The sequence below is a fragment of the Salvia splendens genome, chromosome 6, assembly GCF_004379255.2.
Source record: "Salvia splendens isolate huo1 chromosome 6, SspV2, whole genome shotgun sequence".
NCBI classification, from domain to species: domain Eukaryota; kingdom Viridiplantae; phylum Streptophyta; class Magnoliopsida; order Lamiales; family Lamiaceae; genus Salvia; species Salvia splendens.
The window spans coordinates 7,401,190-7,470,658 of record NC_056037.1 but is presented as its reverse complement, the minus strand read 5'-3'; the positions used below and the strand labels follow the sequence as shown (position 1 = coordinate 7,470,658).

The following is a 69,469-nucleotide window of genomic DNA, read 5'->3' as shown; positions in this document are numbered from 1 at the left end:
AGCTCTACCAGAAGAGCAGCCTCTGAGGAAGACACAAGAGGTTGACAGAAGAATTGAGTGAGCTTTTTCCTGCTAATTCTTCATCGCCGAGCTGCCAGCTTCTTGCAACCAGAACATCTGAATTTCACACAAACAAAATGCTTTATTGCTTCTTCTATGGAAACATCATGTCATTCAGGTTTTTCTAAGACAAATGGATCCTCTCAACTTCACATGCATTTGTCTGACCAGTAAGCAATTGATACACCAGCTATAGGTAATAAGGCAAAGTAACCAACTTTTACAATGCATCCACATATTCCAAACCTTTCTCCGGCAAAAGTGAGTGACATGAGTATATATAATTAAATTATGCAATTCAAAAAATGATAAGTCAAATAACTCAATTAGCATGCCATTGGAAAATTATAAGGCACACTACCAAGCTGGGAAGAATATCAAAACTAATGCTGATGGACAAGTAAAGCAGATACCAAAGAAATTTGAGATGGAAATTTTGATGTAGATGAAGATAACAGTAAATCGCGCTCCATGACATGTTTCTCAACTTTCATCGCATGTTACCAAAAAAGTTACTCCCTCCGTCCCCTAATAGGAGTCGCTCTTTGACCGGGCACGAGTTTTAAGAAATGTAGAGAAAAGTTGGTTGAAAAAGTTAGTGGAATGTGGGACCCACATTTTTATATTGGTTTTATAATAAAATGTGAGTGGAGTGAGTTAATGGAATGTGGGGCATACTACCATTTATGGTAAAAATGAAGAGTGACTCTTAATGTGGGACGGCCCAAAATGGAAATTAACGACTCTTATTCGGGGACGGAGAGAGTATTACACAATATGCTGGAAAAGTAAGAGTTATATGTATGGTAATGCAGAGGATATCAGTCTAATCAATATTGAAATAACTTCGTTAGTTATATAATATAGTAACAAACTCAAGATTGCTTATTCCAACAATATTTTTCCTTGTTTACCTAGGATAAACACTAGTAACAATGTTTTGCTTCACCAATGGATCCTTCGCTAATTAATACTACATTTGACTAGCACAGAGTACCAAAAATAGCTACAATTGTTTCCAGAAGGCAAGAAAAACTACCAAGTTTAATAAGCAATAAAAAATGAGCCATATGATAATGCATAAAATTGCAAAGGAAATGCAATAAGGGTTTGGGTGAGTGAAATGCAGATAGAGGCAGCACTACTAAATGGATTTAGATAGTAAGTCACGGGTTATCATGTCGTCTAATAATTTTCTATCCCATTCTTCGCCTTGCAGAAAAGGATAAGCCAAGACCGGGCACCATTTAAATCTGAGGATAAACAATCACATCTAGACGTTCATTTTTTAAGCTTGCTTTATAATACATTTATGAAAAAGTAGTTTCAAGTTCAACCTCAAATATCAACACTCGCAAGAAGGTTGCTTATATAAATTCCAACAACAAAATACAGGAAAACCGATATCATGCAGAAGTAGGTTGACTAATACAAACCTTTGGTGCCCGATGCAACCGCTCTTCTTCTATTACTTGTGTTCTTTATGTTAGAGTACCAACTTGAACCCCTCGGACAAGAAGTCATCCCTGAGAGATAAAAAGCAGTAAGCCAAATTATTCACCAAGAAGTCAAGGTACTTTTGTATGAGAAATTGCATCTAACAAATTTCTTGGAACAAAGAAACCATGTGATGTTACATTAAAAAACAAAAATTAAAAAAAGGCACTACTATTCATTGGTTGCAAGTGACCATCCGAGAATACTATTCAAAGTTGACTTGACATTACAAGTAAACCCAAGTCAATATTAATTCCTATATAATCAGACAGCCAACATATATATACATATACACAGATTCCAACTTCATCAGCTAGCTAAATACATCACCTTGTACTTCTGATCTTCCCCTTCCTTTTCTCCTTCCGCTGCACCTTTTTCTTCACCTCAGCCACGCTATTATCAAGCTTAACAAGGCTCTCAACGCAAACTTCAGCATAAAACACAAACGGCAAACCTTCAACAACAACCTCCTCAGCTGTGTGGTTAGCTAAATCATACCAAAGAAGCCTTTTATCATCGCAATTCAACAAAACCTTAGTACCGTCCCTTGAATAAGTTAATGGCTTCACGATATCATTCCGCTCTATCAATGGAGGGCTAATTGTGAGCAATTTCATCCAAGATTTTCTCACTCCATACTCCTTCATCACCCAAATCACAACCCTGTGCCTACTTGTGCAAACCACACAAAGACAACCATCAAGCACATCCAAACTAACATCAACTCCTCGGATCCGGATCTCTGACGGAAGCATTATCGGGGTATGCTTCTCGGTCCTCAAATTAAAAGCCATTATCACCGCGGCGGCTTCAAACTCCTCCGGATCTTCCACCAGAGTATGCATAACGCCGTTAAGGTGCACGCGCCAATTCCCCCTCAAAAACGGCAGCGCATAAGGGAAATCCCCAATTCTCCGCCATGATTTCGACCTTAGACTGTAGATCTTCGTCTCCGAAGCCATCCAGATATGCGTTATCTTATGCCTAAATTCCGCAACCCTAACAACCTTGTAATCATCGCTCTCGGAATCGTATCCGAATCCGTACGCAACCTTACTGTACGATTCAAACGGAGCTTGCATCTCAGTCGAGCAATTGGGCAAAGTCACGTATTCCCTCGAGAAAGTGTTCCACAGAACAAGCGGATCGCTCATAACAAGCACTATTCCGTTGCAGGAATTCGAGATCCCATCGACGCTTTTGTAATAGAACGGCGGCTTGATGACATGAGCCTTGTCGAGCGCCTCCAAATCGACGCTGTAAACGCCGAGGCCGCCTATTATCAGATTGCGGTGAGAGGTGGAAATCAGCGGTTGGCGGAGATGCAGGTTGATGAAATTCTCACTGTCAATCAAACAACACCACGTTTTCGCGACGGCGCGGAAACGCTTGAGCGATTTCACCGGCAGGCGGCGGAGGATGTCCTCGATGAGCTCGAACGGAAGATTCGGCATTCCTATCACTCTGAGGTTTGAGCTATCCTTTCACAAGTCAGAACCGTTTCACACGGTTTGGTTTTCTTATTTAAATAAATATAAAAATTGATGGAACTTTCGACAGCGTGAGGCGTGATACAGTCACATGAGCTACGTGTTTGTGAGTTCTTCAATAAATGAGTTTTTCAATAAAGATATATGAATATAGTACTATATGATGATAGTTTCAGAAAAACTGGTTTTTTAATTGTAGTTGGCTTGATTTTGAAGGATTCGAAAAAGATAAAGTGAAGGATTCGAAAAAGATAAAGAGAAAAAAAAGAAGAAACAGTTGGGGTGGTTGGTGATAAAAAGACTTGTCGGAGATGGAAAAGGTAATAATAAATGGAGTTGGAAACCGGCGGCGGAGAGGCGGTGGTAAGGTAATCCGTTGTGGCGTCTCATCTGAGACCTGTCTATCGTCTTATTTTCTTTATCTTTTATTATTGCAGGAATTTATCTTCTTTTTCACTTTTTCACTTTTTTTAATTACTTTATGAGTCCAAGTTGTTAGACTCATAATTGATTCTATTAGGTCATCCGCAACGCTGTTACTCATCCGTCCCTTAACCGTTCCTTAAATTACTATTTATGGGTCCTACTGTACCTTTTTACTTTATCTCTTAACTAAGGGACGGAACCTGCAATCCTCCGTCCCTTAAATTACTTTTCATTCAATTTTTATTTTTATTTCAAACCAAATTCAATTAAAAAAACACATTTAATTAAAAATAAAATAAAATTACAACATAAAATAAAAATACAACTTAAAATTAAAAAAAAATACTTAATTAAAATCCTAAAATTAAAAATGACATAATTTAAAATATAATTTTAAAGAAAATAAAAAAAAACTAATTCGCCAGCGAATCATCCCCCGAAGGCGGAGGAGGTGCACTGAAGCCGTGAGGAGGCGGAATGTCAAGTTGTGCTGCCATAAACGCAATTCCGTTAAGATAGGCTTGGTATTGAGGAGGCGTCGTGCTGCCAGGAAAAAATTGAGATGATTTGGGAAGAATAGATGTGTATTTGTGTGTGAAATGAGGATGAATTAAGCGTATTTATAGAGTAAAAAATTAAAAAAATATAAAAAATTGAAAATAGGTAATATAACGGTAATATTACCGTTTTCATTTTTAATTTTTTTTTTTATTTAATTCAAATTTTTTTAAAAAATGAATTATTGCATCAACGTGACGATGCCCACTCGCGGGCCGGCGAGTGGGCGTCACGCATGGCGCCGGAGCGCACCTCGGCGCGTGGCGAGACTCCTCGCCATTCGTTACGGCAGGACGGAACGCGGGACGGGCTGGGGACGAGACGAGGTGCTGCAACGCGTCACGCCGCAGTCTCGTCTCTTCGTGACGGAATACAGGCCACCCGCGTGACGCGTTGCGGGTGGCCTTACTATTTTATTTTATGTATTTTAAGGGATCCATAACGCGGTATACTATATTGAGTGCTTGGAAAATGTAGTTTTAATATTTACGGTCCCAATTGTTTAGGTCATGTTTGGTTGCCAGGATTCTGTCTGGGAAAGTAATCCGATTCCTTAAATTTTAAATTCATGTGTTTGTTTCATTTTTAATTAAACTAGGAAAGTAATCAAAATTCCAAGAACAAGGAAAGTTAGTACAACTTTCCAGGATTCTGAATTCTAACTTTTCTTAGGTATTCTTTTTTCTCGGTTTTAGGATTCTTACATAATCAGTGCAATATAAGTATAGTTTTTATTATTATTATTATTATTATTATTATTATTATTATTATTATTATTATTATTATTAATTACAATGTATTAAAATGATATAAAATTATAAATCATACTTAATTTCGATATAATAAATAACTATATTTAAAATTATTCTAATTATAACTATATTATTATAATATTTATATATATTTGGAATTATCATAATAATTAATAATTTATTAAATAATTAAAATATAACTATATAATATAAATTATGTAATAATAATTAATCATTATTATTTTATAAATTAATAATTAATCAATGAAGAAGTTATAGTGAAATTTCAAATTATAAAATTTATTCAATTATATTATCCGTAAATATTATAATTATAATTATAATAATCATATTTATTATTATAATCATTTATGATTATAATACTCCATGTAACTATAATTACAACTATATTATTATATATTATGATGGATAATCCATATTTAAACTAATAATAAATATAATTATTATCATTTGTAATTAATAATTTATTAAAAAAATTATATTATTATTCATTTTTATAAATAAAAATAGTAATAAGTAGGAGTATATTTTTAGTTTGGTGTTTATATCAATAGTATACAATTTAAAATCTTGACATTTTTCAAACATAGGAAAGTAAAGTTATTAAGAATCATATTTCCATGATTCATTTTCCCATGAATAATTTTCCTTGTCAACTTTACTTTCCCGTGAACTAAACATGGCCTTAGTATTTCAGGTATATTACACTATTTTTGAACATTTATACTACCTTTTTTTTCATCTTTTTCTTTTTGCATTTTCTGTAATTCAAGGAAAAGGATTGAGGTATATTACACTATTTTTTAGCATTATACTTTTTTTCATCTTTTTTTCTTTTTGCATTTTTTGTAATTCAAGGACTGAAATAACTTTGATATTTACTTTCGCTCTTTTTATTTAGATATTTCTTTATGTCTCTCTACTTTTCTATCTTTCTACGTCTCTAAATCTCCAAGCTACATCAGTATAAGCATAAAAATCTAATCTTCAGCTGTCATTCAAACTCCAAAAAATGAACTGTACCTTCACATTAAAATGATAAGCTACAGATTAGGGAGATTTTAGAAGGAAGAGCTGGTGGCGGGAGGTGAGCTGAGCACACAGTGAGGGGCTAACTTGAACGGCGGCTCCAATCACATGAGAGCACTGCGACGGGCGTGCACCACCAAGATGTTTGTTGGAGAGGCAAATATCAGTGAGTGGTGCATTTTTAAGGCCATAAATGAGGCCGGGTTGCTGGACTCTTTCCCCCCGAGCATTCTTGATCACCATTCATAATCGGAAGAGCATTGTGGTTGTAATATGATGAGTCGGCGAATTTCTGATGTTAGTGAATGCAGGAAAATACAGATCACGACACAGAGATTTAACGTGGTTCGATTTACTGAGGTAAATCTACGTCCACGGGAAGAAAATGAGGGCAGAGTTGTATTGCTTGATCTGTTTTCTTACAGCTTACAATACAGACTTGCTATTTTGTATTTTATCTCTAGAAAGCGAGAGAGAGAGTCTATCTAGAACTTCCCCCTATCTATTTGATCTAGGTTCTATTTATACATTGAACCTAGATCGTGGCATGCAGCCATTTACTAGGTAGTGGATGTCGTGGAGATCGTGGCGATCTTGCATGGGTCCACTATCCTGCATGAGTTAATGACTGCTTGACACCACTAAATAGATCGTGGGTGGTGGAGGTGGAAATCCTGCATGAGTCCACTATCTCCTAGTTCGGTCGAATACTGAGACCGAACTGCTGAATTATGGCCGAGCAGCTTTTGCCGATCTGAGAGTAGAGCTTGATGCCGACCTGAGAGCAACCGAGCTGTAGGCTGGGGCCGAACTCTTTAGTCATGCCGAACTGATACTCTTTCTTGGGCTTTAGGCTGATGGGCTTTACTGCTGTTGGGCTTGTTTAGTACGTACTCCATCACTACCCCCCCCCCGGAAAGCGAAGTGAATTACTTCGGCATTCTGGAAAAAGGTACGGGGTAAGTTGATGTTTGTCCTCGGTCTTATGAAGTGAACTCTTCTTTGACCGGACTCGTCTTTGGTCTGATGAAATAAACATCTTTGACCGGACTCGTCTTTGGGCTGATGAAATAAACATCTTTGACCGGACTCGTCTTTGGGCTGATGAAATAAACATCTTTGACCGGACTCGTCTTTGGTCCTAATTTGGCGAGTTTTATCGCTCGGATCGGACTTTCCGTTGTCCTAATTTGGGGATCGGACTTTCCCTTGTCCTAATTCGGCGAGTTTTATCGCGTGGATCGGACTTTCCCTTGTCCTAATTCAGGCAAGTTTTATCGCGAGAATCGGACTTTCGTTGCAGTTCGTTTCAGACGAAGTGCTTGATTTTTGAGCCGAATTGTGGTCTTGTATCCTCTTTAGAAGCTTGGACTTCACAATCGTTGGCTTGTTGCAGCTCGTTTCAGACGAACTGCTTGTTTAAGCTGAATTGTGGTCTTGTATCTTCTGTAGAAGCTTTGACTCACAATCGTTGGCTTGTTGCAGCTCGTTTCAGACGAACTGCTTGTTTAAGCTGAATTGTGGTCTTGTATCTTCTGTAGAAGCTTTGACTCACAATCGTTGGCTTGTATATGTTCTAAGAAGGGGATCAGCCTTCGAAGAACAAGATACCTCAGTAACATTTGTAAGAGACGACACGCACATAGACAGATAAAACGCATATAGACAAATAAAAAGCACATAGAGACAAAGACCAAGCAAACCAAATAAAGCACATTGACCGAACAGGACTCAAGACTGACTGACCGGACTGTCTCTTACAAATGGAACTTTTTGAGGTTGGAAATGTGCCATGTTCGGGGTACCTGTTCTCCTGACATGTGAGCCAATTTGTAAGACCCTTTGCCGAGGACTTCTGACACCCGATATGGACCTTCCCATGTGGGTTCGAGCTTGCCCAGCTTTTCTGCTCGGCTTACTTCGTTGTTTCTCAAGACGAGATCTCCCACTTGAAATTGCAGCTTCTTCACCCTTTGGTTGTAATACCGGGCTACTTGCTCCTTGTACTTGGCTGCTTTTATGCATGCCAATTCTCTTCTTTCTTCGGCAAGATCTAGCTCGGCTCTCAGTCCGTCGTCATTCATTTCTGAGGAGAAATTTAGAGTTCGGGGACTGGGTACGCCGATCTCCACCGGAATCACGGCTTCAGTGCCGTACACCAGACTGTACGGAGTTTCACCGTTGGAGGTTGTGGGTGTAGTTCGGTAGGACCATAGGACTTGAGGGAGATTTTCTACCCATTGTCCTTTGGCTTGTTCTAACCGAGCTTTTAACCCTTTCACCAGGATACGATTTGTTACCTCCGTTTGTCCGTTTGCTTGTGGATGAGAGACCGAAGTGAACCGCTGTTGAATATTCAGCTCTTGGCACCAATTCTTGAACGTCTTGTCGGTGAACTGAGTCCCGTTATCCGAGATGAGGATGTGAGGTATGCCAAATCGGCACACTATGTTCTTCCAGACGAAATCCAATGCCTTCGAGCTCGTTATTGTAGCTAATGGTTCAGCTTCCACCCACTTCGTAAAGTATTCCACGGCAACGATTAGGAATTTCATTTGCCGAGGAGCTTGAGGAAGTGGTCCCACTATGTCTATACCCCATTGCATGAAAGGCCAAGGGCTCTGCATAGTGGATAGATCGGTCTGCGGCATCCTTGGGATATTTGCATGGATTTGGCACTTCGGGCAGGTCTTGACGAGCTGCACTGCTTCTTGTACCAAGGTTGGCCAATAATATCCCCATCTTAGAACTTTTTTAGCTAAAGCTCTAGCTCCGATGTGGCTGCCGCACGATCCTTCATGAACTTCTCTGAGGATGTAGTCCGTCTCTTCTGGTCCTACGCACCGCAATAACGGCTGGAGGTAAGATTTTCTAAAGAGGACTCCTTCATGAAGTTCGTACCGAAGTGCTCGGCACGTGATCTTCCGAGCTTCTCTCTTATCCTCGGGCAATTGTCCTTGATCCAGATACTGCAAGATCGGCGTCATCCAGTTCGGCGAGCTGGATACTGAATGTATCTCAGCTTCATCAATGCTTCGATGCATTAATTCTTCCGCCTTTGAGCTCGGATCTGAGGCCAACTTACTTAAGGTATCTGCTCGGCTATTTTCCGCTCTGGGAATGCGGATTATCCGAAAATAGGAGAAACTTCGGCTGATGCTTTGCGCTTTGTCCAAATACTTCTTCATTCTCTCGTCACGAGCTTCACTTATACCCAACATGTGATTTACTATGACTTGTGAATCACAATGGACTTTGAGAGATTTGACGAGCAGACTTTGCGCTAACTGGAGTCCGGCCAGGAGGGCTTCGTACTCGGCTTCATTATTAGTAGTGGGGAATAGGAACCGAAGTGAGTAGGTTACCTCGTGTCCATCGGGAGCGATAAGCAGAATAATAGCTCCACTTCCCGTTTTATTCGAAGCTCCATCTACGAATCCGCTCCAGCAGTCCGGCGGCTCTTCTTCGGATTCCAAGGGCTGTGCTAGTTCGGCATTGGCAGAATTTTTCTGTTCGGCAATGACAGGGATTGCTTGATCGAACTTGGCCTCTGCAAGAAAATCTGCCAAGGCTTGTCCCTTGATGGCTTTTCGAGGTAGGTACTCGATTGAGTGTTCTCCCAGCTCTATGGCCCATTTGGCGATTCTGCCTGATGCTTCTGGCTTGGTCAAAACTTGCCGAAGAGGCAGATCGGTTAAGACGCATACCTTGTGAGCATAGAAGTATGGCCGCAGTCTCCTTGCTGCATTTACTAACGCCAGAGCAATTTTTTCCAGAGGTTGATACCTTGTTTCTGGACCTCTTAATGCTCGGCTTGTAAAGTAGATGGGAAACTGCTTTAGGCCTTCTTCTCGTACAAGCACCGCGCTGATGGTTTGATCTGATGCCGCTAAGTATAAGAATATTACTTCGGCTTCGGTTGGAGCAGAGAGAATAGGAAGCTCGGCTAGATAACTTTTGAGCTCGTCAAAGGCCTTTTTCTGCTCGGCTCCCCACTCGAACTTTGGTGCCTTTTTCAACACCTTGAAGAACGGCAGTTGCTTTTCGGCTGCTTGGGAAAGAAATCGATTCAGTGCGGCTAGACATCCGGTTAGCCTTTGCACGTCATGTATGGACTTCGGCATTGCCATGTTCTGAACGACTTGAACTTTTGAGGGGTTTGCCTTGAGTTCGTCCTTTGAAACCCAACAACCCAGAAACTTTCCCGAATCTACCAAAAAGGTACACTTTTGGGGATTAAGTTTGAGGTTGGCTTTCTTGAGCACGTTGAGAGTGGACTTGAGGTTGTGCTCGTACTCCGAAGTGCTTTTGCTTTTGACGACTATATCGTCAACATACACTTCGACCTCCTTTCCAATCAGGTGCCGAAAAAGCTTGTCTACCATCCTTTGATAAGTGGCTCCGGCATTCTTTAAACCGAATGGCATCTTTTTATAAGCGAAAATGCCGAAATCGGTAATGAAAGCTGTTTTCGGAGCGTCACTCTCATCCATCAACACTTGGTGATATCCTTTGTATAAATCAAGAAAACAGAAAATTTCGAAGCCGATCAAAGCTTCTACTTTTTTATCTATATTCGGAAGGGGATAGCAATCTTTAGGACAGTGCTTGTTTAGATCGGTAAAATCTATGCACATCCGCCATCCTCCTCCTTTTTTCTTGATCATCACCGGATTGGCCACCCAAGAAGGATATTTCACCTCGAATAGTACATCCGCTTTTAGTAATTGGCGGACTTCGTCATGGATGACTTGGCTTCTTTCTGCCGCAAAGAGTCTTTGCTTCTGTTTTACTGGCCGGATTGAAGGATCAATATTTAACCGATGAGTGATTACCTCGGGGGGCACTCCGGTCATGTCCAACGGAGACCATGCAAAGACATCTTTGTACTCCTTGAGGAGCTGAATGGTCTTTTCCCGGAGTAGAGGCGTTCCTGCGAAGCCGATCTTGACCGTTCTGGATGGATCATCTTCGTATAACTGAACGGTCATTGAGTTCGGCTCTGAAGTGACTTCGGTCATCTCGCTTGCCTCTGACTCCGGTTGCTGTGATTGCTATGCTTGATGGTGTCGAACTGATTGCTCGGCACTTTTAAGCGCAATCTGCAGACATTCTTTTGCTCTCTTTTGATCACCTCGGATGACCGCTATCCCACCTTTAGTGGGGATCTTGATGGTGAGGTGATAAGTAGAGCAAACGGCCCGAACTGTGTTGAGCCAGTCTCTCCCCAGGATGATGTTGTACGGGGACCGAGCTTTCACCACAAAGAACTCGATCATCGTATTGGAGCTTGTAGGCACTTTTCCCACCGTGATCGGAAGGCTGATAATACCTTCAGGGCGGGTGTCCTCCTGGGCGAAACTTTTCAGAGGAAGTGGAGCCGGACTGAGCCGAGCTGGATCCACTTCCATTTTATCAAAACATTCTTTAAAAAGAATGCTGACTGACGCTCCTGTATCCACAAATACTCTGTGGACCAGTTTGTTTGCCACTCCGGCTTGAATGACAATAGCGTCTTGGTGAGGAGAGATGGCTGGGACGGGATCAGCATCTGAAAATGTAATCACTTCGTCTTTCTTCAGCCTTTTATGTGTTGGCTCCTCTTGATTGGAACCTCTGCGTTCTGCTTTTAGAGACGACTTAGTCTTCCCGGCAGGGAGAGCATCAATAGTCTGGATTACTCCATCATATTGCGGCTCGTCGTCGTCTTCGGGGTCCTCATGCCTTTTCGGATCCTGAGGATTGCAGTTCGCACCTCTCTGTCTTTTGTTCTTTTTCGGCTGCTTGCTTTGGTATTTTTTTAACGTTCCTGTTTTCACAAGAACATCAATACCTGCAGCCAAATCTCGGCACTCCTCGGTATCGTGACCGTGGGCTTGATGGAAGGAGCAATATTGATCCTGAGGTCGCCGCGCGGCTGATTTCGTCATCCGCTTTGGTTTTTCGAACATATCGGAATGTAGTTCGAAAATTTCCGCTCTTGACTTGTTTAATGGTACGAACTGAGCGGGCGGCTTCTCAGGATTGAGACGTGGTCCCAATCTGCCTTGTACCGGTGCCCTTTGAATTCTTTCAAAAGGAGTTCGGCGAGGAAGCACCTGGCCGCTTTGATCGGGCTTCTTTTTCTCTTCACGGGATGAGCTGTCTAAAGACCGTTTTCGACGGTCTGCCTCATCCGCACGGGAAAACTGGTCCGCAATGTCCCACATTTCTTGAGCTGTTTGCGGACCGCACTCCACGAGCTTTCTGTAGAGAGCTCCGGGCAGGATTCCATTTTGGAATGCCGAAATGACAAGTAGATCGTTGAGATCATCTACTTGTAGGCATTCCTTGTGGAATCTCGTCATGAAGTCGCTGATCTTTTCGTCGCGACCTTGACGTATAGAAAGCAGCTGAGCCGAAGTGATCCGGGCTTCCGCTTTCTGAAAGAACCTCCTATGGAATGCATCCATTAGATCTCGGTAAGATCTAATGCTGCTTTGAGGAAGGCTGTCGAACCACCTTCTGGCGTTCCCAATGAGCAGCTCGGGGAACAGCTTGCACATATGGACCTCATTGAGACCCTGGTTCGCCATATTATATTGATAGCGTCCCAAGAAGTCATGAGGATCCTCTAGCCCGTCATAAGTCATTGACGGTGTCCGGTAGTTCCGCGGCAAAGGAGTTCGGGTGATATCGTCCGAGAACGGAGTCTTTAATGCTCCGTACATGGCGAACCCGACATCTCTTCGGTACGGAGGAGATGGAGTTCTCCTGTGGTTCCGGTACCGAGGAGGAACAGGAACATGTCGGGGTTGAGGATTCTTTCTCCTGGAAGACACGTCACTACTGCGGTAGTGACTTTCATGTCTGGATGAGGAGGGAGAATCCGCCGTTGTCTTCTCCGGCTGTTGGCTCTTCTGCAGGAAGGTTAAGAACTCCTCCTGCTTCTCGGCCAAGAACAGCTTGACAGCTTCATTTAAATCGGGCTGCTGGGAAGACTCGGTGCGATGACTCCTGGAGTGGCTTGTTCCTTCTTCGTGAGAACCGGAGGTAGATGTCTCCCGAGGCCGTTTTTCAGACCTGCGAGCTGGACTAGCTTCCTCACGGTTATCACGAACGGTATTACGGGTAGTGTGTGATCCGGTATGCATTTTTTTTTTTGGGGTGGAAAAAGGGTCAAAAATTCGCTTTATCACAAATTTGGTTCTCTGTTTCCCACAGACGGCGCCAGTGATGAGTCGGCGAATTTCTGATGTTAGTGAATGCAGGAAAATACAGATCACGACACAGAGATTTAACGTGGTTCGATTTACTGAGGTAAATCTACGTCCACGGGAAGAAAATGAGGGCAGAGTTGTATTGCTTGATCTGTTTTCTTACAGCTTACAATACAGACTTGCTATTTTGTATTTTATCTCTAGAAAGCGAGAGAGAGAGTCTATCTAGAACTTCCCCCTATCTATTTGATCTAGGTTCTATTTATACATTGAACCTAGATCGTGGCATGCAGCCATTTACTAGGTAGTGGATGTCGTGGAGATCGTGGCGATCTTGCATGGGTCCACTATCCTGCATGAGTTAATGACTGCTTGACACCACTAAATAGATCGTGGGTGGTGGAGGTGGAAATCCTGCATGAGTCCACTATCTCCTAGTTCGGTCGAATACTGAGACCGAACTGCTGAATTATGGCCGAGCAGCTTTTGCCGATCTGAGAGTAGAGCTTGATGCCGACCTGAGAGCAACCGAGCTGTAGGCTGGGGCCGAACTCTTTAGTCATGCCGAACTGATACTCTTTCTTGGGCTTTAGGCTGATGGGCTTTACTGCTGTTGGGCTTGTTTAGTACGTACTCCATCATAATAATAGCTCGGGCCTTGCATACTATGTTATGTGTCTTAGAGCATCCACAACAGAGGCAGCGAGGGTGTGCCCCGCTGCTCGGTTGGCACGGCGAGTGGCGCTCTCCGTTGTCGAAGGCGAAGATGAGCGGGGGAAAAGGGAATGGTCGTGGCGAGTGGGAGAAACCACCCAGTGGGCGAGGAGCGACGCTTGGCCGAGGGTGGAGGTGGTTTCGGGGGGAGTGGGTCGATTCGAAAACCTCCACCCGCCATTAATAGTCACATTTTGTCTCAGCACGGTTTTAAAAATTTATAAAATGGGTTAAAAAAAGTTAGTGTAATATGAGTCATACTTTTATATATCAATTTTAATAAAATATAAATGAAAATTAGTTAGTAGAATGTATGATCCATTACTAAAAGTAGGACTCCCTCCGTCACAATTTAAGTTGAATCGTAGTACTCTTTTTTGGGATATCCCAACTAAATTGATCATTTCTCTTATTCCATTACCTATTTTATTCCTCTCTACTTTTTATTTTATTTTCGTTTAATCCATTCAACACAATTTCTTAACTTATGGATTAAAAAGTTGTGCATCAATTTAGTTGAGATGGAGAGAGTATAATGTAAGTGTGACAAATATTTACGGATGGACAAAAAAAAATTGACAAGTAATGCGAACGGATGGAGTATTTTTTTGAATTCAAAATTCTATAAATACATACTCACTATTCATCACTTTTTTATTTCATTACTCGGTCACTATCTACCTCTTTTAAATACATTTAACGAGCAATGAATAATAGGTCCAATCCACGGGACCAACCATCAACTTCCGTATCACTTCTACTCGAACTGTTGTACTAATTTGAGGCGGGTTAATAAAATTGTAAATTTATGGTACTTAATTTTCAATTACAATCCTCTAAATTTAATAAACAATTCTAATCAGCTAACGATTTTGGATTACAGAAACACCCTAGCATTTACAAGGACGTTTATTATTACGCAGAAGTTTAGGAGCAATAATACATTTCTGTCCTATCATTTCTTTGTTCTACCCACAAATCAAACGTCATTACTTTTTTTCTAGTACATAAAATTAAAAGAACATTTAATGTGAGTTCTTTAATTTATATTAACGGGGGCATCTCAAACGAACTTTAAATGTGAGTACTTTCTAAAGTACTTTCTACCCGCAGACCCAGCGCAGTTGGCAACGGAGGGGCAGATCTTGCTGCAATGAGTCTGGATTTGAATCACACTACTGTCATGTAGTTGCTTCCATCTCTCAGGCATAAGTGTGAGGCCTTGGGAAATGACTTCTGGCAGTCAGTGGGTTAGGCCTCCCCCCTAATAAGCTACTGCGTACCCTGATTTAATCCCCTCACATGATGTCCAGCCAGAGTGTGAGGGCCGCCAAGGCGACGGAATCGCCTTTTGCTGCAATAAAATAGTACCCGTCCGTCCTATGACAAGCGAGATAATTTTTTTATTTTTTTTTTACATGAAATTTAAAAAATTAACTTGAGAGAATAAAATATAGAAAAAGTGAAGAATAATAAAAGTATGTGAAAGAATAAAATAACAGATATAAATATCTATATTTTGCATAAAAAATGAAATAACTCGCTTTTATGGAATGGTGGGAGTATGTGCAAAATTAATTTGAAACTATTGTTGTCCTACAAAATGAAATAAAATTATCCGTCTAGTGGTTCTAAAAAGCAAGTCTCGAGGTTCTTTTCCTATAAAATGTAGATCGTAGAGTAGGAGTAACACATTCTCTGAAAATCCACCATCCATCTATAATCTATTCATTTTCTCCCAATCGCAACATCTAATTGTTAAGAAGCAAATCTATACTGCATGGCCGTTGGTTAAAAAGATAGTTTTATCCTTTTTAGAGGAAAAATGGAAAGCTGATGGTATAATTCTTTATTTTCCTTTTTTAATTCTGCATCTTCTAAAATAAAATTCTATTGGACCAAATAATTGTCTATACAACAATGACAGATAATATCTTCCCAAACAAGATTGAAATTTCTGTAAATAACCTATACACCAATAGAACCAAATCAATCTAAAAAATAAAACTGCAACACACTACAATTCGCAGGCACCGGAAAGAGAGCCGAGGAGTCTTAGAGGTGGAACGCTGAGGAAGGACGGTGGCGCGGCGTGTGAGGCGGCTGGGTAGCGGTCATATCATGGGGAAACAATAGGGAACCGATGTGTGTGTTGGACTAGTAGTAGAGTGGTTAATGCTTAAGGCCAATCGTCTAGGGTTCGAGTCTACCGCAACATGATCTTTAAAAGTTTCTGTTTATTTACCAAAAAATAGGGAACTGATATACTTTGCTATTCATTAATTATATATGCAGCCTCTTATTAACTTATATATATCACACAATGTTACAGGGGAGTGATCAATTGCTAACTCATTCTCTAGTTACTAACTACAACTAATTTAAGACCATAGGATTTTAAAAATCTAGTGGTCTAAAATTTATCACGTGTAATTTTTGTTTTTATTAATTAAATTGAAATAGATACAAAAAACTACTAAATTAGGGTTTTAGATGAAAATGTCAATATAGCGTTTTGAAAATATCAACACAATGCTTTGAAAATGTCAACACATTGCTTTAAAAATGATATTCTACATATTTTATATACTATGTTGACATTTGTTGATGTACGAAAAAATTGAAAATTTTTGATTTTTTTTTAAATTTTAACACCGGAACATATGCAAGTAAGATCTCGTTATAATCCTTATGAAATTATCTATAATTTGACATATGTTGTGAGAAAAAATAATTTAAATTGAGAAAGTTATATGCATTTTAAAGTTATCTGATATTTTTCAAAAGTTAGTTGCAACTAATTTGTAGTAAATTGACCTTAACACCCTTTTATTGACGTTTTTTTGTTGATCATATCGACATTTCAGGGCTGATGATCTAGGCCCTTGATTTGAATATCTAAGGGCTATTATTTAATTATAGTTAGCAATTAAGTATTAAGTTAGCAATATAACACTCCCCAATGTTACATAATTATTCTTAAATAAAAATTAGAAATAAGAGCGGGATATGGAGATGTTGTGGAAACCGTTAATTAAATCACGAGTTGAGGAGTGTGACTGGGTCTGATGTATATTTGGTAGTACATTTTTTGTAAAAATTATTTGTCTTGATGCGACCAAGAGTAGAGTCAAAGACAATGTATATGAACTGGTCATCCCTCACAGGACTACAAATTTATCATAATATTCTTGCTTATATTCGCTGGATGCTCCAACAACACAAAATAAACAAAATTGGATTAACAAATGCATAGTATATCAAATTTATCTTTCATGAATATGTGCTCTGGATTTCAAAATAAATTAAGGTATCTATAAAACCAACTTTATACTGTTAGCTAAAGCTAAGATATAAAACACAGTTTTCTATAATAACTGAAGTTTGAATTAATATAAACCAAATATACATAGCGCTCTTGATTTCTTTTTTATTCTCAATTTGATCAACGTACAATTTATCAATGAAAAATCAAATACAAACTGAAAGTAACGTGATCATACTACATTTAGTTCCTTATCATCCGCCCATATTTCATACTACTATAAATTACTAAAAAAAATTTCTAAATTAAACTTGATGTACTAAAAATTCGCCAAGCACTTGCATTAATAATGCCATTTACTAAAACAATAACCAGAACAAAATTACAAATAAGGCCAGAATTAAACCTCACTAACCTTTAGCAGGCAAGAAAACGGTCCCTGACCCGGCCTCGAAATTCGAAACCGGATTGAACTCTTTTAGCAACTCGGGTGGGACCCCAGTATCTGCGGCCAATGACATCAGGGTCTCCCCAGGGAGGAGGGGGTACGTGGCAAACAGCCCGTACACCCTAATCACCTTGGGGTCCCCACAAGAGCAGTTGACCGTAACATTGATGGGGACCGAGTCGGGCACTTGGGTCGGATCATACACATTGACCCGCTGGATCCAATAGTCGGTTGTGAGGTTTGCAAAGACAAACTTCGCGACCCTACTATAAGTGTCATCCTTTTGAGTGATGTAAGCAAACGTGTGCCCTAAGAAATCCCCGTTGAGGCAATCGCACGTGAAGGGGCACGTTGATCCGGGTCCCGGTCCGGTCGGCGCTCGGTACATGCGGGTTGTACCGGAGAATGTCTGGGAGTTTTTGGTTGAAGATATTGGCAATGTAGGTGAGATTCGAACCTTGCCAGAAGTAGTAGGACGCGATGGCAAGATCGCATCCCTTCTTACATTTGGCTTCGGCGTGAAGCATGTGAGGAGAAGGGCAGAGAGGAAGATTGCTAATTGGGATAAGTTTGGTTTCTTTTTTAGGAAATATGTTCATTTTTTGGAGAGGTTGGCAGAGGAGGAACAAAATGAATTATGAATGATGATGAGAAGATTCCATGTTACGATGGAAATTGTTGAGGCAAAAATGCTGTATTGTCATTTCATTAAAAAATTGAGAGTTGTAAAATTTGTTTATTAGGGATAATTTTTATATATGTGCCATGCGTAGACATTATCAATGTCTACTATTTCGAAGGGGGCGTGGATATATAATGTTTTTAATTGTTTGGTTTGTCTTTTCATTAGTTGAATAATGGTTTCTTTGTAAACAGGCAAAAACTAGAATTCCAAACAGGTAGACTATTGTTTGTTTTGTGTGATATTATGGGATTTTATATTGTTGCCGGACAGTTTCTGTAAATATAAAAAACAATCCTTGAAAGCTATGGCATTACAATGGAATTTTATAAATTAATGTTGATGTATAAAAAATAATCCTTGCAAGCGATGGTATTACAATGGAGTAAATATTACACAAACAAATACTCCATCCATCCACGATTAGAAATTTAGAAGTCCCGGTTTGTTCTGCACAACAAGAAATAAAAAGTAGTAGTATGAAATTCTTAATTGAAAAAGGACCAAAATAACAAACTAAAACCACTTACCATATATAGTAAAAAATAGTAGTATGAAATTCTTAATTGAAAAAAGGACCGAAATAACAAAGTAAAACTCCTAATACTGTGTTGCAACCAAAGTGATTGTTAATATCGTAAGAATTCGACAATCTTTTGTTTTACTCCACTAAATAACGTTTGACACGCTTTCATACAGTACAACGTTTTGTTTGAAAATAAAATACGATTTCCTTCTCAGAAAAGAGGACGGGGATCTTCTCTAAGTCCACAAATTTTAATTATAATATGGAATTTGTAGTTAAAAATAAATAAATACTTATACAACAATTTTTCTAGCATGATTTTACATGTAAGTTTTACTTTATACCCTTCAATTCAGAAACACTTAAAAGAGTGAAATCAATTCATGAACTCCAAACTTACTTCGGAGATCCGGTTATATGAGTATATAATTAGAATTCAATCAAATAATACTATTAATAATACTTGTTTAGCATAGAGGGGACAACACAACATTGTTGTAACCGAGTCTTGCCGATTATCTCGCAAACATTTGACTCTTCAGAAAGTTAGCATTTGGCGTCCAAATAAGAAACATACAAACCAATTATATGCATCACTGCTTACAATTTTGCAAATACAAATATGTTATTAAAAAAATATCCAGATTTGTTAAATACAAGCCTGCAGAGAAGTCTGGGATTAATTAAGCAGCTTGATTTTTAATCCTACTTGTTTGGAGTAAACTATACAGATGCAGGCCATAGCTTCTCATAAGCAAATGACGAATAATTCTTACATAAACATCGGTATATATACCTTCATATTGCGAAAAATGCTTACTATTAGAGGAGATGCTGAGGCATTCACCAACCTTCTATTCTTTTATTTCTTCTTGGTGATCCTCTTGACGTGGCTGAAATATAAACCAATCTTCGTTTCAGCATGAGCCTTAGCTTTTACATGCTTATGAACAGTTTCATTCGGATGAGGACAATTGAGAGATGAAAAAAATCTTGACATCAACAGTTTACCTTAAGGTAGGATCTGACTTCATCAGAAGCTCCAATTTCCCCATCACCAAAATACGACTGAGCATTTTCCTCAATATGATCCACCCTGCATAAAGTGCAGTCAATCGTAGGAACTAAATGTCAATTTTCATAACCATGAACGGCTACAAAGTAGCATTAATGTGCAGAAAATAGGCTATCAGCAGATTTTGTTGGGTGAAATGTCAGACAAGTCTACGAGAAGATCAAGATCAGTCGTAGGATTATAAGATTCAGAAGTGAGTCTTACTCATAAATGTAGTTCACCATTATGCCCGCACTTTGCTTTAGACCCTTTTCGGATAGATCTGCCATCCAATTAATCCTTCCAACCATCTGTATCAACATTATGAGCTGCTGATTAGAATGAAGTTCTCCAACATTAATTCTGCTACTATATTTATTGTTTTACATATGTGCTTCATATTTCTTTTCCTTCCCTTCTTTATCTTTTTCAATATAAGTTTATAATAGTAAAGAGTATATATGGGATGTAAGATGTTTCAGAAAAACAGAAGAAAAGAAAGCACCACAATTGGCAAAAAAGAGGTGCTATTATGGAGATATAAGATGCATAACCAACCGCTCCATTTTGCAAGTGAAAATTTCCAACAGAATCCAGAGCTTTTCCTCTCTTCTTCTCTTGAAGAAGATACCTTCAGTCAAGCATAAATGAGAACAAGATACTACAGCAACACAATAGAAAACGACCATTTTGCATTCAAACTAAATTCGCATAAAAGGAAAGCTAGGACTTCTTGGTTGTGCCGAACACGAACTATAGTTCAAATGACATGATATGAGCATCATTTGTCTTATTCATGTACGGAATTTGTTACTAGAAGGAAACTTAACTTCAAGAAAGAAGAAACAATGATTCGACTTAGTAAATCTATTGAACAATATTAAAATGCTAAATGGCTAAGAATCTATCAACTTTAGCATCCAGTAACCCTAAATAACAGAACCAAGATAATTATTAATAGTGATGATAAAGTTCGAAATCAAGAATTGCTTTCGAATAAACTAACTTATTTGAATTGTATATTCTGAAATGAAATCAACTCAGCTCCAAAAGAGCATAAGGTTGCAGAAATAAGTCAGAAGTAGAAATTAAAGTTCAAATGTATTTTCAGAAATAGAAAGTGTCCATAGTAACTATAATACAATAAATGAAATGATTTGCAGTGTTATATCATTAACCAGGATCAAGAATACAATGTTAGAACAAAACTCAAGACTATTAGGCTTAACGAGTATGAAACTACGAAATATTTCATCTAGCATGAAATACAAAATCTTCATTAGTGTCATCAAAAAATGGAATAAAACAACCCAGTAGCCTCTTCAGCTCATGAAACGCACCTGGCACAGAGCCTCATTAGAGGAATTCTCAGCAGAGATGCCAACTTTTCTGAATTAATCCACTTTTCACTTGATGACAACAAGTTCCGCAATACTTCCATCCCATTTTTTCCCATGGTAAGTTCTCTAAAGATAAGAAAAGGGATTAAAAGATGATATCTTAGTGAAGCTAATGATAGATGGGGTATAAATAGAGAATGAGAGGTTAATTCGTCACGGAGAGTGCATTACAGTTCTTTAAGGTGGAGTGAAGAGAAAATAGTTGTTATTATACCTTTAAGGAAGGACTGAAGGGGCAATTAAATGTATACAAAACTTAGAACTAATAGAAAAAGTCATGTAAAAGTACGATCAACATTAACCTGCCTGCCACATAAAAAGTTAAAAACTGACCCACAAGATGTCGCTAATATTATGCAGATTCTATAATGATTCATTGCAAGTGCAGTGAATCTAGTCAGATTATGTAGTAGATTTAGTGGTATAATGCTTTTTATAGCATGTAAAAACTAAAAAGAGATTTGGTGTTTTTGAAATTCTTCACTCGAAGAGAGGAATGCCTTTACTGTCAATGTTGCTGCACTCGAAAAGACTCACTAAGATTTATTATTATCAAAGACCTAATAATGCACATTTTCATAAAGCTTCACAGATAAGCTTACTCGGTAGCCTCGAGGAGTGCACTTTCTTCTTCAGGTGTTAGCAAGTTCTCACTGAAAGTTGAATCAGATATTTCAGTGGGTGCCAGTTTTGACAAAATCCATTGCATGTAACCTGGTATAGGACTAAGTGTCGCAAATGTCTGCAGGAGATAAATTCTGCAACTTAATATCACAAGATTCTCTCACATCAAGAAAAAGGACTAAAAATACAGCTAATTTCACAATAAACCTGACACAGTAAGAAAGAACCAACAGGGGAGCTCATTAAACTGGCCACTATATTGTGTGTAGCACAAACGATCAAGCTTAGACATTTACTTGCCCATACTACCACTATATGACATGCTACCTGGTTCGATAACTGTTTATAGATGTAGAATGAAGTTCCTTTCAAACAGTTTCTCAAGAAAATTTCCGGAAAGGTCCTGTTGGATTTGCACTTCTAGAATGGGTTTGCATTGAATGGTCCTAATCAGTACAACTGGATAAACTAGCCCAGCCTAATTCATATATGGTATATTTCAAGAGATGGTTACGAATCTGTCCAGTCATATCTCCTAGTGGACATCATGTTTTTTTGCTGCAACAGAGCATAATGTAAATATTTCCCATATAATTACTTAATTTCTCTAGAAGATATTTTCTCCCCAAAAAGTGTTAAGAAACGAAGGGGCACATCATTAGCATAGGAATATAAGGGGAGAGATTGATTTGAGCCTAGGTTTTGTTTTAACTTCCCATTTGAGGAAGATAGATAAAAGTGTTAACTGTCAATATCGTAAAGTATCTAAAAGTACAAACTTACTGAAATTGTTGGCATGTCTCTTCTAACGACATCAATCACACGTTTTATAAGAAACTTTCCCAGGTTGATTCCAGATAAACCTGGCTGCAAATCACAGCAGTAAATTCATAAGAGAAACGTTTACAAATCATGACAAACCTGAGAATGATTTTTCAAACTATTTATGAGACAATGGTACTAAATCATGTTAAGTTTACTCTTGATTCTTGAAAGCCTATTCAAGCGAAACATGACATGGCAAATAATTGGTTGATGATAAAAGGTATTATTGATTTCCAGTGAAAAGCATAAATTCTTTCAGAATTGTATCTACAGCTCAAAGAATTTCAGAGAGAATCAGCTTCCAGTGAAGAGGAAGGTTGAGGAAAAATATATTTTTGAAAATTTGCAAAATATTTTTGGGAGAAATTATGACATTCATATCACCTGAGTAGAAGAGATGGAGTAAAAAAGTGCACATGTTGCCTCACATTCAGGTATTGGAGGATCATCCCATAGAACTTCCTGTAGAAATATTGTCATCAGTGAATCATAGCTTCAAATCCGCACTACAGTATAGGGCAGAAAGTTGCTCACCTGTATTGTTTGAGCCACGTGCTTCATGAGTGCAACTTCAATAAAAATTAATGGTTCGCCTGTAGACAGATGTATAATTAGCCACAACAGGCTGGCGATATTTGGTTTACAAGAAATAATATCTAATGTCTAAATATACAAAACCGCAACTTCTGTAAGTGCATATGGACTCAAGTTATGTACTTAGGTTTAAGCTATAATGTTGTCATAATTTCTACAAATTTTTATTTTTATTTTAAGTAGGAGGAAAGGCGAGGAGGATTGAACTGAGACCTCTCCTTTTCATATGAGTGAGATCCACAGCTTGGGTGTGGTGAAGGCCAAAGAGACCATACTTTGTAGCAACTTTATATGTAGCATACTAATGAAATCTAATGGCGAAGGTATCTAATAAGTTTATACTTCCTATTAGATTCTGAAAGAATTACTATGAACAGTAGTTATAAAATTAAATTACAAATTTATGACTGTTACAATATTGTCCTTCAATCAATTACTAACAAAGGATATAATCATATCAAATTTTGTATGCACTATCATACATTTTAAATAGCACGAGATTATACAAAGTTTTTTATTACTACTGTATTAAGTACTTATGAGTTATAATACAGACATCTCATGAAATCCTTACATATAGAATTCTAACTCAAGCACTTAGGTAATCCCAAAATAAATCATTAAGATAATAAACAAGAATATTATTAAGAATTTTATTTTTCTGTAACTAAAATCAAAATATTAAAAGTCTCTATAATTATTGTCTTTTAGATGTTGAGAGGGATTTAAAATGCCAATTTTGCAAAATCTCAGTGAAATCATTCCACATCTTCAAAATAATTTATTATCTATAGTGAGCATTATGATAATAGCCCTATCTATCAACTCAGAATTTTAATGCACATGCATAAAAAAGAAAGTTAACCTGGAATCGCTGGGTGTAAGTACCCAAAACAGCGGCGTCCCATACCCAGTCTTCGCTTCAGATCTAAAAGATTACTGATTGGATGTACTGCCTACAAATGACCAGAGACGGGAGTCCCATATTTTAATGGAATACAGGTGGGAGAAGTCAATGGAGATTTTAGCCAATTACATGTAACCTACCTCATGTGCTACAATCTTTTCCAACAGAGATGCTGAATCATCCCAAGTTATGTGATGAAGCTGAAGATTTGCAGGACTGAGCCATGTAATAAGCTTCTCTTTCAAGTAAGAGTCCAATGCTCTCAGCACGGCAGTATTCTCCTCCCTTGAAAAATTAATAAAAATATGTGCTCTTTTAGGAGTCCATAAGCAATTAATTCGAACTTTTTGTTTATCATCTAATCACTCAATACAAAATAATAGTAGTAAGTATATGTATTATCAATATAATAATTCACAAAAATTAAATACCCCTTTAAGGATGAATACTTATAATATCATGCTCCTTTTATTTCACTATTGCCCAACGAGAGTCAACTTCCATCCATGAAGTTTTCTCCTAGATCTAAAATAAAATAGATTCAGAAATGTGGAAGTGTAAATTTGGTGCATAACCTTACGCGAGAAAAGATAGTATGTCGGCCCTCATAATTGATAAGAATCTTAGTCCTCCTGGGTGTGTGTTCAGCCGTTCAAAAAGAACTTCATACATTGGCTTGAGCGATTCCCTCAAATTCCGCTCGATCCTGTAGAAAGCAGAGAATGATCCCTCGCCTTCATGTGCATTTTCCAGCAGCTTATCGCCTAAAAGAATCTAAAGGTTAAAAAGACTAGAACAATCTCAAATAACAACTGGAACAAGCAATAGTAATCTTACTGCTTGGAAGTTCAAGTCCAAGATATTGTTTCATCAAATCACGAACTTGCTTCCGATTAAGATCATATTCTCTAGCAAGTGTCAACAATAATGCCCGACGGTTCTCATTGGGAAGGCCATAGTAACCCTGCATTCCTATTGTGAAATCAGTACCAAAAGATACTTAACAATAACTTGTTGGCATGTGCAGAAACTTTAACCCACCTCAGAAAAATCATCTAGTGCAACATCTAGAATCTCTGTCTTGTTCATTGACATAGCAGCATGCATCGATTGTTGCACTCTCAGAAAATCTCTACAACATTCACTTCAAGAGTTAATTCCACTATACGTGATACAAAATCACATGTTTACTCTATATTAGAAAGGAACGTGTATAAAAAATGTTGTAAATTAGTACTAGAGCAGTGGAGAGCATATATGCAAACATCTAGTAGCTGATGTCTGTGGGAAAAGCTCAATGATGGCAGTACACCTATTGATTATTCCAGTACATATGTAGTTGAAACATGGTAAATTCTGAATAATTTCCTAGGCATTCCATTCAAAACAGATATAACTTGAACTGAAAGGGAATTTCTTAAAAACATCTTCTTGATATTGTTTATGATGAGATCAAAAGTGAAGGCTCATGAGGAGGAGAATTATTTAATTTAGCACAAAATTAAATTGATACTTGTATTACAAATGTTTAATGAAGATATGGAAGTGCCAAATGACCAGACAAGGAAGTGTGGGGATATCTGAGTCCAGAGCTACCCATTCCAAACTACCTGCAATACTATACATGGTGTTCACTCTTAAAATGTTACAGAAATTTGACTCAAGTATCAACGAGTTTTAGGTAGGAACTATGCTAAAAGCCATAAAATCAAATTTTTTTGTAAAGGAAACGAGCCAGACAACAAATGGAATAAAATATGACTTAGTTCATTACCAATGCCATTCATCCATTTTACCCCGAGCTCGTCATCAAAACCAAATTATGATGTAATGAATCTAGCATAAGTTACTTACACATGTCGAGTCCTATCTGATTCACAAAATAACCTCACAACAGCATAATGTAGGGAAGTCTCTAGGCCCATTCTTTCTTGTCCTTGAGCTTTCAATCATTCATGAAAATTTACTGGTTAATAATTCAATCTACTCACTTGAGCTACACTGATAAACTAACCTCCGTTTTGTAAATTTTCCTACAAAATCACACATTTAAATAAAGAAAAAACTTGTGTACATCCGGATGCACATCACACCCATCTCAATTAGGGTTCAGCAATCCCCAGTTAGAAAATATTATCACAATTAAATACTCCTATTAACTGCACCGGAGCGTGCCACTTTAAAAACCGTAAATATAGTATATATAACATGCATCAGCATATACATAGCAAAAACAAGCATGTGTGGCCGATTTCTTATACAAATCAAATCACTCGAAAAAAATAACACTATAATCACATACGTGTGCAGAGTGGCGGAGGCCTCCTGAGAAGTAGAAACTTTGCCGTTCCTAACGCCATCGATTGGCGGGAATTGCATTTGATTTATTCTGTTCTGCTCATTCACACACATGGAATCAGCAATCAAAAATCCGTGAAACACAAACAAACTAAACCAAACAATTACCAGAATAAATTGTTGAAAAAAATAGAAACAATTGGGGCAGTAAATTGAGGTGAAAGCAACAATACTTACGGTGGTGGGGGAAAGTGGACGCATTCTAGCACGCATCAAAATGGAGAGAGCCTTCCTGTTCTTGTTCATATGAGTATTTGTTTAGTCAGAAAGTGGACGCCCTCTAATTTTCTGAATTGTTCCACTCATTACAAATGATTGTGCTCGAATAAATTCGACCACGAGGCGGCCATTGAATTGTTTATTGCGAATTCTTTAAACTGAAATCTCGTTGGTGCGGCTTTGACAGTGGCGCGCCACCCGCCTCCGACACCGACGCAGTTTTGGGCCTTTTCGCGAAACTAATTTGGAGGCCCAATTTTCCGTAAATTTTAAAACAAAAATCTATTACACCGATCACTAGCTTTTATTAAAACTATATCACTCTTTTATGAATCACTTGTATGAAGTAGTATCATTTTCTATTTCACACGCACTATAATTTTTATTCATGAAATACTTTTAAAAACAAGTAGTAGTATGTTTTTCATTATAATAACATCACCATTATTAAATTATTAATCATGTGAACAATTATTTCAATAAACCTTATGTACAAGAATATTTGGGCCTGTTCAAGTTGCTTGATATGAGCAGAAATGGGCTTATATCTTGGACTTGATGGGTGTTCAAGGTACTTGTTTAAGCCTACTGAAGCCCGTTGTTATTTTTCGGGCCCGCACTGTTCACTCCAGGTATCCTCTTAAACCAATTCAGCCGAAGGAGATGCTATATCATTTCCTGTCTCGAAATTCAGATCCAGTAATGGATGGAGATTACCAATTTACCCATCTCTTCCCTCTTTCATCGTTCCGCCGCTCCATTCTTCAACCCCACAAAAATCCCCACACCACCTCATCGATAAATCTTCTCCAAGACCATCACCAAAAGAATTTCCTCAAACCAACCCCTCCTCTCCTCCCCTCCTTCCTCTTCCTCTCTGCAACGCGTCCCTTGCAATTGTTAGGGTTTCGCCCGATTTCGCAACCCTTCTGGGGTTGCAGCAGAGGAATAATGGATTCTTGAATATGTTGAAATTGATGCAGAAGATGGCCTTGCAATTGTATGTTGCAGTCGAGAGAGGTGCAAGCCCTAGCTCTGGTGTCTCAGGAATTGGGGATTCTACAATTAGTGATGGTGGAGCAGGGGAAAGTGAACTTGGTGGAGATTTGAGGGAGGATTTGGGGGTAATAGCGAATTGGGTAGTAGGGGAAGGAGGATTGAGGAGATTTTGAAGGAGCTAAGGCCAACTGCAATACATGTTGAGGATATATCTTATCAGCATGCGGGCCATTCTGGGGTGGCCGGTAGCGATGGAGAGACGCATTTCAATTGAGGGCAGAGTTGGAATTGCATATGGTGGGTATTATTAAAAAAATTGACAAACAAAATAAAATTAGTATTTCCGGAAGCATTCCTATAAGCTTGAACACAATGAACTCAAGGATTAAAACCATGATGGAACAGTGCCAAAACCAGATCAGATTAAATTGAGCATATATCATGTCAGCCAACTTGAACAGCCCCTTACAGTACCTAATTGTACTTGGACTTTTTTCTTTCTTCTCCAAGATTACGTCTCTCATCTTACTTAACGTTATTTTTTAATGACTTGTGGGAGAGTAACTGATGATCACACACTGTTAAGGGGGTTTGATAAATAAAACTAGATTCTCTCGTAATCAAGCTTCGAATCCTTAATGTTGTAGGAGTATAAAACTTGATAGATTAGATGACATGACAAAGATATTTGCATCATAAACATAACACAACATGAATATTAGTAATAAGAAGCTTCAAAGTGAAAACACGAATATAATGAGCAATTTTCAGACTAACAAGACTCAATTATATAAGCACCTTCTTTTTTTCACAGTTATAGAGGTGAATTTGAAACTCTAGATTTATAGTAGTTAATAGTAGTTTTTTTTAGTGTAATTGTGTAATTTTGTATTTTCATTATGTGATTGTTATTAATTTTAATGAATTTTAATATTTTTGATTGTTCGCATATAAATGTGGATTATGTGAATGAAGTGATGTACTAGCATTGTTGTAAACCAATCCAAACCATCAGCTTTTGCAATTTGAAATTCCGCATTATGATTATTAAAAACAATTTCCGTCTTCTTATACTCCATTTAATGCAATTATGATAAATAAAAGGAATAATTGCCACCAAAACTATAAAATTAGGGTCCATTTTGGTTGTCCTAACCTTTAATTTTTAATGAAAAATGACAACTTATTGATTTTTGTTAATTGTCCAATAAAGTTAAAATTAAAAACTAATGGCTCTCTTTCGAACAAAATAAAATCGTTCTTTATTAAAGCTAATATGAAAGGAGAATGGATTTGGCACTCGAAAAAACGAAGAAAAAATTGAAAATTGGAAACCATGAAAAAAATATGCAGAAACAGATTCAAGTTATCCAAACCCCCATATATAACACTAACACTTGAGCTTTAAGTTTGGGAACTCTGTAAATAAGGAAATTTGAACGGATAAAGTATCCGTTGTAGAACTCCAACTTTCCATATGAAACTCAGGAGATTAATTAATAAGCTGCATAAGTAAGGAAAGAAATCCAGATATACTTGCATTTGCATTTTATATTTGGATCAACATCATCACATTCACATGTACTCCATATAACAAACAACTCTTGCGGCATAATCACACCAACAACAGATTCAGGTTTATTACTATTAGTGTACGTTCTACAATATGGCGTGCGTTTATGTGTTCAACCCCATCATCGTTTTCCCATTGATCGCAATTCCGATTCGACCTGTGTATCCGTTGATTAAAGAATATGATACATGTCCCGAAAGTTTGAACGGCTTTGAATATAAGGTGACGTGGCAGATTGTTCTCAACGACGGCGAGGAGATGATGTCACTCAATGATCTCTGCGACGCACTACACGCCATCTCTCACTTGGCGAGTTATCCCCGTGGCCGGCGAAGGCTAATTTTCGAGCTTTAATGAAGGTAGCTTCTGCACCGGCGGCGTACGCTTTGCGATGTGGCTGGATTAGGATCAACTGGATGTCAACACACTTTGGTTCGTTGGCGTCGCCCTCCGCCGTCGTGGGTCAAGGTGAACACTGACGGGTCATCATTTGGATCGTCATCGTCGTGTGGGGGTATTTTTCGAGATCACGGAGGGAAGGCGATGGGCTGCTTCTCCATCAAACTAGGAGAGGGGACTGCATTCGAGGCGGAACTCGCTGCGTGCATCAATGCAGTTGATATAGCGAGTGATAGAGGGTGGAAGAAACTGTGGCTGGAATCCGACTGCACAAGAGTTGTTGAGTTACTGTATACCGACGTGCCTGAGAAGTATGAAGGGGCGTGGATGCGAGCGTTGGATCGTTTGCAACGCATGGAGTTTCGTGTAACACACATCTATCGGGAAGGGAATAGAGTTGCCGACGCGCTTGCAAGTTCGAACGTCAAGACCGAGCTTGTATCGGAGTTACTGTATCAAGACACAATTGGTTGTGTCAATCTTAGATTGCGCTAGTTAGTTTCCAAAATCAACTCCAACATTTGTGGGGGGTTCTTGTAAATCAATCATATATAGAAATTTTTTCACAACCACTACTAAACTTGTCTTCTTGAATGTTAATATTGTGGTGTTTCTACTATAATTATTTACGTATGCAAACATTTCTAGTTGGATATTGACATAAAAAGTAGGAAAGTGAATCAAAAAATAAACCGCATGTTACATCTTTTTCCCATTTCCATCAAGAGAGAAAAAATGAGTCTTTTGTAAGTAAAAATAATAAACTATGCAAAACAAAGTGAAAACATCTCTTCGATATCCTCGCACTATAAAAAGCCTAGGCACATTCTCAACCAAGAGATCAATATTCTCAACCAAGAGATCAATATACACATGTAAAAATATGTAGGATGGTTCAGCAGCGGTGGAGGGAGACTCACAAGCACCACCACTGTCATCCACGAGTACTTGAGTATCGGCGAGTTCAGCTTCAGAGTGGTGTAGAGGAACTTCTTGACCTGTTGCTCGTGGATGACGATCAGCTGAGCATCTTCTATCCGAGCCTTCTCCTTCATTTCGCCAAGATAAGCACCAAATCTCAACTGATTCTTTCAGCCGCTGCTCCCGTGGCCGTGGGGATCCTATGACTTCATCGAAACGACAATCACCTCAGCTTGCGTGCAGTATTCGAGTTTATGTCAAAATTCATAACTTATGTACTCCATTTGTAAACAAGATTTTGAGTTTTTTATCAATCGAAACAAGTAGTCATAGTTTAATGTAGTATTTGCGTACAATTAACCCTAAAATAGAACTAAATACTAGGAGGAGTAGTAGTAGTAGTAGTAGTAGTAGTAGTAGTAATTAATCATACTAAACGCTATCTATCATTTATTTACCTCATGGTACAAATCAAAATAATCAGGAAAATGGTTTGATTCTGCTGCTAATAACAGTGTAATGCTGAAGCTTACAATGAGAGGGATACACTCAATTAGATTGCATAATGATAGAAAATGTCTAGCAAGCAAGTCAATTTACTGATTCATCTCTTTAGGAAGCAAGACCTACAAAGCTGCATCGATTAATACAATATACGCTCTGGTATGTGTCATTAATTACAAATAACCAAAGGTCTAAGCAGAGGAAGAGTTCTCTGCCTGTACAACAATGCTAAAGAGATCAGCACATAGTGGTCTTACTTCCTCTGGCGCTTCGTCTCTGCCTGCACGACAATGAAAACAGCTCAGATGAAAGAAGAGAGGGAAAAGCCTAGCAGGTATATATATGCTTATTATTGAAACTATGGTGACACAAAATATGTATGCAAGGATAGACAAATGCATTTGGCCTTTTCTTGTAGGCACAATCTACGTATACCTAGAAGACCTGAGTGTTTATTTGAATAAAACATATCAGGTAGGTTATCAACACAATGGCTGCCCAGAAGCAATTTCCACGTATGTAATGTTTGTTTTGTACAAATACGTAAACAAGATCAAAGGGGTCAAAACTAATTTGGTTTTGCCCAAGAACAAGTTTGCTTACTTTGCCATTTGTAAGCGAGTTTTCTTGGGCCTTTTTTAAATCTTCATCGGATCCATGCTCGGAGCAGATAAAGTGATCCAATTGCTTTGCCTCTTCCACTGTCAAATCAACACAAGCAGGATGGTACCTACAAAAGGATCACAGTCCATAAAGAGAAATATCAAGATGAAACCATTGCACCGATGATAATTTGAGTGATTTGTCAGGGGAAGGGACATAACAAATAACAAAACACTCCACATTGTGCTTAGGATGATAGAATCTCAAAAAGGGAAAAAAACATTTCAGGTGTTCCAAACACGAGTGGGGTGCTGGGTGCGAAAACAAAATCTCCATATCTTACTTTGGATGAGGACATGAGAGTCAATTGCACATCTGTCACATAGGGAGAGCATCACAATATGACCAGAGAAAAACACGAGAATAATTAATGTGCTTCATATAAAGATAAGACCAGACAAGTGGGAATAATTCTCCCTAAGCAGAATATTGGTTATTTATAAAGAGGTTTCAGCTTAATATCTAGGAGATGACTGGGTGGAATACATACAAAAGGAAAAGGGCATTCAAACATAAGAAATCAGCCTCCACAGGAAACCTCTAAAACAATATACTGCTTTATTTGCTGTCAACTAAATTGAATAACATTCTCTGGCACTCTCTCTGCAAATCAATAGTTTCAACTCATAGATTAATGTTTCCACATTGAAGGGTGGATATTGATCTTAATGAAGTTTCAGTTTTACAAAAAAACATGAACGCAACGAAGTCAGGGATATAACTCACACACCAGTCTTTGCATTCGTCACACTGTATCATCAGGTCATCAGGATTGTAGGGCATCTCACATTTGCAATACCTTTCAAATGTAATCACAGGAAAACCATTTAGTGTCTCCAGAAGACATAGAGTACCAGCATCTACCATTATGAACCAAAAGCACACAATAAAACAGGCACCACTCACACTGCAACACGGTCTGGCAGAAAAGCTCCAGTTGAAGGCTTATATTCAAAGCGGCAATAGTAATCCTCAGAGCCAACATTCTCCAACTTAGTATAATTCTTGAAAGAGTGAACAATGCATTTCCCCTCAATCGTGTGAGCACTCTGCATGTCATGGTGATCTGATAAGAACAACTCCTTGGCTCCATGGAACTGTCTTCTTCCTCCGACTGCTTCCTCTGGCCTGTAGTACCACCTCACATGTACTTTCATATTGCTACGGTTATCAGCCTCAATCTTCTCCACCCGTGCCACATAAGGAGCAGTATTACTCTCTGATGGCCGCATCACTACACAATCTCCAGCTTAATTACCACCCAAACACAATAGAAAAACTAAATTCAGAAGCTAAAATCAGAACAAACATTGGGCCAGCTTAAGTAAATTTCTACATACTCAAATCAGAACAAACATCCGTGTGATGACCTAGTGCAAGCCCAATTTTATGACAAACAGAAACTCCCCAAGATTGAAAAAATACTAGAGTATACGTGCAACATTTACGCACGTAGTTTCAATTAGGAATCTTCACCAAATTAAAGAACGTCAGTAAAAATATCCAGCTCCGAGAGAATTACAGTCTCATCTCCATTGCCATAGTAAAAACAATATTTGTACACTTTCAATATTTAACTAAAAGTAAAAATAAAAGAAAAATGTAGAGTTCATAAACATGCATGCAAAAAGGCGAGTGGACCAAAGGTCTCAAGTTTGAACAGCCTTAAACAAAATTCTGCTTATTTATCCAACAAAAACGAAAAAACTTTGTTTTTTAAAAAATCGCAGCAGCACTCTCAAAGCAACACAGTTTCACAATCCATAAAAATTATCGCATTTGACATACATCTCTCGATATATACCTTTAACGATTTTGTTGGTGCCTCTAATTGTGTAGGAATCTACATCACTCGTTCCAGGTCTCCTTTTCGCCATGGATGGTCAGGGTCCAGTCACAGAAACTCCTCTTCCTATATCTATCTCCCTCTCTCGAGAAACAGCACTCTTCCTCTCGAAGATTTCAGAAACAGCGGGAGAATCCCTTCCAATGGAGACGCCGCAAGGGACCGAAGATAATCAAAAGCACATTTCAATGGAGGCTGAATCGGAAGAAGCGAGAAATGGAATGACATAAACCCTAGAAGTTTTTGGGGTAAAAATTCGCTGTTAAAACAAGGAAGGAGAGCTCTAGTTTTCCGTATTCAAATGGTATTTATTGGGAGAAAATCGGGTTTATAGGCTATTTTGCCACTAAAATAACAAATATGTACTCATTTTGTTATCTCTTTCATAAATGGGAAAACGCCACCATGATTGGCGTGTCTATAAGTAAAAACGCCAACATAGTTGGCGTTTTATAATGTCATCGTATTTTAGTCGTATTTTCTCAAAATACAGTTAAGTTAAAACACGCCAACCAGTTAAATTAAAACACGCCAACTTGGTTGGCGTGTTACGTGAAAAAACGCCAACTATGTTGGCGTGTTTAACAGATATAGACGCCAATGGCGTTGGCGTGTTTAAGTTGAAAAACGCCATGGTCATTGGCGTGTTTAGAGGATACCGTACGGAGAGAAGAGAAAACAGAGACCTAGTTGTCTTTTGATGAGTGCATATGTTAAATATTTGTTGATTCATAATAAGTCAACTGTTTTATAGGATAAATAGTAACTGCATTTGAATGGAATATCTATTATCTTGATGTATAATATTTTATTCACATTTGTTTTGAATACTGCACTGTATATTAATTAATTGGTTAGTATTAACTGTGAGAGAGAAAGGGGATTCTGGTTAGCATTAACGGTGAGAGAGAAAGGGGATAAGAATCTTGTGATGTTAAATACGCCAATGACCATGGCGTTTTTCAACTTAAATACGCTGTCGTCATTGGCGTCTGTATCTGTTAAACACGCCAACTTAGTTGGCGTTTTTTCACGTAACACGCCAATACGGCGACATTATAAAACGCCAACTATGTTGGCGTTTTTATTTATAGACACGCCAACCATGGTGGCGTATTTCTCATTTATAGAAGAGATAACAAAATGGGTACATTTTTATTATTTTAGTGGCAAAGTAGCCTATAAACCCGATTTACTTATTTATTGGGGTAATTAAATGTGGAAAAATGTTTTGGAGACATAATGTCTAAGACATAATGAGGTTAAAGTAGTAATTTTGTATTATATTGTGTTTATTATTAAATTAATGCTTTACATGTATACTATTTTACCCTTAATGGTATAAAAGGTATGTATGACTTCAATTAAGGAAGGTGTGTGTCTTAATGAGATTTGTGCCTAGCAATTAATTAAATTTCAAAGATTTTTAATTCATTTTTTTATTAAGTTTTCTCTCCTCTTCTCTAATTATAAGTCTATCAATAAATTCTCTCTTTTTCTCACATTATAATTCTCCATCAATGAATTCTCATTTTCTTTTTCTCCAAGTATAGTTTTACATCAACAACTTATCTCTTTTCCAATTTGCTCATTTCTAATTTTCTATAACAATAAAAAATTTATTTATATCATTTTATCACATACAAATTAAAATATGCATTTGATTAATTCCCTTTGCTTTGTCTCTTCACAAAATTAATACTACTAACTTTTTATTCATTAGAACAAAATTATTTATTTATGAGAATAGTAACTTTATTTTCAAAATAGTAACTTTTATTTGCAATAACAATAACTTGTATTCCCAAAACATTAACTTTTATTTACAAGGATAATAAATGTTATTCATAAGAATAATAAATTTTATTTATTGGAACAATAATTTCATTTAACTAGAACTATAACTATTACTCCATCCGTCCCCAAAGAATATACACTTTGGGGTCGACACGAGTTTTAATGTAAAATTGATAAAGTAAGAGCGATGTAGAGAGAAAAAGTAATTAAAGTATTGTTAGTGGAGAATGAGTTCCACCTCATTAGAGAGAAATGACTTTCCAAAATTAGAAAGTGCATATTGTTGTGGGAATGACTAAAAAGGAAATAGTGTATATTCTTGTGGGACGGAGGTAGTATTTGTTACAATAATGCTTTTATTGATTTAATATTTTATTAATTAAAATGATTATATTTTTAACAATTACAATCTCTTGTCAAATAGCAAAAATAAATAACTTTTTTCTGCAATAAATAACTTTTATTTGCAACAAACTCAATTAGTAAATTTATATAGTATTAAACACTAATTTTTCATAGTAAATGTAAATTTTATTCCCAATAACAATAGTCTTTATTCTATGGTGAAGTATAGTAAATAACAAGCTCTCTATCTATCCAATAGACCAAAGGATTTGAGTCATCACATGTTAAATAGAAACCTATTATTGATCCTTTTAAAATAATAAATTTTATTCAAAAACAATAACTTTTCTTGAAAATATCAACACAGTGACATTAAAATATCAACACAGTATATTGAAATGTCAACAAAATTATTTATTGTCATTTTAATGTCACTGTATTGACATTTTTAATTCACTGCATTGATAAATTATCAGAGTTTGCAACTTAAGAAAGTCTCCCCTGTAACAAAAGCTATAGAAAATAACACAAAAAATAAGATAACGCAAAAATTCTTCATCATAATAACTATATTATTTTATTATAAAATTCAAATTTGAAGAAGAAAAATGTTTTAATTTTTATTTTTTTCATATATTAAAATAAATTATTTCATTGTTGTATATTTAGAATATTTAAAAAAAAGAACAAGATATAAAAGAATAGTAGTACTATATTAAGTTATCAAATTATTTTATAATTAAATATAAAATTTTAGTTATATAGTGTGTTAATTAATACTGCTATAATGATAAATTTATAATCTGAATTAATATTTTTTAAATAAGTATTAAATTAACATGACATAAGTATATATATACATATGATTTTTTTGAAATCCATTTATAACTTTAATGCATGATTCACGTTTATCTCTAATAAATGAGCATGCATTTAGATAAATGTATTTAATTTGATACAATTTTCCTTAACTAGATATATATCCATTTAATATGATATTAGGGTAGATTAGTCACAATATAAAATATAGTTATGGCAAAGTGACATAGGGGTATTATGTCATAGAGACATTATGTCTCTAAATCACTACCCTTAAATGTGGCGGAATGATAATTTTAAGAATGAATTAAGATAAGTAATCATGATTAAAGAATTTTCAAAGAAGTTCTTAATCTGATTCGCGAAGTCATTAATGATACCCAGGCGTCAACTGTAGAACTACAGCTTTATTTGAGGAGAAGGGGACATGACTTTGTGGGGATGCATAATTTTGAATCTTTGATGGTCTATTGACTACGTTTAATAAAAAGTACATGCCAAAATTGGTCATGAACATATAGTCATTTTATGATTTTCGTCATAAACTTTATCTTTTGAATTTTTTGGTTCTATACATTTCAAATCGGATCACAATTGGTCCTCCGTTAACAATTTCGTTAATATTTAACCGTCAACGATTTTAATCACAATTTTGATCAACTTAAGCAATTTTTAATTATTTAATAATTACAATTATTTTTTGTAAATAAAATCATAAATTATTTATGATAAATACATGAAATGAATCTAAGATTCATTCACTTTCAAAATCGGGGACAACAAACAACAAATTCAACAACAAATCCACATATGTCCCCCAAAAACTCAAACCCTAAATACAAATCCACATATGTTCACTGTCAAACCACAACGAATCCAAATCAAACCTAATCAAAGCACTTTTAATTAAAGATTTCACCTTCACGATAAGGATCATGAGACGGTGGCGGTCGATTTTGAGACGCAGGTGGTGGTGGCGGTCGAGTATCAGTCGAGGTCGGTGTGTTTTCACTCGGAGGAGGTGGATTTTCAGTGGAAGGACCAGCTTCATTTGCATCCTTCTCGTTCTCCTTCTCCTTCTCCTTGTCGTTCCCCTTCTCCATTTAGGGTTTCTTTGTTCGTTGGGCTAGGATTTCTTCGTTTAGGCAACAAGAAAGGGTTAGTCAAGTACAAGGCTTCGTCGAGAACTACTCTAATCCCTCGTCCAGGAATGGGATTCGCCGGCGATCGAAGTGAGGGGGAGGGAGATGGAGGGTGATTCGTCGCGGGAAGGAGAGAAGGATTAGGGAGTTTGTTTTAATTACATTTTGTTATTTTAATTTCATTTGTTTTTAGTATATTTATTGTTAATATATTTGTTTTGTTTTATTAGGAGTAATAAATTAGAATAATAATTAATGATATAATTAGTGAGTTAAAAATCATAATTAAGAGCTTTAATCGGTCAAAATTGGGTTAAACCCGTTGACCGTTATAAAATTAACGGAATTGTAAACGGAGGACCAATTGTGATTCGATTTAAAATGTACATGATCAAAATATTCAAAAGATAAAGTTTATGACTAAAATCGTAAAATGACCATATGTTCAGGACCAGTTTTGGCCTTTACTCTTTAATAAATTTCAATAATTTTAATTTAATGAAAACTCGTGTCCGATATCTTGGGTGTTATATACAGAGTAAAATTTGTTCAAATAATTAAATTTAATAAGCTTGAGCTTATTGATAATATTGCTAATTGACACCAGATATTTATCCTTGCAAATAATCACCCCACCATATTATCTTCAAATGAACCATTTAGGTTGCGTTCCCCTTCCAGGAAATGTCAAGAAATATCCTCAATTCTAAACGTAGAAGGGTATAATAATTTTGCAATTATATTGTAGAAGTAAAACAGAAAAGTGATTAATCATCGATATATTACTAAGGCCATAATGAAAATTTATCGGTATCGGTTTATTTATTTCGCAACCAAAATTTCTTTATAGTATGTGGATATAATAGTGTTTTTGATACATAAGATTGAATCTCACTACTAGCAACTATTTAGAATCTAAAATATCTACTTTGAATACAGTAATCATAATTAAATTTCAAGCACAATATCAAACATTAAATTTAAAATTAAAAGCTCCAATTACATCCCCACATCCTCAATTTCATTTGTATTAAACGGTGATTAGTGAAAATTGGCTATAATCGTACCAATTATCGCCCATATTACTCTTGTTCTAATAAGTTGCGCCTATAGCTTGTATATTAATTTTAAGCCCAATATTTTACAAATTTAATTTTCAAAGTTTGAAGCTCAACTTTCTAGGCTACGTTTCAAACTGAATCTCTTTATCATAAGAACTTTATATTTTAATGGTTTGTATATGGTTGGGCTTCGATAAATGAGTTAGAAATGAGCTTGGGTTTATGGCTTATTCTAGGTCTTTAATGGGCCTGCTCCACACAAAAACTATTGTACTTGGGGCAAATCTATGTAGGAATTAATTAGTTTGTACTTAGTGAGCCGACCTTATATAGCCTAGTTCAGATAAGAGGATATAATCAAATACAAACTCTTAATGTCGTACGAAATTCAAATTATAATATGGGCTGTTAGAAAATGTCAACAGATTATAAACTAACAGTAACAGAAAATATCAACACAATGCCAATGGTTGATATCGTGTTGACATTGTGTTGACATTATATTGACATTATGTTGATATAAAAATCTTGAAATTTTATACTGTGTTAACATTGTGTTGATATTGTGTTGACACTGTGTTGAAAAGTATGGAGTTTGTACAATATATAGAGTTTGCATTTTAACACTATCCTCATATGACATAACATTGACTGAAATTATTTAATACTCCATGTTAATTTTTCTTTATTTCTACGGCTTAGAATTAATATAGTTTAAATATATTACTCCCTCTGATCCCAAATGTCTCATTATTAATTAGTGTGTATTTTAAGAATTAGTTGACTTTATAAAGTAAAGCGTATGAAAAAAGTTAAGGGAATATAAGCGCAGCTTACTTAAGTTTGTATAATAATTGTGAATCGAATGAATTAGTGGAATGTGAAGTCCATTTATTAAAAATAATAAAAAATGAAGTAAAATATTTATTGAAAATTGTTTAAATAAATAAATATATGAGATATTTAATGGAAATTAGAGGGAGCATATCGTTAACTTTATGGTTAGTATGTTGAACTATTCATAACTAATTTTCAGTATTTAATTCGGAATAGATATTTGTTGTCCACATGCATGCAAATTGTGAATAAAAAATATAGCTCAAAGTAATGAATTTGACATTTGCTAAGTAAGTATTTTATAATTTGTTTATAATTGTAAAATTATTTTGTCCCTTTATAATTTCACTAAACAAGCATCTCTGGAAATCTAAAACATAACGTTCTCTTCCTATCCATTTGAGATGACAACATTAAATAAACCGAAGACAAATAACAAAGATAAATTACAGAATTAAAAACAGGTAGCGCATTATATTGACCTGAGCCACCACCAACGTCATAAGTAGGTTAGCTACTTGTAACAAGACACTAAGGAATTTAAAGACTATTTAATTTCCTAAGACAGGGAAATGTCTAAAATTTGAAGATATGGAAATTGAGTGACAATTAATAACGAATAAATATGAAAAATGTACTACCTTATAGATAAAACTAGTAGTAACAAGTTAAATCACAACCCACCAACTAAAGCACCCTAAGAAGAAAATCGAGTTACATCATTTTTACTAGTGGCAGGGTGCCTAGCTCTCAACGGTAGGCGTTGTGGTTGACCAACATTCAATTTTTTGTATATTAGTTACCGAATTCAACAATTATTTAAGGATGATTTCGTGCAAGGAACTAATGAAATTTGAATGCCATATTAATTAAGGTTGGGCCGTGGCATGATATGATTGAGATGGTTTAACTTGTATATATTGGGCACTCTTTTTTCTCATATCGCATAGCATTAGTTTGAGATACATAGTAGGAGTGGAGTAATATATAAGTATAACCCTGCTTTCTTATATCATCTTTGAGAGAATGGTGAACTTAGTAGCAGCGCAGAAGCCACTGATGCATTGGCTGATGAAGATGGCCGGTGTGGTCCCTCACACCGTCCAAATCGAGGCAGGCACTGTTATGAACATTTGGATTCCTCGTGAGACCCTCCAGCAAAAACCCGTGGTAGTGCTCGTCCATGGCTTCGCCGGTGAGGGCATCGTCACCTGGCAGTTTCAGGTATAACAATATCCTACATCGGTGTAACTATATAATCCTATCACCAATTGCTTTTATTGTATTTGCATTGAAACTGACTCAGCAGTATATCTGGATTTTGGAATTGGCAGGTGGGATCTCTAACGAAGAAGTACTCGGTGTACGTGCCCGACCTCCTCTTCTTTGGCGGGTCCTACACGGACAGCCCCGACAGATCGCCCACGTTCCAGGCCCAGTGCTTACTGAAGGGGCTGAAGAAGTTGGGTGTGGAGAGGTGCACGGTGGTGGGATTCAGCTACGGCGGCATGGTGGCCTTCAAGATGGCGGAGCTCCACCCCGAGATGGTTGATGCTATGGTCATCTCAGGCTCCACACTTGCGATGACGGATTCCATAAGCAACGCCACGCTCGATGACCTCGGCTTCTCGTCCTCCTCTGAGCTTCTGCTGCCAACCTCCGTCAAGGGCTGCAAGGCGCTCCTCAAAGTCGCCGCCTACAAGAACCTCTGGTTCCCCGATCGCCTCCACAGAGACTTCCTTGAGGTGAAATTAATTACTCGCAGAAAATATCTTATTCGGGTCAGGTTGGAAAGTAACACACATTTAAGATATTTTAGACCACTATGTGTCAAATATGTGGTTTTAGCGTAGAGGGTGTACACAAACAGAATGTACAGTTACTTTATTACTACAACTTACCGATTAATGGAGGTGAATAGGTGATGTTTAGCAACAGAAAGGAAAGGGCTGAGCTGCTTGAAGGCCTTGTGGTTAGCACTAAAGAAACAAGCATCCCGAGTTTTTCCCAGGTTGATCCATCCGATTTAGTGTGTACGAGTCTATCCAATTACTCACCCAAATAGGTATGAGTTATTAACAACACACATCTTCATTTGTTACAGAGAATACATCTGCTATGGGGAGAGGAAGATCAAATATTTAAGCTGGAACTGGCGCAAAACATGAAAGAGTATGCTCTCTTTGGTTAATTATTCATTTTAGGGTAAAAAGATAAGCTAAAGCAGAGTGTTTATTTTGTTGGTGTAATTGAACAGGCAACTAGGAGATAAGACCACATTTGAAGGCATAAAGAAAGCAGGTCACTTGGTTCACTTGGAACGACCCTGCCTCTACAATACTTGTCTCAACAAATTTCTTGATTCACATCAACAACCTACCAAATAATTTTTACTTTACTGACTTTGGTCTTAAAAATTTTCTTTTAAACCAATCACAACTTTAAATTTTCCACTACTATGATTGAGCTAAACTTTTGTGGATTATTTTGGATGACTTAAAATATGTACGATCGATGTCCTTCTCTATATTTTAATTATAAAAATGTATCATCTTTTGATTGTTTCCCCATGTACACTTGGGATGTTTGATGCATGACTATCATTTAGGATTAACGAAACATATCTATTGAATATTTTTGTCATCATTGCAATGGTTAATGAATAAAACAAAACAAATCTAACAAATGGGATAATAGCTTGCTTCATTCAAATTTTGCCAGCAACATTTATGCAAGCGAAAAAAACAAGGCTAACAATTTGGAATAAATTAGCATAAGATAAGCATATACTCTGTTCCCATTCATGTTTCCTACGCTTACGGAAACTGTTAGAACTTCTAACACAGTTTGTAATAAGCAAACAGCAAAGAGCTCAGAAATCAAATTATGGGAGAATATTTACTCGCGAAAACAAAACTTCCTTTAAGAATCATTGCAAAAATCAGGTTAGCTTACAAGTCTAGAAGCTAAGGAACATGACAGGAAACCTTCAAGTATAAGAAGACCTTAAACCCCACTGGCAGAGTAGCCGACCATGATGAAGCTCTAAAACAAAATTTCTACTCCATTCTAGAACCACAAACTGAGTATACCATACCATCAAAAAAGGGTTAACAAACATGAACCTGTGTCTTTGTAGTTTTCAGTCATCTGCTTTGTTAATCACACCGGCAGGCACACCCTCCTCGGTCTTTTTCTCATTCCCATCAGCAGCCTCTTCGTTGGAGCAGTGATTTTTCACAACTGTTGCTATGTCGGCTTCAGAAGCGCCAGCAAGTTTGAATCGCCCCACAGCAACGTCCAGATTCTTGTCCCATCCAGGTAAGTTGAGTTTACATTCGATTTGAGATCTTTCGAAAAGCATATTGCCCCAAAATAAGTGAATTTGTGATCTCATAACAGCAGCTTGCTCTGCTGCTTCCTCGGGTGAAATTTCCCCTACACCTGAATCACCTTGTGCACCACTACCCTGTTTCTTCTTTCTTTTCAATAGTTCATCCTTCTTGTTTGCACTGGGATCTTTCAACTCATTAGCTCTCTGCTCCTCCATCTTCTCCCACATTGCAGTTGCCGTTTTCATCTTTTCTTCTGCGCTGTCAAAGAGACCAATGGTCTCGGTTGGATCCCATTTCGACATATCCTCTTTCTTTGCTAATACAAATGACCAATGAAGTTTAGCCATTTCAAATTGTTGCTGGCCCAGAGCTAACAATCCTTCGTAGAAGTCTGGTTTGATCAGTAGAGCCTCTTCGTACTTCTCTTTGGCTAGTGTATACTTGTCTTTCACCCAATTGTAAGCATTTTGAAGCTGTTCATTCATCGTTTCCTTATCAGCCGATTCATCAATAGGCATTCTTTTCCTTGCTGCACACATATGAACATTTCCCCAGTTGAAGAAAGCTAGAGCAACCACCTCCTGGAACTTGAGGGCAGCCTTGTCGAAAAGGCTTTGAGCCTCATCACTTGTCACTGTTTCCTCAAGGGCTTCGGAGCACAACTCCATCCCAAGCTCATGAAGATCAATATGAGCATCAGGGTCAATCCCAACATGGGTCCGGAACAGCTGTGCAAACTCAAATAGCCAATCATCCATCTCCACTTCCTTACACTCGGGATCCTCTGTTCCTCCGGTCTTATCCTTCTGAGCAACTTTCTCAGTACTGTTAATCACAGAGTCCACAGCTTCTCCAACAGATTCTGCAGCAGAAGATTGCGACACATTCCCATCTCCTTTAGCCGAGACATTCTCCTCCTCTTCCAGTAAAGGCGGCTCCTGCTCCAGACTCACTTCAACAATATGCAACTTCAACATGGCAGGGGCGTCCCCCTTTTCAGTATCAGGATCTTTTGGAATCAAATTGTCAACTGTTAACTCTGCCAGTCTAAGCTCAGCTGAACATGTTACAGTCACCAAGTCCCCATCACTGTCCTTGTACTTAATCAGCACAGCTTTTGACATTGGAAAACGCTTACCAACAATTTCCCTCAAAACTTTTAGACTGCAATTAACAGGCATTTGTGCAAGCCTTATGTCATGGTCATAAACAAGCTTCAGCGGCCGATACTGTATCACAGGCTCTGCAGACTGCTGATTAACTGAGGTGAAGATTGACCTAGAAGGCAACTGTTCCTTAAGGTTATTATCCTTGCCAGCATTCGGGTTGGATCTTGAAGAGCCAGTTGAAGGCTTCAAGACAACCTTAGGCAAATGGTTCTTGCTCTCAGTTCCATTCTCAATCGGAGGCACAGGATACAACTTCTCCGACTTATTAGATGGCACATTTGCTGAAGGCACCGGTTTCTTCGGTACAGGTCTAGCTGACAAACACGGTCCAAGACCAGTAATTGGCGCCCCACGGATTGCAGAGGCACCTAGTGCTGCTGGAGATGGCCTGCTCTGAAGGTCCTGCTGAGCCTCCTGCCGATGGCCAAGCACCATCCTCAACCGTCCAGCAATCTCCACCGCATCCACATTATTAGGATCAGCAACCAACAATGACTGCACATCTCGCATAGCCGCTTCATACTTCCCTATCGCCTCAAACGCACGAGCCCTCCTAAGAAGGGCCCGCACAAAATTGGGCTGCACCTGAAGCGCTAGATTGCACTCGGATACAACAGTCTCGTAATCAATCGGCTTCATTTGCATCAAACACGCAGCCCTATTGCTGTGGAATACGGCTCGATCTGGATGGGTTTTGGGGGTGAGCTGAAGGGCATTTTCATACTGCAGAAGAGCACCTACAAAATCTTTAGCCTGAAACCTACGGTTACCTTCTTCCTTGAGCTCATGAGCTCTCTTCAAGAGAACCGAAGAATCCAACTTAACACCACCATTAACAACAGGCGGCGAGTGATTTTCATCACCGCTAACTTTGTTTTGGGCAGCGGCCTTCTTCTTCCTACCCCCAGACTTTCCCATAGAGTTCTTAAAAGATTAAAACTTTACTACGAAATGAAAATAAAAGAGGTACAATAAATTGCCGATGCCTCTCCAGCTATTGCACACTGATAGATAGATACCACAGAACAAAATTGAAGAGAAAAATCTGGAAATTAAACTTACAGGAAGCAAACCGGCATTGTTTTGAAGAAGTTGATTGACTATACGTATTCCAAGATGATGAATTGAAGGGAGAGGGGTTGGAATGAAGGTCACAGTGAAAGAAGGGGGTTTCTGGAAAGTTCGAGGTGGAAAGTCTGAAACCCTAGACAAAAATGTTGAATATCCTTGTGGACCCCATTTCTTTTGGGGTATAACCTCAACCGCAGGATCGACTTTCTACCGCTGATTTCATGGTCGAATGGGCTGTGCTTTTGGGGGTTCGTCATTAGAGCATCCACAATAGCGCCTAGCCGAGCGCCGGCGCTAGGCGGTGCGCTAGGCGAACTATTGCAACCGCCTAGCCGATTTCGTGGAAAAAAACCGCCTAGCGCTCGGCGGTTCCGCGGCGCTAGGCGGTGGGCTAGGCGATCCGCTAGGCGCTATTGCAGCGTCCGGATCGCCTAGCGCACCGCCTAGCGCAAATTTTTAAATTTTTTTTTATTCCGAAACACTATATATACGCGACTTGCCTGTCATTTTCATTCGCACCACTTGTATTAACGAGTACTCTCTCTATCTAAATTTATGTACAAGATTAACAACGGTAAATGGATCTCAACAACGAGCCTACTTCAGGGAGTAGCGGATCTCAAACTCCCCCGATCCCCGTGGGAGGTGGATGGAGTCAGATGCACCCGAGTCAGATGCACACATACTACAACATGTACCCGTGGCAGCAGATGATGCCCGGGATACCAGCGGGGGGGAGTCCGCCGGGGGCGTTTCCGGCGATGTCGGGGTGGGCACCCAGTGTCCAGATGCCGGGGTGGGCACCCGGAATGCAGATGATGCCCGGGGGGGTACCGGCGACACAGGGGACGCTGGGGACGTCTATCGCCCCAGTGTTGATTTTTCGACTGGTTCGTCGCACACATCGACGCCAACGGAGGCTGCGCCTCCGGCCCAGTTTGACACTTTCTCCTTCGATGATTTGGGGATAGATCTTAAGAATAATATCTCTCATGCTAATTTATATATATATAATTATAGGTGTTATACTAATCATTCTGTCCATAACATATTTTTGAAACAATAAGTTTTAATGCATAATTGTTAAAGTAATAGAAAATAATTGTTAAAGTAATAGAAAGAAGAAGAAAATATAATTAAAAGTAGTATTACTAGAGCCTATATTATTAGTGGATAATTTCATTTTTTAAGAAATAGACCAAAATGATTTATTTTATGGGACAAAATGAGTAGCATATTTGATAGATGAGTGCTTATTTGAAGTATCCATTTTGATGAGGTTTTAATGTTATTCAGTAAATATTGAAGTTGAAATGGTTACATTTAATTCTATCCCTCTCCTAAGAATATGTATATATGCCTAGAGAGTAGAGAGAATATCGGCTATCATTGTGTTTATTTGAGAAGGTGGTACTGGTGGCACTTAATGGAGTTATACTCATTTATCGGCTATCGATTCCAATTATTGCAATATCTCTCGTTATTAATTGTTGAAAATAAATGCATCACATGGGATTTCAGAGCGATACTTCTTACATATAGGGCATGTTTTCATTGTTTGCTGCGGTGTTGATTTTGTTACTATCTTGATTATCACTATTTATGGTGAACTTTGTAGCTGACTTTGAGCATTTTTGCATTTATCGAAAAAGAAAATATTGATTGAAGAACTACGTAGTTTAACTGGAAAAATAATTTATCAATGGTATCTGCATGCATTTTTTTAATGGAAGTAGAAAATCAACAATCATTTTAGAAGCTATTATGCCATGCATTCTTCGAAATACCATGTTCATGCAATTATATTAGTATTGATCTACAACTTTTATGATGTCTTAAAAAATCGAGCACCAAAGATTAGTTACGTAGTGAGTTGTCGACAAAGTGATAAGAGAATATTATCTCACTATCGAAAAGGATAGATATCGAAATAAAACAACCACGTAAACTTGAGGTGGTAAATTCCAATCATATCTGTAAAATCTGGGTGAAACGCAACGAATGGCCATTCCATGGGTTGGAATCATATAAAGAGATATAATAGCATGTAGAGTTTAATCACCTAACGTTATAGTTTTCCTGAATCAGGGAGCAAGAACAAGAACCTTAATTGTTCCTTGACTGTTTGCTGTTAACATTGTTGGGCTATCACTTTTCCAACACACAGCACTAATGAAGTACGACACGGGCTCTTCTTCCGCTTCATCACCACCAGAGTTGACAAATCTATGCCACGCTGCTGGTCTCGATATAGCCTGCGAAAATACCAGCCTTGTTGACCAAAGGATTTTGTGGATGAATCAGTTAATATACAAAGAGCGTATGGATCCAATGAATGTGTACCTTGTGATACGCATATACTTCATTAGTTTCGCTGCCACAGGCTAGGTACTCACTGTTAACCGAGAGGCCCACAAAGTTCTTCTCATTTGCATGACCCCTAAATATGCGTAGCTGAAGGAAATACAAGACATTTTGGAGATGTTCAGCACTATTTCCCATATCAAGCAATGCTCGGAAAAGTTGAGTGCATTGTCATATTTACAACACACAGACTAAAATTGCTCCACACTGCAACACTGATTTCTAATGTAACAAAGTAGTAGTACTATTTAACTTCTCTTTCACACTTGATGCTACTAGTTCAGAAATTTGGATGGTTCGAAATCATATATAAACAAACAGAAAAAAATTTGCCAACTTCAGTATGACTACACTGAGGTGAACAGTGAATAAAGAATAGAAACTTACAGGTACATTTTCTTTGACATCCCACAGGCGCAACGTATTGTCTGTAGATGCTGAGCCAAGCTCATTGTTGGACAAAAATTTCACATATGATACAGCCTTTCTGTGACCACCTAATGTATGTAATGGCTGGCTTATATTTCTCAAGTCATAGTAATAAATATTGTGATCTGCAGACCCAACCTGAAAGGACAAGAGTAAATAAATGACTTCATACATATACTTCATCTGGATGGCTAGCTTGAATATCAAGCATGAATTCCCATGACAAAAAGACCAATTATATTACCGCTATGTGAACACTAGATCCAGGGTTATATTTAACGGAGCATATGTTAGCTTTCATATCAATGTTGAGAGCACTTGCCTCCTGCTTTGTACACCAAACTTTGACCTGTTGAACATTGAGTTATCATAAGATAAAGATATCATTAAATAATCAAGGTCTCAAAGGGGACTTCAGTCACAAGCATTCAAATTTTCAGGTTATCGCAATGAGTCTTTCTAACGTGGGAAAGTAAGTCAAAATGAAGTGCATCATAAGAAAGGATTACTGCACCATTCAAGCCCTAACTTGCAAACATATCGCAAAACATCCATTTGTTTTCTGGCATAAACATTATTTAAAGATAGGTGACAGTAAAGGGGGGAAAACATGAGAATATATAGCTAAGTTTTGGTGTTTTTAAAGGCAATCATTCAACGATGGTGCAACTCCCACTTGTTGATGCGGCACCTATGACTTTAGACACGAGAACAATAAATTTTCCTCTCAAGGAGTACCTTGCAATCATCACTCCCCGAGACTAGCATTGAAGGTTCTGTTGGTGAAAAATCAACACTCCAAGCACGTTTTTCATGTTCCTCATATTCCATCACACTCTGGACAAAATTCAAGACGATGTAGTTTTACGCAGAACTAAATGGAGAAATAGATTAATTCAATTACATGTATAGTACCTGTCGAGTGGTCACATCCCAAACGGTTACTATGCCTTCGTAGTCACTGCTGGCTATGTGACTTTTAGTGTACTTGTTCCAGCTTAAACAGCTTAGTTTCGATCGCGTCATCATTTCCGCAACTGGGCATTGAACATCAGCAAGTTCGTTAACTACCTGGAAAGCAATCGCATTAGTATGAGAACTGATATTTATTGTCAATTTTAAGTATAGGGGTAAAGGGACTACAACGAGGCACTGAAAGATGCGAAATGGATATTGGAGCAACCTCACATAAAAGAACTTAATGAATCAAACTATCACAAAGAGGAACTATGCTGTCAGTGATGAGACTTGAGATTCAAACAACAATGCAGAATGAAAATTTTGAAGCAAGACAATTCCCACATACCGATGAAAATTCAAAAACTTTGATACGTCGTGATACTCCAGCAGTAGCAAACAATTCATCATCTCGGTCAAATTCTATGCTGCAAAGAGAAATAAATGATTCTTTTAGTATAAATATATCACACACTTGACACATAGCTACAGGGCCAAAAGCATGTAAATGAAGGGGTAGGTAAGCTCTTCACGCTAGGCAGAAATAATTAAAATCTCAACTTAGTAATTTAAATTTGATACTCCCCAATAAAAGTGTATATGTATGCACTATAAAATTCAACTCCCCAACCTGGACACAATGTTAGCTGAGTGAAACAAATCGCCTTGTCTTAGTTCAGCAACAACCTGCAACCGACTGATTAACCAACCAAAACTTCATTAGCTAGTGAGGTTTCAGTCAAGTAGAGAAACTAGGATATACGCCTAAGGTTATACCTGTATCTTGTGAAGGTCGACAGAACAGACTGAAAATCCTCGAGTCCTTCTGTGTAACCTTCTCTGGTTACACCAGGTGAATCTCGTTCTTGCTGCATTGAATGTAGTTTTGACCAGTATCTTCGTTTTTGCAAGTAACAATCTTGTAGCTCATTAAACTGTAGCAATAGAAATGAGTATCAGCATAGTAGAATATGAGATGTCTAGTTCTATCAAAGCATGCATTGCATAATGATTTTAAATCTAATGACTTAGGAGACTCGTCAACTGAGACGAACTTCAAGGTTCCAGAGTATATTAGAAAGACTAGGATGCCAAGCACCCCAACAAAAATGGACTCAAAGTTATGCAGGAAACTTAAGTATTTCTACAATTAGCTCTTTACCAAAAGCATTTGCAGGACGTCACAGTTCTTGGATAAAAAGATTTTCCTAAACAACATATATAAGTTGTTTACCTATTTCTAGGGGATTAAAAGCACACAACAAACATAAATGCATCTATGCTGATTAGCAAATCAGAACCAACCTGTGCATGAACCCGCCTCTTTCTTGCCAGAGCCAGTCCAGATGGACTGAGATTTTGGTTATCTGACGCACCAGAAGCATCCTTCCATGGGGTTAAAGGGCTTGCAGAAGATCTTAAATCAACTTTCTGGCTTTTGGAAACACTAGAACTCAAGCGGACCTGGTCTGATGCAGTGGTAGCCCTAGAGACAGCGGTGGTATCTCTATGTTTGTCCATCAATGAAGGCCATAGAGACTTTGAATGCGGATCATTAGATAGCATTCTCATTTTCGGAGCGTATCTATCTCTTCTATGACACAACTCTATCCGACGCTTCTCCACAGCGTGAATATCTTGTTTTATGTACTGGAGGTCAGATTGTATCTGTAGGATAAATGGAAAATCATTTATTTTCGTTCAAAAGAAAAAGAGATCATACTCTTAATTGAGGACTAATTTCCAAACGTATATGCTGCTGAAAATTCCTTAATTGGCTGCATCCATATGAAACCTTGATATGCCATTACTTCAATATTAATTACTACATAAATATTGCTAGAGACATATGGACGGCCAAGAAATCTTTATTGACAACATTGTTGGAATTCATTGGCATGATCTTCACTTTTTTTAAAAAACTTTAGAATGATAACAAGAGAGTGCTTGCACATGTCATCCAACATGAATATTTGATATCGTGCGAACACATATCTGATAACATAATAATAACTTAAAATGACACAATTTGCTGACATATAAGCAAATTATGATGGAAAAAATGTTACAATACAGTTTATAAACAAGTTAACACAAATATGAAGACAACAGAGCTGTAAAATAAAAGCATTAATGTAATCACCTCATTGAGCTCATCAAGTTTTTTCTTTTTCAAAAAAACCAAAAAGTCAAGCAAAATCTGCATATTTGTCTCAGCTTCTTCTTGCTCCATTTTCTTTTTCTTCTCAACAATAACATGCAGGAGGCTCTCAAGCTCCTTAACTGATGCTTCGCATCCCTGTCCAGATATCATTTACAATCACATTCTGACATTATGTACGCACGGAGCATACAGAACATTCAATATGAAGCTTGGCTACCAAGAAGATCAAGATCTAGGAAAAGAACATGTTTCCAATCAAGACTGGCAGGATTGACGGTTACCACTAATTATGGGAACCTGGTGATGCAGAATATTTGGTATCCTCAAATTTTGCTATTAGACTGCAAACAAGGTATCGCAGGTGAGAGAGAAGGAAGAATAACTCCGCAAACTGCAAAATCCCAATGCCTATGTTCTAATAAAGGATATGGAATGGTAGTCCAGCCATACCAAATGTTAGAAAAAAAGGAGCATATGCATCATGCGTGTGAAGCAACTAAGCATATAAAACTGAATAGTCTTCTGAAACAAACTTCTATTGATAGTACTATTCAAAAGAAATCTAGTACTAGTATTATTATGTGCAAGAGCAAGGGAGAAACCAAGGTTACAATTTGAAGCTCTTCTTGATCATTTTGTAACTAACCTGTTCCAGAGCCTGGCGAAGTTGTTCAAGTGGCGTGGAAGTTTTAGCTATTTGACGTGCAGAAGTCTTTGCAAGTAACTACAACATTGAAGCACACTGCACCATAAGTACATCACAGATTGGGAAACACTACATCATAAGCTCAAATAGAAAGCCCTTAAGTAATAAATGCTCAAAATACATTAGAAAGTAATAGAAATTCTAGAAACAAAAAATCTCCACAATTGATATCTTGAATAAAGAATAAATAAATCACAGATAAATGTCTAAATAAAACGTAACAAGTTCCAACTATCAGTGACACGAAAAAAAGCTTACAGAAGTTGGTGAGACCAATCTGCATCTTTATATTATACTATCAGTTACTGTTATTTATTTAGATATTAGAGATAAGTTTATCTCATAGAGTTTGATTTGGTTCAGGAGTCTAGCTTTTCTTTTAAAAGTTTTATTCAAGTTGGAGTCTTTTATAGTCTTATGACTCTATAAATAGGGCTTTGTTTCCTACTTTTGCAGTGTTCAGAAATACTAAAGTTTAGTTCAGCCATTTTTGTTGTGGCCTTTTCGGAGGATGCTCGCTTAGTCATAGGAGGAGTATTTATCTTTTATTTTATACTCCTTTTTTTTATTTCCTCTTTGTTTTCTTCTACTCTATGTTATTTTCCAGCAGCTTCTTCATTGTTATCATGCCCAATTGTGAGATATGCTTCAAATGCTGCGATATTAGTGAATGCTTATGGCATACCCACCTATCACTTCGTATCAGTTGGTGTCATAGGATTTCGACTTCAGAAGACTTACTAACTTCATAACTTGATTATGTGTTTCATTCATTTTTTTTTCTATAAGCAGAAACCAGAATACAAACTACAGAATGTTCAAGATGGAGATGAGAATTTTTCACTAGCTAATTGATCAGTTTCTGGAACATAGCAAAGTGAAGAACTGATAAGAAAAAATGTCATATTCGAAATTATCACCAAATCCAGAATCACGTAAGCAAAATTAACGATGCCTCAGTACATTCATCATCAACAATATAATTAGCAATGTAAAACACTAACTCAGAAATGCACAAAACATATTGAATGCATAACTCGCCAAATTCAGCATACAATTAGCCGCTACACATTCGATTATATAAACAAACCTTATTGAGGAGAAAATTAGGATAGAGATGAGTCTTGGTGAGGAAGTGAGAGCAACAGGGGCAGTCATTCTTATTCTGCAGATGCGTCACGATGCACATATAGCAAAAACTGTGGCCGCAAGCCGTGAGGAAGGCGTCCTTGATGATTTGCATGCATATCGGGCAGAGAACATCTTTCTCCGCATCGACCACCCCCCGATCCTCCTCCGGCACCGTGGAAGTAGACGGCGGAGCCGTCGAGGCCTCTTCCTGCAGCTCGGACTTGACCGAGGGCACCAGAGCGCCGATTGAAGTGGTGATGCCGCCCATCCTGGAGGAAATTTGGTGACTCTCGGCGGTCTAGAGATGCATGCGTGGGATTGGGGCGTTTATCGGAAGGAGTGAAGAAAGGAGAGGAGGACGTTAGTGAGGATGCGTGGGTGGTGTGCTAGAGCGGCAGCACATATTTGTATGGGTGGAAATTCACCACGTTACGCGGGCTTTTAATATTTCCTCTTTTTTCCTTTTTTAAATATATGATCTGTACAAATACAATGGAATGCCAGTAGGAAAAATTCTACTCACGTCACTCTATGCCAATTGTCTTGCCTTTTTGTTTTTTTTTTCATATTTTCAACATTCGAGTCACCTATTTTTATTTTATTTTATTTTATTTTATTTTTAAAGCGGACAGTGTGATAGATTTAATTAGCCCTAATTACAATTAACTATACGACATTCATAATATGACCTCAAGATCGATCGGTATGTGGTAACCCTACTTATCAGACCCATGACCTCGGGTTTTAGCAAGCCTTTGACAATTTTTGTTAAGTTGTAGAATGAGATTTCAATTTAGTCAATGCGGAGAACTATGACGATGTGTATCGGCCCGTGGTGGATACCTAAGATCTGGGTACCCCAAGAACGTATGGCTCCAACATTAACCCTAACTTTGATTTCCCGATCAACACCAAAGAGTACGAGCTCTCGGGCATGGAGCCGTCAGGATCCCCACCCGAGCAGGCTCTCTAGGCACACGCAAAGGGGAAGGGGAGATCAACGACGAGGGGCTGGAACAAGTGTATGCGGAGATCGACTACGAGGGGTTGGAACAAATTTACCAGCAAATGATCGACAACATTCACACACAATTGGGATGCAATTAATGTGCCTTTTTTCTTTACTCTACTAGGTTTTTTATTCCTATATGTTTTTTCCTTTGTTATTTTTTTAAAGATTATATTTTTTGAATTGTATTTAATTTATGTTATTTTGATATTTTACTTTATTTGATAACACAAACATTAAAAAAAAAGATAACAGTGGTGAAATAAGTTGTGGCGGATTTTTGGATTGGCGCTATTGTAGGTGCTGTGGTTGGAATTTGAAACTTGACGTGACAAGGTAAAAATGGATTGTGGCGGAATTTGGGGGCATGCTTTGAGGGTACTATTGTTAATGCCCTTAGACATTTAGACTTCCCCATTTCATTTCATTTTTGTTACCCTCTTGTGAGCGACCGGACTTCCCTCTTTGTCGGTTTGCCCTTTTCAACTGTCGACCGCCGACAACCGACCCGCCCCTACTTATTGTTCTTATATGCGTGAGTTGTGATATACATGAAATACATATAATTCATATTCAAATTTTAGATTAAAATTAAATCAATTGATTATTAGAACTCAACACACATTTTGAAATAAAAAATTCTGAGTATTCCAAATATCTAGATTTTTGGGATTGGATATCTAGTCTGGTATTCAGGTACATGATAGAATTTTGTAGTCGAATATCGGCTATGTTATACTTATTTGGAATTTTTGGGATCGAGTACCTAAAAATTTCGGGATCAGATACCCGATTTAACATCTTTAGATTCAATAGCATCAGTTATTTATTTAAAAGAAAAACATATCCATAACCATAAATACTAGTAGTATTATAGTCTGCATATGTTGCATGTCATACTTTACTTTCTCATTATCTTTCATACTTTGTTATTTTTTCTACTTTATTCTCTTCACTTGACTCAGTAAATATTATTTTCTTTAATCTCGTGCCTACAAGAAATCAATCAATTGCGGTGAGACGAAAAAAAAGTATTCCCTCCGTCCCATGCTACTTGCACTATTCCATTTCGGTTCATCTCAAACTACTTACATTATTTCTAGTTTAAGTTAGAATTAATGTATTTAATTATTATGATTGATTAAGTTAAGAGTCCCTTTATTAAGTTATGTCTCATTACACTTAAAATTCTAATTGAATTATACTAAAAAATCAATTCTAAATTTACGGTCTAAAATGAAATGTGCGAGTAACATAATAGTATATAAAATAAAAGTAGGACTAATATTACACTAGTTTTTTCCACCAACTTTTTTTACATTTCTTAAAATCTGAGCCAACTTAACTTGTGACCGTTAATAGCTTACGGATAAAGTATTTACTTCAAACAAAGTTTTTAAATATATGCAATCGTAAACCAAAATAAATTATTTTCTAATACTTTTTTCAAGTGACTAGTTCGCTATATTACCACATTTTTCTGTTTGAAATTATATACTACTACTAGTGTTATAAAAATGGCAGTGTTTTTTTGCGTTGACAACTTGACATTCATTTGTTCAATCCATCCAGCCAATAATTGTTTTTTTCATTTTGGATCGTATAATGCAACTTTATTTATTATTATTTTTTTTATATTATTAAAATTTATAATGCTCATAATCAAATATTGAGTTTAATGGACGGATGGATTATTAGTATTTTAAAGTAAAATTCAACACACAAGTCGGTGGAAGAAAATAAGAGGTTGTGCAAAATATGAAATTAATTATTGGCGTTGACGCCAAATGTACCAATACATGATCAGACACGTTACACTAACCCCGCCATGATCCATTACGTGTTTAAATGTGATATATAATCAAATGATTTAGCATTTCATAACCAAATCCATATCCGAATTTAGATGAACTCAAATATTCTCCGCCCATAACCACGAATCACTGCAATTGACGCGAACTATCACAGTCTACTAGAAATCAAAACCCTAATGGAATCAGGGGTAGCTGATCACGACTTCTCCTCCAAAAACAAATCGGATTCTGCAGCACAGGATCCAAATTTCGGGTTGAGGAGCTACATATCACCTCTGAAATGGCTATTTCTCGATCACTCCAGCTTGTGGCGGGCTGGCCTCTCGTGGTCCATCTTCTTCGTGCTCAACATCTGCGTTCCAATCGTTTCTCACTTTCTTTATTCCTGCTCAACTTGTGATCCGGCTCATCAGAGGCCTTTTGATGCAATTGTTCAGCTTTCCCTCTCATCATTCGCAGCTATTTCTTTCTTCTGTCTCTCTTCTTTTGCACGGACTTACGGCTTTCGGAAGTTTCTGTTTCTCGACAGATTGGGTGATGAGAGCGACAAGATTCAACAGGGTTATGCTCAGCAGTTCAACGTTTGTTTCTGATTTCCCTTTTAGCTTAATCGTTTTGCATAATTTTTTTGGTTATGTTTGTTTGTGCTTTGCTTCTTATTTCTATGAGTTTTTAAATGCAGTTTTTCGCCTCTAAATTGATTTGTGGTTCGAACTAAACTTTAGGTGACTGAATATTTAGCATCACTGATTTTTGTCGCATAGGTTTTAGTAATGTGTCTAAACTATTTTATTTACCATCTCTATCTGATCTTAATCTTATTAGGTAATAGTACAATATATTTTAACTGTCAATTACAGTGACAACTGGATCTGATAAGTAAGAAATTTGCTAGTATAAGTTTCTTCATCTGATTGTGGTGGGAGGACGAGGATGCTATGGATATATTAGATGATATAGGCCATATCACCGTTTGAGAAGGGATGCTACGAAATTCAGGAAACGAACCAACCCTTTTCGCACCTCTTAGGCTCGAGCACGAAACTTTTCCTTAAATGCTTCGATAGCCTTAGCTGCCTACCAGCTTCTGTGACCGGCTTCTCGGTGAAAAATTGTTTTTATCTGTTCTCGGAAGATGGGCATGATATACTATCTCTGTTAGAATTCTCCCCTTTATGACAGTATAATATTGATGGAAGAAATATGGGAGCTTTTTCTTGTTTTCATTTTTCCTGCTGATTAGTGTAGACTAAATTTGACTGCTAATTATCTACGCATATGCCTCTGCAGAGATCAATGAAACTCTTGTTGGCTTTTGTTCTCCCATGTTTCCTTGCTGATAGTGTCTACAAAATATGGTGGTTCAGCACAGTGGGAACTCAGATTCCTTATTTATATAACATATACTTGAGCAAAGCTGTTATGTGCACGCTCTTGATGTGTTCGTGGCTGTATCGGATCTCAATATGTTATGTTGTATGTATTCTCTTCCGGCTTACATGCTATCTGCAAGTGCTCAAATTGGAGGGCTATGCTCAGGTCTTTGAGAGAGAATCTGATGTTGCTTCCATCTTGACCCGGCATCTAAGAATCAGAAGAAATCTCCGGGTCATAAGTCACCGGTTTAGACGCTTCATCTTGTTAACTCTGATCACTGTTACAATGAGTCAGTTTATTTCCTTGCTGGTTACACTTGAACCAAGCTCTAGGGTTGATATTTGCACAGCTGGAGAACTCGCGGTATTCACACTCTTTATATTGCGTAATCGACTATATTTAAATTAAAACTCATCTTTACTATAGCTGATTATGCTTCTGAACATGTTAGATCTGATGGCATCTTATCATCACACAGTTATGTTCAATCACGCTGGTGACGGGGCTTTTCATCTGCCTGCGCAGTGCAGCAAAGATAACGCATAAAGCTCAGGCTATTACATCACTTGCTGCAAAATGGCATGCCTGTTCCACGATGAGTTCATTAGATGAGATGTATGATGAAACTCCTCGAGCTCAGAATTCTTCAATGGGGACAGTGTATCCGGTCACTCTTGACTGGGACTCAGATAAAGAAGGAGACGAAGATGATGAACTGAATGATACAAGCTCGGTGCATAATTATGCAAATACTATATCGTACCAGAAGAGGCAAGCTCTAGGTGAGTTCTGCATAGTTCTACTTTTTATTCCTTTCACACAGTACTCCATTTGGTAACGAGAATTTGATAAATGGTGCAGCAAAATATTTTGAGCACAACAAAGCCGGAGTTTCAGTGTATGGCTTTATGCTGGACAGGACCCGTCTTCACACTATTTTTGCCGTTCACCTTTCTCTCACACTGTGGATATTGAACAAGACGATTGGTGTCTCGTAAGCTGCATTGGGCCCTCAGGTATTTAGTTCATGTATAGATATATCTGTTTAGTTGGATTTTGGCACGCCATGTCACTACTTTGTATCAGCCTATGAGTTTTATCTGTAAACTTTACCAGCATGTTTATGTTGTGGTTTCGGTTTCTGTTTTTTATCTGGGTTTTATTCAAAATTTTGAAATCTGATAATGGTTTTGGCTTTCTTCGCCGTCTGACAAATACTATTATGAGTCAATATTTTGGGTTAAGAGCACTCCCAAAAATCGTGATTGTAATGAGTCAAAGAAAAATAAACTTTATACGTTGCGAATTTAGGTTCGATTTATGCGTGACATGAATCATTGGTCTATAACTAAGCCAGCAACTTGTCTTATTTATGTACAACCGAGAGACAGTTGAATGTTAAAGGGTCGAGCCATGATCCAATTAAAAAGCAGACCAATATCCATTAAACTGATTTTTTTTTTGCAAATAGGTCTACTGGGTTTTGATGGTCTTGTGGTAATTTTGTCTATTTAACGTATTACAGCATCATAAGTAAGTTCATTTGCAGTTCTACGAGGTTGTTGTGGTACTTCAGCTGACGATTTAGAGTAACATCTACGTGTACATTAATATTCACTAAAACTCACCATATTCTATGAAAACTAACCTCTGAGTTCCTGCATCCCCAACAGAAGAGACGGTGCTTAGCATTTGCCTTTTCTCCACCATAACCTCTATATTCGTGTAACTCAGAGGAAACATACACACATCTTGGCACTCTTTGATACGAAGTTTCAAGCGGTGAACTGCCACAAGTAACAACCTACACAAAAAAATGCAACAAGCAACATGAGACTGCAACTAGATAGACTATACAGTACAAGAGAACCACACACTTGCAACATAGAGAAGTATTAAGTGAACTTCATTTACAGGCAGAGCTTAAACCAACACATGTTCCCAAATAGCTGGGATAGAGATCATAAACCAGTCAACAAGAAGAAACAAAGGATCTCGGTCTCAGGTATTCTAAACCATACCACTAATGAGAAGTTTAAAGTTAAAAACCTTCTTCACATAGTTTGTTTATACCAATAAATAGTTGCAACTTCATAGTTCTTTTAATCTATTTATTTTGCACTATTGAGTTGTGACTACTTTTTGAAGGCTTCATAGATTTGAATCACATTAACTCTTCATTCCCTTGTTAATTTAATTAATGCAAAAAAGCCAAGAAAAAATTTTGCAAGCCAAAAACATATGACGGATCTACAAAAACAGTTCAAAACAAGTCGAGTAAATTTCTTACAGAGAGATAGTGGAAGACTGAAACATAGCAGAGTGAAATATATTTATAAATTTCAACCTTAATACAGAAACAGAAAGGTAAAGCGTACAGCTTGTGGATCGCCGCTGCAATATTTTCCACCGTTTTCTAGCCTGCCACTATCGTACCTTAGATTTACAATCACACATATTAGAAATGAGTCACTCACCCTTTTAAAGGGAGAGAGTTATCCACACTTATATAGAGGAGCTAGGATCATCACTAAGTCACGGAATGACCCATCGGACTTCCATCACGTAGGTAGGCAAGAGAAGAGACTAAGTCACATCGGACTTCCATCACGTGGGTAGGCAAGAGAAGCGATAGAGAGATAAAATCCATCATCGACTTGGGCCCCCTCTAATACCTTATTAGAAATGTGTCACTCACCCCTTAAAAGGTCTTATAAGGGGAGGATTATCCATACTAATATAGAGGAGCTAGGATCATCACCTAGTCAAAGTGGAACAAAAATTAAAGTTTTTAACATTAAATTATAACTCATCGCAAGAGGGATGAAGAAGTAGTGAAAGAAACATGGCCAGTGCAGGTCAGCTACTTTTGCATAGTAATACACTGAAACTCAAATTGCTAAAGAAATCAATCCCAGCCTCAGCATAAGAAAAGAAACTTAAACTATCAGTTTTTATCTTGCCAAGTTGTTAAACAAGATTCAGCAAACTATTATATAAGCTTGGAACAATCCATAATGTTTCATTACAGGTAAACGTTACGTAAAGAACTATTTTCTCATTATTGTCAATTGAGGTTATTTATTATGAATAGTGCGATATCAATTGTTTATTATTCCTTAATCAACATCATTACGACAAAAAAGTAAACATTTATTAAAACATAAATGCACGTGTGAATAAGTTGATTTTGGTTAACCAAAAATCCAAAGAACAAAAGAATAAGAAATTACCCCAGTGACCTTGACGAACTGGCCATCAACAGCATTCCTCAGCTCCGAATCAGGAAATTTCCTCAAGAACCCTAAAACCCCCTTTTTTGGTACGTGAAATTCCACACCACGATCCCCACGGCAGGGACCATCGCCGCCACCGCCACCGCCAAAATCACCATCTTCTCCACCGCAGCAATCAGTAATGCAACCACTGTCAGACCAATCACCGTCACGGCCAGAGACACCCACATTGCCACCAGCGATATCCTAAACCCTAACTTGACCTGTCCCCCCAGGCTCGTCACTGCGGAGCTGTAATTGGCCTTTTTAAACGAGCAAGGCGTCGACGCAGCGGCGGCGTCGAGCGGTTCCGACCGCCTATTTGAGCCAGGCGTAGCCTGTTGATCGGAAGTGATTAGGCCGGTAGGCTGAATCGGCGTCACCGGGCCAGAAAAGGACGACGACGACGACAGTTTGCTAGCGGGACCTGAATTGGGCCGGATCTCGCGGCGGCGACGCCCGGTGGTCGAGGGGGGATTTGGGGCGGGTTTTCTCCACCGGAAATATCGACGCCGTACATTCTCCCGAGCTCGCCAGATGTCTTGATGTCGCCGCCGGTGTAGATGACGGTGCGTGACGCCATCCGAGAGGGCCGTTCTGTGGGCTGGCGTTCGGGTCGACCCGACACCATGAGCCCGCTACTTAGCTGGTGAGACCCGGTTCGGGTGCCCATTTTCACTTTTCCCCCCCTTTTATGATTTTTTGGTTGATGAATGAATTGAAAATATTTGTTTAGATGAGCTCTCTCTAATGGCAGTGAGTGACACACAGAGAGCAGGTAAGAACAAATTCGTTCCAATTTCCGTTTTCTATGTTCCACAAAGAGCATTTTGTTTTATTCATGGTGTGACGCACAGTGACAAATATCGGATACTCAAACTATATTACCCAATAATAAAGAATAAGATAGAGAAAATTCATCCAATGATAAAAAGTAAGATAGAGAAAATATCATATACTCAGTATCAAGTATATTAATTTTATGATTTACTAGAAAATTGCCTTCTATGCCTTTGGGGGCATTTTCGGTAAAAAAAATAGTAAATAGTGAAAAAGTATCACGAAAGATATTAGAACATGCCTCCACAGTGAGATAGACTATAGTTCACCTTTTATCAATTTATAGTCCTTCACGTCACCATTTCATGTCCTACCCATTCACCTGCAATGAGACGTCGTGTAGCCTCACCCTCTCTTTTTAGCAACTATTAATTTTTTTTAACTTTTTTTATATTAAAATATAATAAAATGGCAAAATATACATTAATTTAATTTGAATATAATAAAATTGTCAATGAATGTCAAGTGTACAAAATATATCACTTAAAGCAACTAGTAATATATTTTGTGCTATCCACTTATATGGTTTGTATTACCAGCTAATAAATTTAAAGTTCTTATTTTATAGTTCTCAATTGAACCATTCTCTTGAAAACTAGCCATACAGTTAATCATTGATTAAAGGCAAGTTACAAATCAAATATATTATAAAATGATTTGAGCATGCTCGATCTTCTTAAATAGGTTGTTCGTGTTTAAATTAAATTCAAAATATAACATCATGCAAATTTTCATACAGTTTATCATAGATTAAAGGTAAGTTATAAATCAAACATATTATAAAATTAACTACTTAGAATAGTAAACACGATGATGAAAACAGAACAACTTCGATTTTATACTTAGTATCCAAACGAGTACATCGAATATGCAGAATGTAAAAAGCTCGAAACTTTAACTACAAAGCAACTTGAAATTAGACTAAGCTAACACTTCGGAAAATACGAAAGCAAGTAAAACCGAGAAGATCCTCGGCGAGAAACTTGAGATAACGCCGACAGATATCGAGTATTCTGTAGCGCTCACTTCGGTCGCCCTTTAACTAAACGTTTCTCTCTCTAAGCTATATAGCAAAACTTAGCTAAACTAAACTAAAAACTAAAGAAGGAAAGGTAAAAGATCGGATCCTTTTGCGTGGTGGCATGTCCTCTATTTATAAGCAAGGCAACGACCTCCAGTTGGATAACGATCATGGCAGGGAATATTCGCTCACGCTGAGAGCGATCGACTCATCGATTGCTACGTGCTCTTCTTCTAGAATGACGACGCTTTTCAATAACAAATTCATGACCCAGCTCCGTCCTTGCGTCTCATATATCAGCACGTGTCCCCTTCTAGAACATTGTCCTTGATAACAGAATGATGCGCACCATCCAGCTCATTAGGGCTGGCAAATCGTGCGGATTGGGTCATTATCGGGTCAACCTGATAATGACCCAACCCAATAAGGCCTAACCTGAACCCGACCTGTTAAGGAAACTGTAAATCCGAACACGAACCCGACCTGCTACCTTCAAATCCGAACACGACCCGCACCCGACACGAACCCGTCATCGACACGATATAATACGGGTTGACACGACACGATAACAACCCGAACCTGATATTACACGATTAAAACCTAATATTACACGATTAAACCTTAATTTTTAACCTAATTTACACAATTAAAATTCATTTTATACTATTTAAACCTAATTTATAAGAAATTAAAAAATTAAAGTAATATATATTTTTTTAAATAATAATAAAAATAATAATATTATTTCTTAATGGGTTACCCGTATCCGACCCGAACCCAACCCGAAATTATCGGGTTCTTAATGGGTCAACCCGATAAGGACACGGATCCAATAAGACTTGACCCCAACCCAATAATTTCGTGCGGATTCGTGTCGGATTATCGTGTCGTGTCGAAAATTGCCGGCCCTACAGCTCATTAGCCTCACGTGTCCTTCTTCTGGAAGCCAGTGGTCCTCTCCTTGACTGCTTGATTACTCCCCTTGATCAACTCCCCCGATTTCTGGTCTTTTTCGCCTATTGTACTCGTTTGATCAGTTTGGCCTTGTTGCCTTGGTCAAGCGGCATTCCTGCACGTTTAACACTTGCTTTGCGCGATAAACTGATCAAATAGCGTACATTTTACCCCTAAACCGATGCATGAAATGGGCCTTATCAAAGTTACCAAAAATAAAATGGGATATTTTTATGGGACATCTCAAAATGGAAAATGTCATTATTCTTATGGGACGGAGGTAGTACTTAACAGATCTAATTTACATATTTAAATATTACATTAAAGTGGATAGCGACTTCTCCACGTGTTATGTCTGAATACTTTGACAAAAAATTTCTCTCTTATTTCCCATACTCCAAATCTGACCTTGTGAGAGAACATTGTCAAAAATTAAGGACTAATCATGAAGGAGAAGAACAAAATACACAAGGAGTTGGTAAAATTTGAACCTTACTATGCAGAGTGAGGGTAAAAAACTATCCCTTGTGGATAGAGATGCCCAAGGTTTACGATTCAGGCGGTTAACCGTGAAACCGTAATCGGAGGTTATGGTTTCGAACCGGAACTGTGAGAAGTTATCCGAACCGAAACCGTCGATTTTAGAATTGTGGTTCGGTTCAGGTTCAAAATTTTTCGAACCGGAACCATGAAACCGAGCCGAAACAGCAAAAACCGCCGAAAACCGATGGTTCGGAACCACGAAAAACCATAAAAAAATGCCGGTTCGGAACCGAAGTTTGTGATATTCTAGAACAATTTTAAAGTTAGTGGGAAATACCAAAATTTGGGCAAAATTCATAATTTTAGAGACCAATATCCCAAATTTTAAATGCATCTGTTAATTCACATAAAAATCTTTAAAATGACTACAGTCACTATTTCACTCTTATAATTCTCGAAACTAATGTAGGTTGGAAATGAAAATTTCAGGCCTATAATTCACAACTCAAAATTATATTTGATTGTGAATAAGGACTGTTAAGTTATCACTTACAACTCGAAATACTCTTTATAATGAGAGATTTTAATCTATCATTTACATTCGAAATACTTTTGGTTGCGAATGAAATATTTTATTGTATCATCCACACCTTAAAATTAGTCTTAGTAAGATAAAGATTGAAGAAATTCTAATAAATAAGGAGGACGGACTAATATCGGATCATATATCTTATCGATTATGAAAAATAAATTGCGCATATTGACTGTGATTATAACTATAATAACGGTGTGGTCAGCGGTGGCGAGGAGTACTTAAAAATAAAAGTAAAATAAGTTCAAAAGTTTCAATGTACTATGACATATTAACATGTTAATTAGAGCATAAATTGTAATCTTCCTCAAACTTATGGAATATGCAATTGGACTGCAGGAGATACTCAACGGTGGACAATGCTAATTAAATAATAATAAAATGATAATCCTATAATAAATTAATTAATGACATAAGTTTCGTGCTCACACGTTAATTAAGATGAAACTCCATAATCCTAAACATGGCAGCCACAACTAATCTCTTGTCTTCCCTATTTATATACATATACAAACATATCATTTTCTTCTCAAATCCAAACCATGGCAAAACACACTTCCCTTTTCATACTTTCATGGCTATTTGCCTATAGCATTTCGAAAACTATTGCACATTCATCTCACAAAACTCAAAACAAAACATCCCCACATTATAACATCCATACATATCCTCGCCAAAGTGACAAGGTGATGAACAAAATCGACTCGTGCTGGCGGGCTGACCCGAATTGGGCCCTGACCCGGAAGGCGCTAGCCGATTGTGCAATAGGATTCGGAAGTGGGGCCGTGGGAGGGAAGAACGGGGCTATATACATCGTGACTGACGCGTCAGATGACGCGATTAACCCTAAGCCGGGTACGCTTCGTTATGGTGCGATCCAAGCCCAACCGCTATGGATCATATTTGAAAGCGACATGAGTATTAAACTCGATAACGAGTTGATTGTGAATAGTTATAAGACTATTGATGGTAGAGGGGCGCGAGTAGAGATATCAAATGGGCCGTGCATTACTATTGAGGGCGTGAGCCATGTCATAGTCCACGGGCTTAGCATCCACGACTGCAAGCCCGGGAAGCCCGGCCTGGTGCGGAGTAGCACGGACCATGTCGGGCACAGGCTCGGTAGTGATGGAGATGGAATTACCGTTCTTGGTTCGTCTAATGTATGGATTGATCATTGCTACCTTGCTCGTTGCACGGATGGTCTTCTTGACGTGACACATGCATCAAATTTTGTTACTCTTTCCAACAATTACTTTACTCAGCATGATAAGGTATATTATGATTCAGTCACTTTTATTAAAACATGGAGTAATTATTAATTTTATATATATATATAGGTGATGCTGCTGGGACATAAAGATGGATTTACAGATGACAAAATCATGAAAGTGACGGTGGTTTTTAATCACTTTGGGTCTGGATTGGTGCAAAGAATGCCAAGGTAATTTAATGTACATATAGAAAACGAAAGAAAAAAAAGTTCCATTTTTATTTTTTATAGGCAAAGGAATATTATTTTTACATAAATTATTACTCTTATTATTAGCCCAACTCAAAAAAAAAATGGTTATTAATTTGATTAGAGGTGGTTATGTATTACAGAGTTCGATATGGATATGCCCACGTAGCCAACAACAGGTACGATAAGTGGATTATGTATGCAATTGGTGGGAGTGCCGATCCAACTATCCTAAGCGAAGGCAATTATTTTGTGGCTTCCGATCAAGTTAAAGAGGTGCGTCACAACAATTTGGTATTGCTAATTAAGAGAAAAATCTTGTCCGTCATAGTTGAGTCGCATTTCTTTAGAGGTCGTCTTTCCACAGATAGCCGAGAAATTGATTCGGCATAATTGACAAAGAAATAATGTCATTGCATCCAATTCCTCTCTGCGCACGTAAATTTTTGGCTATGAATATCAATATTCGTTTTTAATAATTGCAAAATTAGATGAAATCAATAATTAAATAATTTGTTTTAATACTAATATACAAAATAGTCATAAAATTCAGAAATTTAAAGGCAAAACAAGTCAAATAAAAGTGTTATATTATCCTATAATAAGAATAATTATTTTTGGTACGGCAGGTAACAAAACGTGAGACGAAGGAGAGTTGGAAGAGCTGGAAGTGGAGGTCGACAAAGGACGTGTTCGTAAACGGGGCATATTTTATCCCATCAGGATATGGAAGTGTTGCTCCAAATTATTTGGCATCGCAACACTTTGAAGCCGCAGTCGGATCAATGGTTCCTGCTTTAACATCCGATGCTGGTCCCCTCTTTTGTTCACCTCACCACCAATGTTGATCTAACACTATCATTTTTACGTTGTTTTTCGATTTTATTTCTTCCCCTTTTGATTTGTTCACTCATCTCCTATTTTGTACAACATGAGATTCAATATCCCACTTGATTTTAATGTATACTGATGCATATTTCATTTGAAGTCTGATCTCTTGTCAACTAGTACTATATAAGATCGATCAATTATCATTTAGTTTTGAAACATTTTAGAGTTTCCTATCGATTTCCTACATCAAATACAACACACACACTATACAAACATATACACATTGCACACATACTGCATAAATATTACACACAATGTCGGATCTAATAAAGAACAAGGGATACAATTATACATCTAAATAACCATTCCAAGTTACCCAACCGTTTTGTGCCCTCTTGCCCAATTGATATATAGATGCATATTCGATTGTCGTGTGTAAGATTATTTTTTACGCTAGCACTTTCTTTTTAATCATTTCTATATGCATTTAATTTTTATACCATATCAAGATTCTCGTATACTATTATAATTATTTTCTATATATTTTTGATGCATTTTAAATTTCAATACATTTAATTTCCATTCCATAGCCTTTTTAATTCTTTTATTTATTTTTTTCGTCATTTCTCAATTCTCTTGTAATTAAACAAGATAATAAATCAAATAGTAGTGTATCGTAAAATGATTTGTGCATGCTCAATCTTCATAAATAGTAGTTGATGTTTAAAATTATTTCAAGATATCTCAACATGCAACTTAATTAATGGAATTAAATATAGCATTATTTGGATTTTAATGTCATGCATGATCTCATGATAACTCATAAAGCGATTGTTGTCCTACATTTAAATTCAAATAATAATTGACAAATCTAAAGAGGAACAATGCATGTCTATATATGTACACACCTATCGTCTACATCAAAACATCGCACATTGGTTAATCAAATCCTCTAAGAAAATATTCAATTTACCAATGTCTTCCAATAAAAATTATTATTATGCAGTCCTTTTGCTGTGTATTTTTGCAGCATCATGTTATAAAGTAACATCATCATCATCATCTTCTGATGACGACGATAGCATGTATGTGAAACATGAGAAATGGATGGCTCAACATGGATTCAACTACAAGAATGAGGAAGTGAAGGAGAGAAGGTTTAAGATATTTAAGGAAAATGTGCAACATATTGAAAGGTTTAATCTGGAAGGAAATCACACATACAAGCTTGGGATAAATAAATTTGCAGATCTAACGCATGAAGAGTTCTTGGCTAAATATGCCGGTAATTCTATGCCACCATTTAAGGTATCATCATCGCATCAATCATCTTTTGCATACAAAAATGTGAAAGACGCTCCACCTAGTCTTGATTGGAGAGATCACAATGCTGTCACGCCTGTACAAAATCAAGGGTCATGTGGTAAGTCTCCCACTACCTCTATTGCCCATAGTAACATGGTGCAATATATGTAAATATCTATGAAATGTGGTTCAATAAAACTTCTTATTGTGCTAAGTTAGTAATTTTGAGAATTATGGACTACAGCTGCAAATTACCACATGCTTGGCAAGTATCAAGAATTCACTGCAAAGTTATCATAAGTTTCACAATGTTTTTCTTTGAACACATCCAATATGCATGTGTTTGTGTTAGGAAAAACCAACTATTTAAAGCGCGTTCTCTTGATATTAAGGAGTGGAAAGCAAGTATTTTCCGCTATTTTCATTGATTTATACATAATTCCCATGTGCATGCATGTAGGATGTTGTTGGGCATTCTCTGCCGTAGCTGCCATTGAAGGCATAGTAGCCATCCGATCGGGCAAGCTAGTTCCATTATCTGAGCAACACATTTTGGATTGTAACTACGACAGTGAAGACTGCATGGGTGGAAGAATGGAACATGCTTTCGACTTTGTGATACAAAATGGTCTTGCATCTGATACCGACTATCCTTACACTGCGACTAAAGGAGCATGTACCAATAACAAACCATCATCTCTTTCTTCAGTGATCAGTGGCTTTAGTTTTGTTCCTAACTATGATGAGGCAGCATTGTTAGATGCAGTAGTTAACCAACCTATCTCAGTTGGTATTGACCCAAAACTCTTCCAATTTTATCACAGTGGGGTTTTGACAGGGGAGTGTGGAACTGATCTTACTCATGCAGTTACACTAGTTGGCTATGGCCAAAGTGAAGACGGAATCGAGTTTTGGTTGCTCAAGAACTCATGGGGGGCAGGATGGGGAGAAGGTGGATATGTCAAATTGCAGAGAAATGTAAATGCCATAGAGGGCATGTGTGGTATTACATTGTATGCTACTTATCCCATTGCATGATTTGTTCTACACCACTAGTTATTACTATTTCAGTACATCTATATTTGATATTGCAAATTTACTCTAGAGAAGAAAGCTATATGATTTAGAAAAAATTTGTACTCCATATTTAAACACCGGTGTGTATGCTTTTAATCCTCAAAATAGAGGGATAATATAATTTATCCTTCTTTTTAAAAGATGGTATAAAATTCTGTCATTAACATATTTGTTTCAAATGATAATACAGTTATGCACTTTTTATAATACACGCACTGTATATAAATAATACATATTTCACACTATTCACAGAACACACATAATATAAACAATTAAACATTGCACCGAACACACACACATAACACATACAACAGACATTGCACATACAACACACACATAATGCACTGAGACAAAACCAGCCCATGCTAAGCCGCCGCTTCAACAGGGACTTAGCCAACATTGTCTGCATCAATTCACCATCCACCAATTTTATGTTTTTTTTTCCAGAGAGATGAAGTTGCCAGGTGAAGAGAGATGGTTGGAGAGAAGGAAATTAATTCAGGTACATATTTAAAGCTGCCAAGTAGGCACACCACATTTTGTTTT

The 69,469-nt window shown here is 37.5% G+C and overlaps 9 protein-coding genes, 1 long non-coding RNA gene and 1 pseudogene across 14 annotated transcripts in view; 5 read left to right on the top strand and 6 right to left on the bottom strand.

Moving 5' to 3' along the window:
* The window catches only part of LOC121806394 (F-box protein CPR1-like), a 3,693-nt gene extending 419 nt beyond the window's left edge, over positions 1–3,274 (bottom strand). Inside the window, exons 1-3 of one of the 2 annotated variants that reach the window (XM_042206414.1) lie at positions 1,888–3,274; positions 1,497–1,586; positions 1–117 (exon numbers count right to left, since the gene is read on the bottom strand). The exon at positions 1–117 is cut by the window's left edge and continues 419 nt beyond it. In XM_042206414.1, coding sequence (XP_042062348.1) covers positions 1,547–1,586; positions 1,888–3,014 — 1,167 coding nt within the window. In that variant the 5' untranslated portion in view covers positions 3,015–3,274 and the 3' untranslated portion in view covers positions 1–117; positions 1,497–1,546. The remainder of the gene's footprint in view (positions 118–1,496; positions 1,587–1,887) is intronic. The other variant, XM_042206416.1, reaches the window with a different exon arrangement.
* On the top strand, positions 2,901–3,623 carry LOC121806395. The gene is made up of 2 exons (XR_006051666.1): positions 2,901–3,029; positions 3,267–3,623. It is a non-coding gene; the product is annotated as an uncharacterized LOC121806395 (long non-coding RNA).
* A 15,653-nt stretch (positions 3,624–19,276) lies between these two features.
* On the bottom strand, positions 19,277–26,882 carry LOC121806265 (malonyl-CoA decarboxylase, mitochondrial-like). Of its 3 annotated transcripts, XM_042206249.1 has the most exons (16): positions 26,610–26,882; positions 26,377–26,468; positions 25,116–25,206; positions 24,912–25,038; positions 24,655–24,838; positions 24,215–24,359; positions 24,033–24,123; positions 23,108–23,166; positions 22,958–23,035; positions 22,532–22,615; positions 21,727–21,866; positions 21,065–21,190; positions 20,283–20,355; positions 19,950–20,035; positions 19,682–19,766; positions 19,277–19,563 (listed from the first exon to the last, which is right to left on the bottom strand). In XM_042206249.1, exons 1-16 carry the CDS (start codon positions 26,676–26,678, stop codon positions 19,525–19,527), a joined length of 1,569 nt encoding a protein of 522 aa, XP_042062183.1. In that variant the 5' UTR covers positions 26,679–26,882; the 3' UTR covers positions 19,277–19,524. The 3 variants fall into 3 exon arrangements, 2 of the variants coding, with proteins under 2 accessions (XP_042062183.1, XP_042062184.1); XR_006051656.1 differs by lacking the exon at positions 20,283–20,355; XM_042206250.1 differs by lacking the exon at positions 26,610–26,882 and having other exon boundaries at positions 24,912–25,046; positions 26,377–26,400.
* A 4,138-nt stretch (positions 26,883–31,020) lies between these two features.
* LOC121806477 (chromatin remodeling protein EBS-like) lies at positions 31,021–33,842 on the bottom strand. Of its 2 annotated transcripts, none has more exons than XM_042206528.1 (5): positions 33,515–33,842; positions 32,617–32,959; positions 32,441–32,509; positions 31,651–31,777; positions 31,021–31,327 (listed from the first exon to the last, which is right to left on the bottom strand). In XM_042206528.1, the coding sequence occupies exons 1-5, from the start codon at positions 33,585–33,587 to the stop codon at positions 31,301–31,303; spliced, it is 639 nt and encodes a 212-aa protein (XP_042062462.1). In that variant the 5' UTR covers positions 33,588–33,842; the 3' UTR covers positions 31,021–31,300. The 2 variants fall into 2 exon arrangements, with proteins under 2 accessions (XP_042062462.1, XP_042062463.1); XM_042206529.1 differs by having other exon boundaries at positions 32,617–32,944.
* Positions 33,843–40,503: 6,661 nt separating this feature from the next.
* On the top strand, positions 40,504–42,131 carry LOC121808303 (2-hydroxymuconate semialdehyde hydrolase-like). The gene is made up of 5 exons (XM_042208715.1): positions 40,504–40,781; positions 40,892–41,302; positions 41,479–41,568; positions 41,662–41,729; positions 41,815–42,131. The coding sequence occupies exons 1-5, from the start codon at positions 40,584–40,586 to the stop codon at positions 41,942–41,944; spliced, it is 897 nt and encodes a 298-aa protein (XP_042064649.1). The 5' UTR covers positions 40,504–40,583; the 3' UTR covers positions 41,945–42,131.
* Positions 42,132–42,454: 323 nt separating this feature from the next.
* LOC121808302 (protein CLMP1-like) lies at positions 42,455–45,249 on the bottom strand. Its single transcript, XM_042208713.1, has one exon. It carries the CDS (start codon positions 44,977–44,979, stop codon positions 42,700–42,702), a length of 2,280 nt encoding a protein of 759 aa, XP_042064647.1. The 5' UTR covers positions 44,980–45,249; the 3' UTR covers positions 42,455–42,699.
* Positions 45,250–47,039: 1,790 nt separating this feature from the next.
* On the bottom strand, positions 47,040–53,276 carry LOC121807789 (E3 ubiquitin-protein ligase COP1-like). Its single transcript, XM_042208105.1, has 13 exons — positions 52,843–53,276; positions 51,693–51,770; positions 51,026–51,181; positions 50,188–50,550; positions 49,660–49,817; positions 49,514–49,579; positions 49,232–49,310; positions 48,841–48,996; positions 48,664–48,762; positions 48,170–48,274; positions 47,884–48,063; positions 47,476–47,586; positions 47,040–47,387 (listed from the first exon to the last, which is right to left on the bottom strand). Exons 1-13 carry the CDS (start codon positions 53,149–53,151, stop codon positions 47,217–47,219), a joined length of 2,031 nt encoding a protein of 676 aa, XP_042064039.1. The 5' UTR covers positions 53,152–53,276; the 3' UTR covers positions 47,040–47,216.
* Positions 53,277–55,771: 2,495 nt separating this feature from the next.
* LOC121807790 lies at positions 55,772–58,282 on the top strand. The gene is made up of 4 exons (XM_042208107.1): positions 55,772–56,287; positions 56,997–57,446; positions 57,562–57,865; positions 57,945–58,282. Exons 1-4 carry the CDS (start codon positions 55,883–55,885, stop codon positions 58,079–58,081), a joined length of 1,296 nt encoding a protein of 431 aa, XP_042064041.1. The 5' UTR covers positions 55,772–55,882; the 3' UTR covers positions 58,082–58,282.
* Positions 58,283–58,564: 282 nt separating this feature from the next.
* Positions 58,565–61,205, bottom strand: LOC121807791 (annotated as a pseudogene).
* Positions 61,206–64,790: 3,585 nt separating this feature from the next.
* LOC121807303 (probable pectate lyase 16) lies at positions 64,791–66,596 on the top strand. The gene is made up of 4 exons (XM_042207519.1): positions 64,791–65,522; positions 65,589–65,692; positions 65,854–65,986; positions 66,340–66,596. Exons 1-4 carry the CDS (start codon positions 64,791–64,793, stop codon positions 66,556–66,558), a joined length of 1,188 nt encoding a protein of 395 aa, XP_042063453.1. The 3' UTR covers positions 66,559–66,596.
* Positions 66,597–67,624: 1,028 nt separating this feature from the next.
* Positions 67,625–68,884, top strand: LOC121808710 (senescence-specific cysteine protease SAG39-like). Its single transcript, XM_042209304.1, has 2 exons — positions 67,625–67,964; positions 68,307–68,884. Exons 1-2 carry the CDS (start codon positions 67,625–67,627, stop codon positions 68,882–68,884), a joined length of 918 nt encoding a protein of 305 aa, XP_042065238.1.
* Positions 68,885–69,469: the final 585 nt, after the last annotated feature.

What these genes read in the sequence shown, in the direction of transcription:
- LOC121806265 (XM_042206249.1), bottom strand. Translation starts at nt 26,678, where the DNA reads ATGAACAAGAACAGGAAGGCTCTCTCCATTTTGATGCGTGCTAGAATG. An exon ending in GTCCACTTTCCCCCACCACC is followed by an intron (nt 26,469 to 26,609) that starts GTAAGTATTGTT and finishes GTGAATGAGCAG; the next exon opens with AACAGAATAAATCAAATGCA. An exon ending in TTCACTTGCAAAATGGAGCG is followed by an intron (nt 20,036 to 20,282) that starts GTTGGTTATGCA and finishes ATGTTGATACAG; the next exon opens with ATGGTTGGAAGGATTAATTG.
- LOC121807303 (XM_042207519.1), top strand. Translation starts at nt 64,791, where the DNA reads ATGGCAAAACACACTTCCCTTTTCATACTTTCATGGCTATTTGCCTAT. An exon ending in ACTTTACTCAGCATGATAAG is followed by an intron (nt 65,523 to 65,588) that starts GTATATTATGAT and finishes ATATATATATAG; the next exon opens with GTGATGCTGCTGGGACATAA. An exon ending in TTGGTGCAAAGAATGCCAAG is followed by an intron (nt 65,693 to 65,853) that starts GTAATTTAATGT and finishes TATGTATTACAG; the next exon opens with AGTTCGATATGGATATGCCC.
- LOC121808303 (XM_042208715.1), top strand. Translation starts at nt 40,584, where the DNA reads ATGGTGAACTTAGTAGCAGCGCAGAAGCCACTGATGCATTGGCTGATG. An exon ending in TCGTCACCTGGCAGTTTCAG is followed by an intron (nt 40,782 to 40,891) that starts GTATAACAATAT and finishes TGGAATTGGCAG; the next exon opens with GTGGGATCTCTAACGAAGAA. An exon ending in GCATCCCGAGTTTTTCCCAG is followed by an intron (nt 41,569 to 41,661) that starts GTTGATCCATCC and finishes CATTTGTTACAG; the next exon opens with AGAATACATCTGCTATGGGG.
- LOC121806477 (XM_042206528.1), bottom strand. Translation starts at nt 33,587, where the DNA reads ATGGCGAAAAGGAGACCTGGAACGAGTGATGTAGATTCCTACACAATT. An exon ending in CTGCCAGACCGTGTTGCAGT is followed by an intron (nt 32,510 to 32,616) that starts GTGAGTGGTGCC and finishes TACATTTGAAAG; the next exon opens with GTATTGCAAATGTGAGATGC. An exon ending in ACTCGCTTACAAATGGCAAA is followed by an intron (nt 31,328 to 31,650) that starts GTAAGCAAACTT and finishes ATTGTCGTGCAG; the next exon opens with GCAGAGACGAAGCGCCAGAG.
- LOC121807789 (XM_042208105.1), bottom strand. Translation starts at nt 53,151, where the DNA reads ATGGGCGGCATCACCACTTCAATCGGCGCTCTGGTGCCCTCGGTCAAG. An exon ending in AAGTTTTTGAATTTTCATCG is followed by an intron (nt 48,997 to 49,231) that starts GTATGTGGGAAT and finishes ATTGCTTTCCAG; the next exon opens with GTAGTTAACGAACTTGCTGA. An exon ending in CGGGGAGTGATGATTGCAAG is followed by an intron (nt 48,275 to 48,663) that starts GTACTCCTTGAG and finishes AATGTTCAACAG; the next exon opens with GTCAAAGTTTGGTGTACAAA.
- LOC121808710 (XM_042209304.1), top strand. Translation starts at nt 67,625, where the DNA reads ATGTATGTGAAACATGAGAAATGGATGGCTCAACATGGATTCAACTAC. An exon ending in ACAAAATCAAGGGTCATGTG is followed by an intron (nt 67,965 to 68,306) that starts GTAAGTCTCCCA and finishes GCATGCATGTAG; the next exon opens with GATGTTGTTGGGCATTCTCT.
- LOC121808302 (XM_042208713.1), bottom strand. Translation starts at nt 44,979, where the DNA reads ATGGGAAAGTCTGGGGGTAGGAAGAAGAAGGCCGCTGCCCAAAACAAA.
- LOC121807790 (XM_042208107.1), top strand. Translation starts at nt 55,883, where the DNA reads ATGGAATCAGGGGTAGCTGATCACGACTTCTCCTCCAAAAACAAATCG. An exon ending in GTTATGCTCAGCAGTTCAAC is followed by an intron (nt 56,288 to 56,996) that starts GTTTGTTTCTGA and finishes ATGCCTCTGCAG; the next exon opens with AGATCAATGAAACTCTTGTT. An exon ending in CCAGAAGAGGCAAGCTCTAG is followed by an intron (nt 57,866 to 57,944) that starts GTGAGTTCTGCA and finishes TAAATGGTGCAG; the next exon opens with CAAAATATTTTGAGCACAAC.